Consider the following 60,948-nt stretch of genomic DNA (forward strand, 5'->3'; position numbering starts at 1 on the left):
TATATTTCTAATCCAGTTTAATACAATGTTGTAATGGATTTTTATTACATATGGATTTATGTTCTTAATCTATATGCTTGATTTCTCCTCCTTTTTAATTCATTATTCTAGAGATGTTTCCCTGTCTGTGACCTTATTATGTTATCCATACCCATCCAGAAACCTCTTCAGGTTGGTTGGGTTAGGGCTTTGTAGGGCTTTGTAGTTCTCTCTTACCACTACATGCAGAATATACCCTATATTCATGGAAATCTAATAGTAAAGTGTGTGTGAAGAGTTCATCCATTCCTTGTCATATGTAAACAAATGAGGAAAATGTTTCACAGCTGTCAATAGGTTGTTTACATCAGGCACCAAATGCAATAGTTGTACTATCTGGTTTATTTAAACCTTTGCAGAGAAGATTGTGCTGTTTATTTTAGCTCTAATTCTAGCTTCCTGACCCCAGACCAAGTTACAAAATGTCCCCATATACTCCTAATAATAAGCCACTCTGACCACACATTAGTCCCAAAATGTCCCACATGTACTTAAAAGCTCCCTTCAGACTACCCCACATCATCATCATCACAACCCATGTATGCCTATCACTCACCCCTACTGTGGGAGTACCATCCACTACTAATCTAATGATCACTAATTGGTCACAATTGATAATTGGCAGCTCTTTAGTGGTCATTGGGTTAGGAGTGGATGGTCACTGGTAATTAATACCTCCTTACCTACAAATTCCTGTTTAACTTGTTAATGAAAGTCAGTCCTGAATCAAAGTTGCAGCTCTTTCCCACAAAGGAAGGAAGAAGACCATCTGGTGCACTTCCTTTTACTACTCTGATCTGTGTGACCTTGCTGCTTTGTGCAGAGGTCACGTGATGCAAAAATGACTTGCTCCAATCACATTGTCTTATTCTCTGTTTTATGGCTTGCCAAACTTCCCCCACGACCCCCTATTCAATAAGAGCTGGGACCATGGGTTAAGCTAGGCAGACCTTAAGCTTAGAATAAATCGGTGCTATAAAGTGCTTTCAAAAGAGATATATTCGTACACTAACAAGAAAACATTTATTTTAACTAGCTATTGGCAAAATGCTAAAATGTGTTTTGGAGCGACACTACAAAGTATCCCTCCCTGGTCATGAGCTGGCTACAGTCGTTCCCATTATTTATTAGATAAGCTCAAAACTTCTATTTGAAACAGTTTACATTGTGTGTGAATACCTTATTCAAATGTACAGAGCACAGAATGATTTACATTAAACACAGTTGTTTAATGGTTAGTACTTCTGCCTCACAACAGTGGGGTTATGAGTTCGATTCCCGATCATGGCCTTTTCTGTGTGTAGTTTGTGTGTTCTCCCTGTGTTTGTCTGGGATTCCTCCCACACTCCAAAAACATACTGGTAGATTAATTGACTGCTATCAAATTGACCCTAGTCTCTGTCTGTGTGTATGTTAGGGAATATAGACTGCAAGCTCCAGTGGGGCATGGACTGATATGAGTGTGTTCTCTGTACAGCGCTGTGGAATTAGTGGCGCTATATAAATAGATAATGATGAGGATTTTTGAAGTTCTGGTTTAAACTGGACTGGCCTAAAGCAAATCTCTACTTTAAAGCAAGGTAGAAGAGGAAGTAGGTTATATGGATGAGTAGAGAGAAATCACAGACAGAACAAATGTCAAGGAATATATGTGCTGGGACATTATGAATATGAGATAAAGGGCAACAAATCACATGAGCAGTACAGAACCGTTTCAGCTAATCCATTGCTGTAAGCAGTAATGTTTTAATAACGTGCCAAGTTGTACATGTATATTTCATAGCTTTGTTCTCCTGTTACTAATGAAGTTATAATACTTTTTGTAAAGATGCAAATAAACATTTACCCATGGAGCCTAACAAACTGGCATGAAGTGTCTTTGGCCTACTACCTGGAAAAAAATAGCATCCTTGGAGACACCTCGCGCGTATTTTTGTAGTGAAATAATAGTGTGTAATGTAGGTTATAATCTAAGCCAGTGTTTCCCAACCATAGTCCTCAAGTACCCCTAACAGCTCTCCCGAGCTGCTCCCCTCCACTGGAACGACCTCCCTCGCTCCATCCGTCTCTCACCCAGTCTGTGCTCCTTCAAATGGGCACTCAAAACTCACCTGTTCCTCAAAGCCTACCAACAATCCACTTAACTCTTACCTTGTTGCACTTTCGCAAACATCCTTCTCTCGTTCTCCCCTCTCTCCACCAGCCCCGCCTTTCTCTCCCTTACTTTAATGGCTTCCTCCTGTGCCTGTTTGTCTACCCTCCCTTAGGATGTGAGCTCGTATGAGCAGGGCCCCTCTCCCCTCCTGTCTCCATACCTGTTCTTCTACTCCATCTTCACTCATATGTCTGGCCGGAGTTCTGAAGTATTGGTACTTTGTGTTTATTGCTCTGTACTATGTCACCCTGTATGGTCTCCTGTTTGTATTATGTACGGCGCTGCGGAAACCTTGTGGCGCCTAACAAATAAATGATAATAATAATAATAACAGTGCATGTTTTCCATATCTCCTTGCTGGAGCCCAGGTGTAATCATTACTGACTGACACATTTTGAAAGATCCACAGGTGGTATAATTATATCACTGGTAACATGGAAAACCTGCACTGTTAGGGGTACTTGAGGACTAGGGTTGGGAAACACTGATCTAAACAATGAGACATTACTCAAGTAGCGTATAGATGCCCAGACAACTTTTTTTTTTTTTCAAACTTTTGTACTGCATTTTGTTTCATCATTCTAGGAACCCAGTGTTGAGAATTTGGAGGAGAAGATTAATTGTGGTCAAATAGAAGAAGTCATTTCACAGGTGAACAAACACTAACATTTGTCTTAGAAAATATATATATATTATTATTATTATAATGTGTGTGCATTTTCATATACTTAATGTATTGAAGAAAGCATTTCAAATATATTCTTTGTTAGATATACCTCCTTTTGTTAATGAGTTGCTCCCCCCATTTGAAGTTAAAATAGTATGAATCCCTTGGGTATAATATACTACACTGCAGAAATAAATAGAAGTCCAGTGATGAGGGGGGGGGAACAGATCTGTCAACTTGGGGTTATTGTTTGGTGCTCACCAGACAATAATACCCTACTCCTCAGAAAGTGTGGAGTTATGCCCACATCTCCCCCCATCCTGGCTTCAGTAAACTCAGGTGTACATTTAATGCAGTAATTTGTCTAGTTTTCCAACTGCTATACCTTGTTGGGCTACCCATATTGTTCCTACATATTTTAATACGTTTCGTTCAAGGCTGTGCAAACTAGCAAAACATTTGTCCTATTTTCAAGTGCCCATTTTGATATGAAAAACAGCCTTTTGCTGCTTTGAAAATGTGGATTGATGCCAAAGCAAGAACCACACATTTTTTTGGTGTTATTTAGAAAAACAAATACAAACTTTTTTTTGGCCAGTTTAGGTAGTTTTTTGTTTTTTTGTTTTTTTTTGTGGTGCAGTGACTGGGAATATAAGTGAACTAATGGTATTTTCTAAAACTTCATAGTTCTGGAAAACTGCACAAATTATTGATGTTGGTATGTGACCAATCCAAAAAGTGCCTATGTAGATTGATCAGTGAAGCAGTTAATGTCCCTGCTGTGGGTGATTTTCGGGCCAAGTTCTGCTGAAAATTTTCCGAACACTAATATGTGGCTGTGTGATTTTCATAGACTTAGCCAAATATATCCCTTAATCATGTGCCCTTTTTGAAACATTTTGCATAGGGTTTTAAGCCATGGCAGCTTTCCTAATTTATCCTGACATGGTCAGTTACAGTTTCCAAAAGTAAATGTTTTGCTATGTTTACTTTACTTGTTCCAAACCCTTCCTATTATTATGCCCCCTCGTTGTATTTTAAGACATGGCACAGTATACCTACATGTCTTGTTTTGGAGTGGAAGGCAACCCAAACAGATTATTTCACTCATACTTTGCCAAGATGAGATCGGCCGTTGTTCTTTATTATGTTGGAGCAACCCAGTGTTTTTAGAAATGTGGAATTTCCCAAAAGAAATTATGGTTACAAATAGAGGCCCCCCCACAAATTTCCCCAAGCTGAGTCTTTACATCTCCCCATAATCTGCTCACCCTTGAGGTTTGACAACAGGGGGTATCATAGGAGCTCAATTAGTACATTGCATTTTACTACTCATCCCTAATTTGCAAATAAAACCCCTTTTGTACTAACATTTTGTAAATCAATTGTAGTAATACAAGTTATCAGTGGTCATAATGAATGATTCAGTATTTCTATATCTTTATTTTGTAATATTTTTACAGGCTGAAAATGAATTATATCTGGCAAGAAAAATGGTGGATTGGAAACCTTGGGAGCCATTAATTGAAGAACCTCCTGCTAATCAATGGAAGTGGCCAATCTAAATTTGGCTGTAAATATTTGTATAAAGCTAAAATACACAAAATGTTAATGTAGTATATTCCCAACTCCAAAATAAATAAATAAACACTGGGTTTTTTTTTTCTTTTCGTTTTTAAATAATTTATATATTATGAATATATTAGATTATTTTGCCTTTTAATTTTACACTTTTCATTTTTAGAATGTAACACATCACCTTGAATATTGGTTTAAAAATAGAAATGATGTAAAGAAAGTAAACTTATTATTTTGTGTATGTATCTGGTTCCAGTTATCTGAATCTTTTAAGTGCTTAGCAATAAAATAAATAGTGCATACTGCTATTCACAATTAATATATGAATGCATTGTTTTCTTTACATCATTGATTATTTGAGTGTATGATATACACTATTTCTTATGTTTATATTTGGATCCACTTGCACTGGTTTCTTCAATTTCAACTGGAGCTTATTAGGAGCTACCATTTGAAACCAAGACGGCAATTGGTTGGACTCAATTTTATGTTGTATAAAGATAAGTTTTTCTTAGAAAGTTATTTGAATCAATTGCCACTACATTTAAGTTTGTATATTAAAAAATAGAAATACATATTGTGGTTTGTAAGGGTATCCTACACAGAACCATTATTTACGTTCTCATCTTACTATGGACACTGCCCCATCTAGTGGCAGATAAATGCATCAATTAAGTTTTTTATTATTCTGGAGCCTTTTTTTGTTCTCTGTAAAAAGTTGTTAATCTGAAACCTAAATGACTACAAAACCAAAAATATGTTGATCCAATATGAAAAAGCATCTTGGAACGTGTATAAATGCATTTGTAAAAGTAAATTAAACTGATAACTATAGATGCATGTGGTTTGGCAAAGACAGTCTCTGAAAGTCTTTTTGCAGTAATGTAGTCCAGCAGCCTTACGGACAGGAAGTCTGTTGTGTATATGAGAAAACACATCCCTATGGTAAAAAGCTTATCCAAAAACTAATATGTTTGCATGTATAGTTGTAAAAGTGATTAGTAATTATTTTATTTAAATCAATAATTTAGGTTTACATGCCATTGAAGTAAATCCGATAATTAACACAGCATTTTGATAAAATTTCTTTAAATAGCATGGGCAGCACGGTGACGAAGTGGTTAGCACTTCTGCCTTACAGCACTGTGGTCATGAGTTCATTTCCCGACCATGGCCTTATCTGTGAGGAGTTTTTTTATGTTCTTCCCGTGTTTGCGTGGGTTTCTCCCACACTCCAAAAACATACTGGCTCCTAGTCTGTCTGTGTGTTAGGGAATTTAGACTGTAAGCCCCAATGGGGCAGGGACTGATGTGAGTGCGTTCTCTGTACAGCGCTGCGGAATTAGTGGCGCTATATAAATAAATGGTGATGATCGCATCCGCATATTCTGCAGCGCTTTATAATTCGGAAAGAAATCTAATAATAAAATAAGACTTGGTATTAGCTGACACAGAGCTAAGAGCGCCCTCTTTGTATGCTTAGTCTATAGAACATTTTGAGTCGAATACATGAGCTTAAATGCCACATAGTGCAAATCTTGGGTATTTATGTTCGTCAAATGGGTTGGTTTGGGAGCGTTGAGAAGAGATTTAAATGTATTAAAAAGATGTTTGGGGTTAAATCCCTAAGCATAGATGACCGTTTGGAAGTATGTTTATTTGGTAGTGTCCAGAGTATTTAGATCCTTCCACTTTGGTATAATCACTATATTTTTCAACTGCCCTTCGTGGCATGTGGACGGCAGTTGGAGTAAGCTGTACACTGGCTCAGCTCTTAGCCCAAGCTCCCACTTTTCTTTAGTCTCACAATTATAGCGCTTTGGATATTTCTGGATACTGTTGGAGACGTCACAGCAGTGCTGAGGATTTACTCCTTACCAAAAAACAAAGTTGTTTTAAGATCTACAGAACTACCATCTCTGTCCTGCTGTGGGACCCACAGAGCTCAGCTGTCATTGCTGTTTCATCATCTGTTTAGCTACTCACTGAGCTCAGTTGTGATCGCTGTTACCATCACTGTTTGGCTGCTGGACTCTCCGCACCCAGCTGTCGGCATCCTCCTGGACCTCGTCCTGTCAGAGTGTCAGAAACTGCCTACTCCATTAACCCCAGCCAGGGGGCGGTGAATTATCCTTCACCTCTTTCATTGCCCCACACAATTTGGATCAATTGTTCCTTTCTAATCTCTCATTACTTACCCTAACTAATACACATTCATTCACCTCTCTCCATCATGCACCTAATCAAATTAGTCTCTCTTATTTACTGTCACCATACTTCTCTCCAAACTCCTTTTCTTTCTCCATCATCCTATTCCTCCCTCCCTGATTATGATTTCGCCTTCACTACTTCCTTCCTCGCTAGTCTGTACACATGAACTGTTTTGTCTCCTGCACCCACAACACTCACCAACCTACAGAAATAAACCTCACACCCACAAATCCTCCTCGCATGCCCTCTTTCTCACCCTGCTCCTGCTCATGATTGCTGGTGATATCTCGCTTAACTCTGGTCCCGTAAAATCCCCATTATCTGCTCACGCTCCTCGCTCCACCCCAAATCTTTACATCCATCCCGTACTTCCAATCCCACCAGCCTTATCCACATGTCTCCACTACCCTCTCTTACCTTCTCCTGTGCACTATGGAATGCCAGATCTGTTTGTAACAAACTTACATCCATCCATGATCTATTCATTTCTAAATCCCTCAACTGCCTTGCCATTACAGAAACTTGGCTCACCTCCTCTGATACTACATTCCATGCAGTCATATCCTCTGAACCCTTCCTCTTATTCTCTTCCTTTGAAGTCCACACTATCCGTCTATTTTATTCTCTCAACCTTCGTGTTGCTGTCATTTATCGCCCCTCAGGTCCAGTTTCCCAATTCCTTAACAACTTTGTGACCTGGCTCACTTATTTCCTGTCCTTTGACCTTCCTACATTCATACAAGGTGTTTTCAACATTCCTATTGATAATCCCACTGTCTCTTCTGCCACTAAATGGACCTCATCTCCCACCCACTGTAATGGGCACTCCTTTGACCTTGTCTTCTTCTGCTACTGCTTTATCTCTAGTTTCTCCAATTTAGCCTTCCCACTCTCCGACCACAAACTCCTTTCCTTCAGCCTCACCTTACCACATGCCCTTCGTCCTGCACCCAAATACACACATACACACCGAAACCTAACTACACAACCTAATCCCTCATTTTCACTAAAATAACTATTTTCTCCAATGACTGCATTGTCCTGTCCTAATCAGGCTGCCTCTTTCTATAACTATACACTCACTTCAGCCCTAGACAATGCAGTTCCAGCTACTAAATCTAGTCTCAGACAGTCCAAACCCCAACCATGGCACAGCAAACAGACCCGCTACCTGTAGAAGTGCTCCGCACTGCAGAGCGCCACTGGAGGAAATCTCGTTCCTATCCTGATTTCCTCCACTATAAATTCATCCTTTCATCTTACAGCACTGCCCTTTCAATTGCCAAACATTCTTCAAATCTCTAATATCCACACAGTCTTTTAACCCATGTTGCCTCTTTGCCACCTTCAACTCACTTCTCTGCCCACCTGCACCTGCTCCTCCTCCTTCCTCTCTCACTGCCCATGATTTTGCCACCTATTTCAAAGACCAAATTGACACCATTCGACAAGATATTTCCTCATGCCAAATTCCACTCCCTCTCCCCACCTTTACCTACACTCCCCAATCCACCCTTATATCATTCTCTTCAGTAACTGAAGACAAAGTCTCTGCACTCATCATCTCACCGTAAAACCTGTCCACTCAACCTTATTCCCTTCCAACTACTCTGCTGCCTCTCCTCCACTATATGCTCACCTCTTCAACCTGTCTCTCCCCACTGGCATTTCCATCCTTCTTTAAACATGCGCTCTTCTCACATATTCTAAAGAAACCATCTCTCAAGCTGGGTTGGGTACTAAAGACCGAGTACATAAACCCTGATAGCAATTTTCCCCACATGAGAAGATTGATGGAGGGCTTACCAATAGTGGTTTCCCCCCCAACAGCTTGGAAAAGAGACTTGACAGGAATGCGGCGCATCAACAGGCCATCCGGCCAAACAGACGTCCATATAGAGAGCAATATTCTCATTTCTGGTATTAAGGTGATCATTTAAAGACGCATCGGGTGTACTGGTTATTTTTTTACAAACCATTCTACATTGTACTGCCGGTATACCCAGCGCATCCTTAAATGAACATCTTAATACCAGGAATGAGAGTGTTGCTCTCTATACTGACGTCTTTTTGGCCGGAAGGCCTATCGATGCGTTGCATTTCTGTCAAGTCTCTTTTCCAAGTGGTCCGGGGAAAACACTATCGGTAAGCCCTCCATAGCTCTTCTCGTGTACGGCAAATTGCTGTCGGGGTTTATGTAGCCGATGAAGTGACTACCCCAGCTCGATCCAGCCTGTCTCTCTAACTACCACCCTATTTCTCTCCTCCCCTTTAACCTCCAAACTACTTGAGCGATTAGTGTACAAACGCCTATCTCACTTTCTGTCCTCTCATTCCATTCTCGACACTCTGCAATCAGGCTTTCGCCCTTAACATTCCACTGGAACTGCTCTCACAAAAGTGACCAATGATCTATTTACTGCAAAATCTAATGGTAATTTCTCCATACTCCTTCTCCTGGACTTCTCTGCTGCTTTTGATACTGTTGATCACGCTCTTCTCCTACACACCCTTCACTCCATTGGCCTTTGGGACACAGTCCTTTCCTGGTTCACTTCCTACCTATCAAATTGCTCCTTTAGTGTTTCTACCTCTGCCACATCCTCCCCTCCACTCTCACTATCTGCTGGGGCCCCATAAAGCTCTGTTCTTGGCCCTTTACTTTTTTTAATTGTACACCTCTTCTCTTGGGGCACTAGTTCGCTCATTCAGTCTCCAATGCTGATGACACCCAAATCTATATCTCTTCCCTGACCTCTCTCCTTCTGTACTATCTCATGTAACTGCCTTTCTGCTATCTTAACATGGATGTCCCAACGCTACCTAAAGGTCGACATGTCCAAAACAGAACTTATCTCCCCCCCCCTGCCAGAGACACCATCTGCCCTCAAATGTCCCTCACTGTTAATAACACCACAATTTCCTCACTCACAAGCCCGCTGCCTTGGTGTCACACTTGACTCCGCCCTCTGCTTTATTCCTCACATCCAGACTCTCTCCCAGTCCTGTTGACTCCACCTTAAAAACATTGCCAGAATATGCCCTTTTCTTACTCAACAACCTCCTTCTAATGGCATTCCTGACACTCATTTCAATCCATCCTAAATGCTACTGCAAAACTGATCTTCCTCTCTCACTGCTCCCCATCTGCTGTACCACTTTGGAAATCCGTACACTGGCTCCCTGTGTCCTTCAGAATCAAATTCAAATTACTCAACCTTACCTACAAAGCCCTCAACAACAACACCCCTGCATACATCCCAAATCTCATATCAAAATACAAGTTAACCCGTGCATGATACTCATGCATTCTAGTCAAATCAAGCTACTTAAGGTGTTAAAAAGGTTCTTGTCATGCATTTGGGCCTAGCCCAGGCCTCCTCAGGGGAAGAGCGTTACTTCCCGACGCAAGCGCCCTTTTTTAACGTGGTTTTGTCCACATGTCACCACCTTATCATTTTTCTCCATCATCTCATCCTTCATCTTTATCGCCACATCTATCCAGATGTCTATCCAGACACAGGGATCTCTCTCAGCGGTCCTGAGTATCATACTCCTCTCGCTCTGTCACCCCCGGCAACCACCAACCACTCCCAACTGTCACCCCCGGCAACCACCAACCACTCCCAACTGTCACTTCTCCTTCAAGAAATATATAGGTCAGTGTATAACTCTGCCCAGCAGGTGGCACTGCAGCGTGTGGTTTTTTTTTTCACACACGCCACTAGGCATTTATATAGTAGACTCTCCCTCTCACCCTCTTTGATCTACCTCTGACCTGTGCCTTATCTCTGATAACCACCTCTCACTGTCACCTACAAGAATTCTCCCGTGCTGCTCCCCACTTATGGAATTCCCTATCACACTCAATCAGACTTTCCCGCAGCCTTCAAATCTTTAGATGCTCTTTGAAAACTCATCTCTTTATAGAGGTGACCTTATCCTTCATAACACTATTCACACTAATGCACACTCACAACTATCCCAATCTCCACTCTGAGCCACACTCGCTCCTCTTGTTTCAGCTGTGTCCTCTTCCCTTTTGAATGTAAGCTCTCTAATGAGCAGGTTCCATACCCTTTGTTTTCAGGTCTCCATTAATTTTGTCTGCCTTGTCTGTACTTGTTTTATGTATGTCCTGTTTTATGTATGTCCTTGTCTTCCCTACTGTACGGCGCTGCGGAGCACTGTGGCGCCTTACAAATCTACAGTAATAATAATAATAATACGATACACATTATTTGAAATCTATTGACTTGTAATTCCTTTGTGCAGCACTAGAGGGTGATATAAACTCATGTAAGAAAAAAAAGTTACTCTACTCTTAGCTTTGTCAAGAGTGTTTGGCTTGGGTTGATATTGAAATGTCTGAGTAAACACAGACTAGTAAAATGCTAATTTACATATCATGTGCCCTAATTCAATAACACACATTTCATCCTTAACTTGATGTCATCTTTCACCTGCCGTTCTCATACTCTTACAATACATTCATTTTAACTCTTACATTACATTCCAGCTTCACACTGCTCCTACAAATTGTGTCACCAATACTGGAAATAAGGGGTGCCAACAGGTGAGATACTCAACTGGGGCACAGCCAAAAGATTGCAGACATGTTTTTCCTATGCATGCAGTTAACCTTTAACCAATGCTTGAGAAAATGTAGGACTAGCACCAAAACTACAGGAGCCAAGTGAAAGGAGTGTCATGTGCATAAATGTTATGTGAACTCAAACATGCTTATGCGAGTGTAGCTTTACACTACAATATTACATTAGTTCACAGGGGTTTATTAGCTAACACTAGAAATGGTTAGAGGACTAGCTGCTCTGAAGTTTGGCTCATAGTGAGCTGGTCATCATCCTGGGAAGATCAAATCTGAATGAAGTCTTCTGGGGCAGGTATTTCTGACAGGAATCCTGTGTTGTCTGTCACAACAGTTCTGCCTATTCCCCCTCACACTTACAGCTGCTCATTTCCCCATCCCAGACCAACTCACCCATCTGCCAACCTGAACTACCCAACATGAGTAGCTCACTTGCCTGTTCAGATATAACCAAGAGATTTTCTTCATGGTAACCTTAAGAGTGATGGTTACAATGCACTGGGTTATAGGGACATCAGCTGTGTTCGGGTCACACTTTGGGAACCCTTGCTATAAACAGTTGTGCATATGTGACTTCCCCTGATAAAATAGCCTTTGATCTACTTCTTTTTGTGTGTGTGGTGATAAAACAATCATGCGTTGGACAATGTTATTATATAAGCACGGAAGTAGATAGTCTAGACTGAAGTAGCACTAACTAGTATATTTTAATTTACTGTCAGGTCAAACATTTATTACCACCTGTATGGCACAAGGTTTTAGTGTTAATTGGTAGGTGCCAAAAAAGGGTGACAAAGAATGACCATGAAAATGCATTGACTGGAACTGCCTGTTGGATGCTCCCAATTTGGAAAACAAGTATGCAACATAGCAAATTACCTGACAGTATTTATAATCAATTCTAGCTATTGGGATGGATATACTAGATAGCTTTATTAATGAATATCATTTTCTTTGTATTCCACAGCAGTCTAAGCTTTTTGGCTGTCATCAGGTGAATATATTTTACAGTGGAATTTCAGCCAATGCTCTATGTTCAGCAACATGCTTGTTTATCAAATACACAAGCCAACGTGTGAAAGTGTAAACGTGTGAAATACAGTAAATAGAGATATTATATGAATTATGAGTGTCTATATACATCTAGTACATGACTGGGCAGACTTTGAACTGTGTGCAGTTTACAGCAATATATTTTTATATTGGGAGATAATATGAGCAAAAGTACTGTGCAGCTGTAAAGGTATCTGACATAGAACAAAGCATTGGGAGCATTGGTTACAAAGTTATTAGATAAAAAAAGACATTAAGGGGCGTATTCAATTGCTGGCGGAAACGCCAAAAATCCCGCGGTCCGCGCACGATTACCGTGAACAGTTAATACGGTCATTTGCTCGCTGGATTTCAGCTCGCAGCTCCCTGAGCCGCGAGCTGAAATCCAGCTATTACCGTATTAACTGTACTAGTTTTAATGCCGCAGAACTTTTTAACAATTAAATATGCTCCTTAGTCATTTAACACAACTATTTGCTGTAGAAACTGATGCAAAGAATGACAAGACATTGTTTTTTTGTAGTATATGCAAACATTTACATAAATATTAGTGTCACAAGTCTGTCCTATCATAGCCTGGTGCTGGTTATTGCTCAACATGGGCACCCCATACTTGTAAATGTATTAGAAAATGAAAAAATATATATAAAACTAATTTTAAGGAGTATTTTTTTAAACATATGCATCAGGACTAGCACCTTGAATAAATTTACACACAAGAGGGGGCATACTTAGTATTGAGGAATACAATTTATGGCAATGTTTCCAGTCCTCGGGGGAGCACTAACAGGGCATGTTTTCCAGATCACGTGTGACATTAGTATTGCCTGTGGATCTTTTATAATCAGTAATGAATACACCTGTGCTACAGCAAGGAGATATGGTAAACATGCACTGTTAGTGCTCCCTGAGCACTGGATTTGGGAAACACTGATTTATGGGATAGTTAAAAAACATTTACCATAAATTGGTGGTCAAAATACTTTGAGAAACCCTGATTTAGGCATTGGTAAACAATACACTGCACATCACCCAGCAGTAGGGTAAAAAGTTAAAAGTTAGTTACTCTGGTAATAAGACAATTACAATGTTAAATAGTGCCATAATAATGACAAACCCAATTTGAAATGTAAAAAGTTGTATTCATTGCTCAGTTGTGATTTGGCATTGCAGAACTTTATTATATTCTTAATTTCAGTGCTTTTACTGCATCGTATATATGGCTCTTTTCATTGTTGTGAAATGGGTTTTGTACATGAAGTTTCCCATTTTACTTGTATGGATTGAATGAAACACTGTTATGAATTTCTTTGTTCATTCTAGTAACCGGTCCTGATTGCTACTTTTATGCTTGTCATATATCAGATGAAGCAACCTTTAGAAAAACATGACATGAAATCTTATAAAAAAGCAACAAGTTTTACATTAATCCTGTTTTGACATTTATAAAATGCATTACACATGGTGACATAACCTTTTAGGTGTTAAGATACAGTTCTGTATTAAATAAAAATGGCAACTTAATCTAGGCATTAAAGGGCTACTAAACTTAAAATATAAGGCGCTACAATTGTAAAAAGCATTGTGTATTATCCACAGATATATATATGTAGAGGTTCCCATACCCTGGCAGAAATTTATATATTTAACATTATATTTACATTTGCTATGCAGCAGTCATTTCAGACTTAGAGCCAAATCAAAAGTTTCAAATGTCTTCAGTTCTAGTAAGTTCCTCAAACATTTACAGATGTTCGTGTTTGTCATTAGTAGCTTTTATTGTACAAGAAATATAATACCGGTATGTAAAAGTGAAAAGATTATTCTTTGTTATAATTCAAATTGTCTGTTAACAGTAATTATTAAGGGGTCATCATGAGTATGTAATAGTTAGATCATACTTGCCAACTCTCTCGAAATGTCCGGGAGACCGACCCGGATTCTGGGAGAGCAGGCAAGTCTCCCGCATCCCGCAATTCCCTGGCAAAAATAACAAGATTCGTAGTGAATCGCGTCATTTTGGGCCCACCCCCAGCGACAAACGGCATTTTAGTCACGGGGGCATGGCCAAAATGACGCAATTGACCGCACCCTGCCCCTCCCACCCTCTAGTCACGCCCCTCTCCCGGACTGCACTGCCTGAAAGTAGGCAAGTATGAGTTAGATACTCTGAGCAAAGTTCCAGACTTTAGTCGTAGGTAATTCCTTCAGACAGACGTCTCAGGTGTAGGATAGGGAGCGGTGTTATTAAAGTTAGAGATTGAGTATTAAACCTAGTGTTGTATCTGGGCCGTAAGCTAGTTCCTAGGGAACAGAAATATGCTACAGTAGAAAAAAAATGGGCCACAGAAACCCTTCAATACTACCTACTGGAGGAATTTCACACTGGTCACCGACCGTGCTCCATTACTCAGAGGGATGAATGAAATGGGTTTGACACCTGTCAATCAGGACAGATCTTGGGAGGAGCTTGCTATCAACTCCTGCACCCTGCGTTAGCTTATTAGTTCAGACACTGGTGTACTTATCGAAATGTTACATCCAAATTTGCAGCTGATACTCAGTGATCTTTACAGAAAGCAGGGTGGAGGAGTCGACAGCAACAATTAGCTAGGAACAGTAAGAGCAGTTAGCAGCCTGGTAGAATATAGTAGACTTCATGTTTTAGTGACCATGGCAGTGTATGCAGGGGGGTCAATGGTTAATAAGTAAATGGTCAATAGTCTATGGTGGAGTAAGAATTCTGGGCACCCATAAATAGTTTGCTATGAGGCTTATGTATATCTAGTTATGCCCCTTGGGCAAAGCCAACATTTGAATAAATAAGGTTCTTATACCCTGATAGCAATCTTCTGGCTATCAGATATACCCATGACATACATGTGTTTAGCCAAATAGAGTCTGCATATTTTGCTATATGGCAATAAGGCAAGTATGTCCAAATGACACTGGCAGGTTTAATGAAATCAAAGGGGAAAAAACAATGTGATTGCTGGGTTTGTCATTTCTGATATCTCCAAAATAAGTATTTAAATTCTAGGTTTTATATATACATTTCTCTATGCATTACAAGGTTATGTATTTGCATACATATCTTGGGTTTTAAGTTATTTCTTTGTTTGTCAAGAGACAGTTAAACTTCTATCCCACAAAAATGAATACAGCCCTTTTTTTTTGTTTCTTTAATTACATAATTATACTCTGAACTATTTTTCCAATAGTACGTGCCTGCAGTGCTTTATTGTATACTTTAGATAACCACATTATCTATTGCTGTGCAATATATGTGTTCTGTTTTTCTATGTACTACAGAAATCTGCAGACTAACTATTTTTTACCACAAGTAAGATAAAGGAATATCAATAAACCATGTGCTAACCTCATCTTACAGTGGTTGCATCAGCTATCTATGTAAAACAGCTGACTGAATATATTATTTACTAAGTAATGAAGGCTATCACTGTACCACACCCTGAGCAGACTCATGTGTATCATTTTCCTTTTATTATTATTATTGTTAATTTATGTAGTGCCAATCATATTATGTAGTGTTGCACAGAGACTATGAAATCATTAGTCATTCATATCAGTCCCTGCACCGTTTGAGCTTATAATTAAAATTCCCGACCACACACATGCACAGACTAGGGTACATTTTGTCAGAAGCCAATTAACCTACCAGTGTGTTTTCTGGACTGTGGGATGAAGCTGGAGCACCCGGAGGATACTCATACAAACACAGAGGAACATACAAGCTCCACATAGATAGGACCAGGACCAGGACCCGGGCCTGGTTATCCTTAAGGCCTGGTGGGTCCCGGGGGTGGGGGTGGGGGGGGGGGGGGGGGCGGTCATCTGCCACCTTGTAGCAGATAAAATCTGTTTTTTCCTCCCGCTGTTTAATAATAATATTCAGGTGCCCAGATTTCGCTGGAGGGGAGAAGGGGGACTGCTGCTCAAAAGTCCTGCCTGAAGGGTTGATGGAGGGACTTGCAGTCAGGCCCGGAGGTCTCACTCACGATCGGAGCAGCAGGGATGGTTCTTCCTGCTGCTCTGTCTGTCTAGTACAGACGTGTCAAACTCGCTGCCCTATCGCATATTTTTGCAGCCCAGCCAGGGCCCAGAAAAAAAACATCTGACGCAAAGGAGTCCGGCACCCTCCTCCTCCCCTCTGCTCCTCCCAGCGCACAGAGAGGAGCCACGAGAAGAAGAAAAGAAAGCAGAACAGAAGAAAAAAGGCAATAGAAAGGTAAATGATGGGGAGCAAAAGCAGCATGGAGGGCACAGTGTGAAAGAGGGGAGACAGGTGAAGTGGAGCAAAAGCAGCATGGAGGGCACAGTCTGAAACAGAGGAGACAGGTGAAGGGGAGCAAAAGCAGCATGGAGGACACAGTGTGAAACAGGGGAGACAGGTGAAGTGGAGCAAAAGCAGCATGGAAGGCACAGTGTGATATAAGGGAGACAGGTGAAGGGGAGCAAAAGCAGCATGGAGGGCACAGTGTGAAATGGGAGACAGATCAATGGGAGCAAAAGCAGCATGGAGGGCACAGTGTGATATAAAGGAGACAGGTGAAGGGGGGCAAAAGCAGCATGAAGGGCACAGTTTGAAAGAGGGGAGACAGGTGAAGGGGAGCAAAAGCAGCATGGAGGGCACAGTGTGATACAAGGGAGACAGGTGAAGGGGAGCAAAAGCAGCATGAAGGGCACAGTGTAAAATGGGACACAGATCAAGTGGAGCAAAAGCAGCATGGAGGGCGCAGTGTGAAAGAGGGGAGACAGGTGAAGGGGAGCAAAAGCAGCATGGAGGGCACAGTGTGAAAAAGGGGAGATAGGTGAAGGGGAGCAAAAGCAGCATGGAGGGTGCAGTGTGAAATGGGACACAGATCAAGCGGAGCAAAAGCAGCATGGAGGGCGCAGTGTAAAACGGGAGACAAATGAAGTGGAGCAAAAGCAGCATGTAGGGCACAATGTGAAACGGGAGACAGATCAATGGGAGCAAAAGCAGCATGGAGGGCACAGTGTGAAACAGGGGAGACAGATGAAGGGGAGCAAAAGCAGCATGGAGGGCACAGTGTGAAACAGAAGACAGATGAAGGGGAGCTAAAGCAGCATGGAGGACACAGTGTGAAACAGGGAAGACAGGTGAAGGGGAGCAAAAGCAGCATGGAGGGCACAGTCTGAAACAGAGGAGACAGGTGAAGGGGAGCAAAAGCAGCATGGAGGGTGCAGTGTGAAATGGGACACAGATCAAGCGGAGCAAAAGCAGCATGGAGGGCGCAGTGTAAAACGGGAGACAAATGAAGTGGAGCAAAAGCAGCATGTAGGGCACAATGTGAAACGGGAGACAGATCAATGGGAGCAAAAGCAGCATGGAGGGCACAGTGTGATATAAGGGAGACAGGTGAAGGGGAGCAAAAGCAGCATGAAGGGCACAGTTTGAAAGAGGGGAGACAGGTGAAGGGGAGCAAAAGCAGCATGGAGGGCACAGTGTGATACAAGGGAGACAGGTGAAGGGGAGCAAAAGCAGCATGAAGGGCACAGTGTAAAATGGGACACAGATCAAGTGGAGCAAAAGCAGCATGGAGGGCGCAGTGTGAAAGAGGGAAGACAGGTGAAGGGGAGCAAAAGCAGCATGGAGGGCACAGTGTGAAAAAGGGGAGATAGGTGAAGGGGAGCAAAAGCAGCATGGAGGGTGCAGTGTGAAATGGGACACAGATCAAGTGGAGCAAAAGCAGCATGTAGGGCACAATGTGAAACGGGAGACAGATCAATGGGAGCAAAAGCAGCATGGAGGGCACAGTGTGAAACGGGAGGCAGATCAATGGGAGCAAAAGCAGCATGGAGGGCACAGTGTGAAACAGCAGACAGATGAAGGGGAGCAAAAGCAGCATGAAGGGCACAGTGTAAAATGGGACACAGATCAAGCGGAGCAAAAGCAGCATGGAGGGCGCAGTGTGAAAGAGGGGAGACAGGTGAAGGGGAGGAAAAGCAGCATGGAGGGCGCAGTGTGAAAGAGGGGAGACAGGTGAAGGGGAGGAAAAGCAGCATGGAGGGCACAATGTGAAATGGGCCACAGATCAAGCGGAGCAAAAGCAGCATGTAGGGCACAGTGTGAAACGGGAGACAGATCAATGGGAGCAAAAGCAGCATGGAGGGCACAGTGTGAAACAGCAGACAGATGAAGGGGAGTGAAAGCAGCATGAAGGGCACAGTGTGAAATGGGACACAGATCAAGCGGAGCAAAAGCAGCATGGAGGGCACAGTGTGAAACGGGAGACAGATGAAGTGGAGCAAAAGCAGCATGGAGGACACAGTATGAAACGGGAGACAGATGAAGGGGAGCAAAAGCAGCATGGAGGGCACAGTGTGAAATGGGACACAGATCAAGCGGAGCAAAAGCAGCATGGAGGGCGCAGTGTGAAACGGGAGACAGATGAAGTGGAGCAAAAGCAGCATGGAGGGCACAGTGTGATACAGGGGAGACAGATGAAGTGGAGCAAAAGCAGCATGGAGAGCACAGTATGAAACGGGAGACAGATGAACTGGAGCAAATGCAGCATAGAGGGCGCAGTGTGAAAGAGAGGAGACAGTGAAGGGGATCAAACTTTATTTTTGTTTTTTCTAATAATAAACCTTACAAAATTCCATATGAGACTTTTTTTTTCTTGCGGCCCCCACAATTGGGGTTTTGTGTTTGACATGCCTGCTCTAGTGATTCACCCTCAATCTCATGAGGCCGAGCATCAGAAGTCAGAAGAGCCAATGCTGAGCCCTGATTGGAGGAGCTCAACACATGCTCATTTGATCACTGCTGCTGAGCCTTATGAGATTGACCCTGGGTTCCGAGAGGTCTTAATTGTATTATGTCTGCAAAGGTATGTGTGTACATAGTAGCCAACTCTGTGGGCTGAAACCTTCTATATGTGCTGCCGCAGCCACTAGCCATGTTTATGCATGCCAATTTCAGTCATGTGGGCAGGGCCATCTTTCCGGGGGCCCGAGGAGGACGCCAAAAAAACCCCCAAAACTTACCTTTTGCGGTCACCAGGTGGCGATCCGGCTCACTCCTGGTAACTTCTTCCGTGATGTGCTCGCAGTGAATGTCGGACGTGATTACGTCATCACGCCCTATATTCACTGCGAGCACGGAGGAGCGCAGAACAGCGACAAAGAACAGAAGAGTATTCGAATCAATATATAATATTACAATATATAATATTATAATATATCAATATATATATATATATATATATATATATATATATATATATATGACACAAAGGAGTCTGGCACCCAGACTATATAAATATATATATATAGGCCCCGATGCACTGCATAGTGTTAAGATGGCCCTGTATGTGGGGAGAGGGGTAACGCGAGCATTCCACAGCATTGTAAGATTTGTGCGAGTATCAATGTGGAGAAAGAAAAGATGCATTTGAAATGTACCTTTATTGATAGGAAAGTGTTCTACTAGGATTTCAAAGGAAGCTCGTTCAGCATACATTTGGTATAAAGCGTCAGTGCAGGGCTTGTAGTCGCTAATCATTACATGATGGACACTATAACTTGCTGGACTTTAGCTTTCTACCTAGAAGTGCACAGCTAGGCTCTGAGAACTGCAGGTAAGCCCCGCCCCCTATAGGTCGGGGGTTGATACCGCGTCCCAGTTGCCCTAGAAACGTCCGACCCGCCCCCTGTCTCCCTGGAGACGCCAGTGACAACAAATGACCTAGGACTCCGTGGTCGGTGAGCGGGACATGAGGGGTGGGAGATTGCGGGTCATCCAGCTGTTGTAGACAGTAATACACAGCAGCGGGTACATACATTATCACTTTACGAGCGCATATCCCAATACTGGTCAGTACTCATTCATATGGTATTACTGTGTCAGAGGAGAAACACAGAGCACCGTACTGATATTTTTCATACTTAAGATGGATTTCTTATTTTCACTTTGCAAAATGTGATTATTATTGATCATATCAGTATAATCAATAGCTGTCAAATTATATAAAGATTGTAATTTAAAAGATCATAATATTGAAACATAATTCTGTTGATCTGGAGTTCTTGCTGATGGGTGACCCCCTTACTACATTTAAAGTTAACCTCTTGTGGATTATTATTATTAATAATAATATGTGACTGATTTTTATTTTACCTTAACCAATGAATCAATATGGAAGCACACACTCATGTTAATAATTGTAGAATGCAGAGTAGTTATATTATCTCTGCTGAATAATGCATACCCATTCCTAATGATTGATACGAAAAATAGCGTGAAAACTACTTGTTTATGACGTGTATAATCTTTGCAGGAATTATGCGTATTATGGATTATTTTAAAGATGACTCTTTTGCTGGTCTAGCGCTATATATAGGAAACCATTTCATGTCCATGTAAATATTGTATGTAAATGAAGGTTCAAATACTTTTACAGTTATTGGGATTTGCACAACTGCTTAATTCTGCAATAAAGTTGCTCAGAGTCCTTATATGGTTACCCAGAGCTGCAGCATTGGGAATCCTGGGGGTAAATGTATCAAGCTGAGAGTTTTCTGGCTGGTTTGAAAAGTGGAGATGTTGCCTATAGCAACCAATCAGATTCTAGCTGTCATTTTGTAGAATGTACTAAGTAAGCGATAGCTAGAATCTGATTGTTTGTGGAGTGCTTGATATAGTTTTGGGAGATAGAGGTGTCATTTTTAAATGTTTTTTTGCTGAATTTATGCATGTTTTCTCAAATTATGGAAAATCGTATGTTTGTGTTTTATCAGCCTATTTCCCTGCCATGTAGTATCAGTGATGATTCAGGTGTTCTCACGGCTATGCATAACTATGTTTAAGGGAACATTTCAAGTGGGTCCCCAAATATTGTGTTTCGTTATTGCTGATGTTTGATTAATGGACATCTGTTCATTAAATTACTGAGAGCCTACTGACTTATTATTTTTTATGTAACCTTGGTGCATAGTAAACACTCAAAAATGTTATTAAAAAAATAGTGATGGTAGTATAATCAAATCGGGTAAAATGATCTTTATTGCCAAAAATACTATATTTCTCTTCAGTAATATTTGTGAAATGTTAATTAGAAGTTTTAACAGCGCTGACAACATGTGGCTTACCAGCTTTTTTTGTTCTTGTTTACCAACTTTTCTCAGTACTTGAAGGTGATTTTCATTTAAAATAATTTTCTTTTTGAAAACCTCACCCCTCCATGTAGTATAATTATGGGTTTCCCATGCCCTGGGTCCCATAATTTAGGAGATTCTCGCCCCTTCAACCCCACCTAGAGCCTGCACTCATTTTTTCCAGATCTAGCTGCCTAGTTGATGTTGAACCTAACAAGAACTAATCAAAGTTTGAAACTATTGAATGACTATTGCAGTTTATAGAACCAACTTCAATGAACATCCTGACTTTGCCAGGGCCTGATTTCTAAGGGTTCAGTATGCCCTAAGCTAATACACTCTTAATGGCCCCTCACCTTCCACCTCAGACTAAAGCTGGGTACACACTACAGAATTTTCCACCAACTTTTTATGCCGATCGATTTTACATGTGATCGATGGTCCGATTGCTCGGTCCATGAACTGCATACACACTAGCCTTGTTTAGGATGATAAAGGGAAGAGCGGACGTCCCTTTAGCGACTTTTTACAGCCATGTTGTTGTGTGCAATGATTGCAATTTCATACACACTGAAGCAACATTGGTCGGAAGTTTATACACACTACACAACAGAAACGAGATTGGAACGAAAAAATTTAACCAACCAAATGAGGCGACAATCATCCACTTGGGCAGACTTTCGACCATCGTGTCACAACACACACTGACTCGACTTTTGAACGACCGGTCATATGTCGGCTGATTGAGCCGATTATTGGATGAAAACCGTGTATTGTGTACCTAGCTTAATACACGGTGGGTGAAAACATACTTGTCATTATTTTAAAATCTGGTCTTCACCCTTCCGACCAATGTTTATGTTCCTGTGCTTTCAAGACTCCGTTCCACTTGGCTTTTGAAAAGGGACATGGCTATCTTTGTCACTCATTTTGTTTCATTAAAATCAGAACTGTATAGCAGAATGGAGGCATGAACTACTGAGGCTGAAAATGTGAGAAGTCTATCACGTCGCCACCCGTCTCTCTTCTTATCCTCAAGCGCCCGCTCAAGGATGACTCATCGTCTTCAGCTTTTACCATGGGACTATGTCAAGCGTAAAATCTTACTACATTTTTCTTTCATGTTTTCTTATTACTATGGAGAACAACTATTCTCTTATATTTTAAAATGAATATCAATTTATATCTCTCACTGTCACAATTTTGTACCCCCACAAATGTTGCACTCCCCCCACAAAAAAAACAAAATCCTTTGCGCCCTAAGCTGTAGCTAGTCAGCCTATTGGATAAGGAGGCCCTAGCCGTTACATCAGGAGAATACATGGAGTACAGATAACATGGTGTGGTGGAGGGTACTGCAGTGGTGGATCCAGGGATGGGGGGGGGGGGGGGGGTGATCGGGGCTTGCTGCCAGCAGCTGCACACTATGTGCAGGTCCGTTCGGCAGAGACAGGCAGCGAGAGTGTGTTGCCCGGCTGCTCTGTTTGTGTTTTAAACACAATCAGAGCAGCCGGGCAGCACACTCTCCCCGCCTGTCTGCCGAACGGACCTGCACATAGTGTGCAGCCGCTGGCAGCCTTAACAATCAAAAAGGGGGCGGGAACTAAATCACCCCCCCCCCCCCCCCCCGTACAATACAATTCTTGATCCGCCCCTGGGGCACTGCGAGTTGTCTACAGCCATAGTCACTGCTTTATAGGATGCTGTTTTAAAGTAGACCCATCACCATAAATTAACAATCTTTAATTCTGTAGTACTTCATCTATTATGTAGAATTAGAGCAATTTGTTCCATAAATAGTTACTTTTTTAATTATTTACATTTTTATATGTCCACTTACCTTATTTGCTAATTCCATTATATATAAAGGAAAAAACCAGAAACTATCAGTAGGGATTACCCTATTTGTGAAGAGATCTTGTGGGCTCCTGGGGAGACTTGGACTTCATAGTTATTCCAGTTTGACCATCTCAGAGTAAATTGTTAAAATGTGTTCTGGTCACAAAGGTATAAACAAAAAATCCCAATCCACATTTCTTTTAAGGTGCATAGCTGTACATCTCTTTTTGGGTCCCTGTGCCCAGATCCGAATGATCTGTGAACTAGCTGCTATCTGGTGACAAAAGAGGTGATGAGTACACTTGTCATCACCTCTGCTGTAACTGCAACATGGATATCCAGATCTCTGGGCATTAAGTGCTCTTGGGCCTGATTGACGCTATTCCTAGCCAGGATATATATATGATCATCCTGTACTGTATGCAGAGAGCAAGACTTTTTGGGTATGGCGATGGTGTCTGTTTGCTATATATGATGATATGCTAAGCATAATGATTATAGTATTTCCCTGGCTAACAGGATGGCAGTCATTGGCCAGGAGAAGAATGGTAATCATTCGCTGTGTAGAAAAATTTTGGCCTTTTGGTGTGCTGGTCCTTTTGTGGGTAGGAGAATGATGTGTATTTGTTGTGTAGGAGGTTTGATATTTGCTGTGTTTAAGAATGGCTGCCATTTCCTGTGGTAGGATGTCCCATACATGTATAAACCCTTTAGAATGAGATTATATATATATATATATATTTTTTTTAAAAAAACATCATTAAGCCACAAATAAGAACACAATCAATATTTTGTACAGCCACACCTACTTAAAATGGGGTTGAAAGAAATATGGAACCTGCAAGTGTAGTTTTGCGGAAAGGAAAGAAAAGTTTTAGTAAAAAGTCAACTAGACACAACTAGACAGATACTCTCCTGGAATGTCTGGGAGACTCACGAATTTCAGGGAATCCCTCCTAGAGAGTAGGTCACCCTCACCAATCGCACTTTGTTTTGTGAAGTAGGCGGTGTGGTGTCATTGATGACGCAATTCACGTCATCAGGCCCCATCTTCGCTGTTTGAGGATGCAATTTGCGTCATCATGCAGTGGTGGATGGATATAATGATGCAAATGCTGTCATCATGTCCCTGTCCCCCGCAATGACGCAAAATGTGTCCTCGCACAGTGGAGGTGTTCCAAAAAGTAGGCCAGTATGACTAGATATGTTCTTGTTTTATATTTTAAGTATTCCATATATTTTGTTTCTCATTTTAATGTGTTACAAGGAAGTAGTTTGATTATAGGATAGATTTCAAATAATATTTCTATGTGTACTACATATTTCATTTACTCACCATTATCATGCTTGCTGGTTATGTATATTATGCATACCATTTACACAGCTGGCTATACTTCATGGTGTTGTGTAGAATTCTTCAGTAGTACCAAATGCAATGTTTCATACACAGTTTTCTATTCTATATCACATTTTAGTTTGCTGAATAACTCTTAGCTGGCTGAACAAGTGGGTGAAGGAACCCGGACAGCTTAAGATGGAACATACAACTGAATCTGGAAGTGCAGATGTAGGCCAGCAAACAGATGAAGAGAGTCATGAAATGGTTAACGCTGTAGAACATGTAGGGCATGAGCCAATATTTCATGATCAAGAGCAGCACCCTATTGTTGAGAGTAAGGAGGTGCAAAATTTGGACCAGAAAGAGCACATTGAAAATGATGATCCATCAGTTATGTTGGAGGATCAACAAACTGATCAAAAACTGGTTGAAATAGGAGATGAACCAGCACATTCAACAAAGCCATTGGCACAAAAACAACATAGTGCAATATCTGCACCAGCGCAACCTGAATTTGCTTTAAGCCAAGAATCAGTAACAGAGCAGCTGAGTGTAGGGGATAGTTCCTGTCATCAAGCAGGAGTTCATACAGCTACAGAGGACAGCAATGAGCTACAAGAAAGAACAAATCAAGCCCCAATGGTTGCACAGGAAGACATCATGCAAGCATTCCCTAATTTCAAGGAGGATGACAATTTGTTTCCAGGGAAGCAAGAGCCTAATCCGCAGCAAAGTTTTCCTGAAAACCATGAATTTGAAAATAAAATGTCTTCAGATGTGTCCAGTGCTACTGCTACAGGTATTTCAATATTAGCGATACAATGCATTCCATTTGATTTACTTTAATGCTGCTTATGACATATGACTCCCTTCTGCATCTCTTACCTTGACCGCGCTGTCCTTGTTACACAAGCACAGTTCAGGTAAGCAGTTAGCCAGGAACTCTGGAAAGCAGCTGGGAAAGGTAACAAAAGTTCAGGGAAACACAATTGATCATGGAAGCAGAAGTGAGAAGCAAATTAATATTTAAGGCCATTTTTACAAAGTTGAACCGTAATTAAAATATAACTCCATAACATAAACCATTTTGGAGCCATACTGCTGTTGGGTCAACACCATGCTGTAAGCTGGTTAAGTTGTGATGAATTGTTTTGAGTTATTATTGTGTGAGTGGGTGCTAGGGGTATACATCTATTTTGATTTCATAGAACTACAAATTATGCAGCACCTATTTGAAATAATAGTAAATGAGTCCTGGGGGTAAATGTATGAATCTCCGGATTCTTCAGCTCCGGCGTGTTCAGCCTCTTCAGCGCTTAAATTTAAAGCGGCGCTGCATTGTAAAGGGAAACTTCCCTTTACAATGCAGCGCCGCTTTAAATTTAAGCACTGAAGAGGCTGAACACGCCGGAGATGAAGAATCCGGAGATTCATACATTTACCCCCTGGTGTATCCCCAATTTTGAACCTGTGTTGTTCATACATTGAGCAGGACTGTATTAAATTTAATGTGCACTAAATGTGTATTCAGCAGGTCATTATTGAACTGAATTGAATGGAATTCTGCAAGTGTCTGCCATCACCTTTTATCATTCAGTGTAACGTTGTTGCTTATATAAGCACAAATATAGGGGGCAGTTCAGTTTAATAGCCAGGTACCTCAGAGCCTTGAGCGATGAGGCTCCGCAGCAATGTCAGCCTGAAATCTTTGCTTAAAATGAGCAATGATTCCTGTACCATAATAACTAGAAGTGCACGCAGGAGCAAATCGCGCAAGGCTTCTATGGCACTTTGCGGTTAGTTGAATTCCCCCCCTCTCATTTTTATAAAACTGAAGACTTCATGTGTTAACATTAAACATGTGCAGTATATATACATTTCTGGACATTATAGGGTCTTGTCATCAGGGGTATGTTGTAAAATCATGGTTTCAAAATCTGTGTTATTAAAAACTACATTACTTTCACACACAAAACCCTAGATAACTATATACATGACTACAATAGGGAAATAATCTCCAGGGAGCTGTAGAGGACATGTGACACTCTTTATTGGAGTGATAATACAATTGTTTATATGTACAACAGTGGGGTTAGGTGTTGAGCAGACCTTGCTTTGTTTTGCTGTTTTTATATAAACAATGTGGAAAGCTATGAAATAAATCATTTGGCAGCTCTTTTAATGCCAAGTTCCTATACCTATATTTCCCTTATTTATTTTCATATTTAAAAAAAATCTATAAATATTTTCCTTTATTTATTTCAAATAAGTTTACATTGAAAATACATTTATAGTACAATCTCCATTAGTCTGCTTAAAATAATGCTACAAAACTGGAAAGTTCAACCAAACATAAAAATCTCAGAAGAGTCGAAAGTTATTCCCTAATTCTCCACATTACAGTGCAATATGATAAATTCACAATTTATGTTAAATATAAAGATTTTTTTTCACATTTGCACTTAACAGAACCAGAGCCGGATTAACAATAGGGCTAAAGGGGCTACAGCCCAGGGGCCTCGGGCAGCTGGGGGGCCAACCGGCATTTACCAGGTCGGGGATGTCCCTGCCCCCGGCTCCGGCTGTCACTGTTCAAGGAGAATGGCAGGCCGCTAGCAGCAAATGTTATGCTGTTAGCTGCCTGATGTCACTGTAGGACTTACGCGGCGCACAGTGATCTCCTAACCGAGGAGATCTAGTGACAGTGAGACTATGAGTTATAGTCTCACTCTCACGAGATCTCCACAGTAAGGAGATTACTGCGCACCATGTAATTGCTACAGGGAGTGGAACAACAGAAGGAGGTAAACTCACGGGGGTTCCTCATGTGGGGGGGGGGGGGGGGCTCACAGTACTCTTAGCCCAGGGGCCTCCCTTCCCTTGATCCGGCCCTGAACAGAACGCTATGCTACTTATTCGGGAAGATGGGACTCGTGATTTGTGATTAAAAACCTTATCTTATTTTTAGTTAAGGTGATGTTCGCTCCCAATGGTCAAGTGGTCACAGTTGCCTTTTCTATTGGAAATTCTGTAGGAAACCTTAAGAAATACTTTGCATCACAAATGAAAATACCAGAAATGGTCATACAAATAATGTTTGAAGGTAAGTAAAATTATATGGAAATTTGAAATATATATTGGCAAATGTTTTGGATCACTGTCATATTGTATATTACCACATCTGAATTCCTGTACCCTATCCACGAAACATGATGGACACATTTTCTCATAAAATTCTCTGTAAGTACAACCCAGTGCCTTTAATATCCAACTGTGTCTCAAACACCAAGGGTTCTAACATACTTATACACAGATACACTAAATCCCAACTACAGCACATATTTACAGACACTGATGGCTGTTACGTGATATAGTAATAGGCACATTCAGGGCTGCCAAGAGGAATTCAGGGCCCCGGTACAACAAATTCATGGGGCCCCCCTTATAGTTGAGTATGCTAAAAAAAAATCAAAAAAAAAAATCGGGGTTGTGGTCATGCATTTGGGGGCGTGGCAAATGCGCCATTGGGGCGTAGCGAACACATCAAAATCACTAGGCTCTCAATTCGCCCGAGCGTCACATATGTCCAAGCACTCCTGACTTTCAGGACATCTAGCACCACAGTGTAGTATAGATAAAATGCAGTGTGTACACAAAGAGTTCGGTCTTGGCCTGCACCTTACATTAGGCACAACACTCACCAAAAATTGACATTGTACCTACTAGAATCACAACATTTCACATACTGTCTTTGCTCTCTCCTACCTGTTCTTCTCACTTTCACCACCTGTGGCTGCAGGTTTCTTTAGTTGCGGTTTGTCTGGATCCTGGAATGCTGGGGGCCCTATTTGGAAAAAAAATAGCTACATTTAGATAATTCCAAACAATCCTGGCGTTAAATCAATACCATCCAAGATTAATAATTAGGCTTTCCTCCAGCTCCAATATTACAATAATGTGCCCCTTCATCATCGCCATGGCTTATGATCACACTGCGCCCACCATGCTGCTTTTGCCCCCTTCACCTGGCTCCCCTTCATCACACTATACTATGCTGCTCCACCCCACTGTGCCATGCCTCCCCCCTTTTTAACCCCACTGTGCCATGATGCCCCATTTTTTAACCCCACTGTGCCATGTCTCCCCCTCTTATTAACCCCACTGTGCCATGCTGCCCACCATTTTTTAACCCCACTCTGCCATGCTGACCCCTGTTTTTTAACCCCTCTGTCATGCTGCACCCCGTTTTTAACCCCTCTGTGCCCCCTAGTTTTTTAACCCCTCTGTCATGCTGCCCCCCCATTTTTTTAACCCCTCTGTGCCCCCCCCCTCATTTTTTAAACCCTCTGTCATGCTGCCCCCTCGTTTTTAACCCCTCTGTGCCCCCCCTCATTTTTTAACCCCTTTGCCCCCCCTCGTTTTCCTCCCTTCACTTACCTTTTCTTCTCTCTTGTCTTCTCTGCTGCTCTGTGCTCCATACTTACTGAATGCTGGGCGTGACATGATGACATCACACCCGGCATTCAGACAGTCTGAATGGAGCACAGAGCAGCAGAGAGGAGGGACGCCGGCGCCGCAATCACGCGAGTATGTTTTGTTTTGTTTTTTATAAATACCCTGCTCCCCCCACCAACGACCGAGCCCCCCCCCCCCCCTCCCCCCTCACCGCAAAAAAAAAAGAAAAAAATTTGTTTTGAAAATAATAATAAAAAAAAATCGAGTTGGTCACAAGGGCCCGGGCCGGGCCCCCTGACATGCCCGGGCCCGTGTAATTAGTACCCGCCCGCCCCCCCTCTCGGCGGCCATGGGCACATTACAGAACCCTCATGTGACAGTTGCATTGGTGTATACTTCCACACTGCCAAACAGCCCTTCTACATGTATAATTCTCCAAATTGGAAGAGGTAAAACAGAGCAGATTATTGGTGGGGAGTAATCTGAATACTATGTTTACAAAATAACTAGGCAGATGTCGGGGTGTTGTCTCACTACAATGCCTCGTTGCTGTCTCAAATAAAAAAAGAAGATACAGGATCATATATCTGGCACTGGCAGGGGGGGGGGACGCCCCCCTCCCAGGGGGGGGGGGGGGACGCCCCCCTCCCAGCAGGGATATTCAAGCCAGTAAGGTATGCTGCGTACCTTGCCTTCTTGTCTCTGCAGACACGGACCGCACATAGTGTGCGGAGTAGACAGAATATCTCTGCTAGGAGAGGGGGAGGATTGCCCCGGCACCTGGTAGCCCATACTGTTAAACGCTAAAAATGGGGGACTAAATCACCCCCCCACCCAAAAAATTCTAGATCCGCCACTGAGCTCCAGGGGATGCTTGGTGGGAGAAGCACATATAAAAGAGTTACTTTACTTTTTATTGCACATCACATCAATCATATTTGATTTCTGGTTTACAAAGGCTACCATAGTCTACATGGTCCTTTCATCTGTTATTCATGATGTCACGTGGCTGGACTATGTCGTGGGGGAGAGAGGAGATTCCATCTGGGGCAGAAGTCCGTGTAAGTTCAGTGACTCAATTCTAAGGGGTAAATGTATCAAGCTGTGAGCTTCCAGCGGGTTTGAAAAGTGGATTCTAGTTATGTCAGGTTAGCTCACGAATATATGAGTGAGATACTGCTGTCTCGACTGGTACTGGCTAGACTTCCCTAGAGGCACGGAGTCTAACAAGGTGGAAGGTATTCACCAGAGACTTCCACAAGGGAATTTGGGCTTCAGCGGCTTCCACCCTGCAGGTCGCGACCCTCCAGGGAAGTTCCCAGTAGGACAGATGGAGAACTGAATGAATAGCAGAAGAAATCCAATTCGGACATCAAATGGTGATAATAAGGATAACCACTTTATTATAAAATATAATACAAAGTTCACTGAAGTTTGAATAAAATGTAGATGATGATTACGATAATATACAGAGAGTAGGAACCATCAGTAAAGTTCAATAATGCAGACTGAATGCCTAATAAGCAAAGTCACCACTTATACCACTAGGGAGTGGAACAAAATACAAAGTTCAATGAAGTTACTGGAGATGAACAGATCAATGAAATCCAGATATGCAGCAGCGATGAATCACTGCTCACTATGGAGATGTAAAACGATCCAGCACTACACAACGATGTTGATAGGGTAGATAGCAAGCGTTGTTCCCACGGCAGGTACACTGAGGTCAGCAGAGTCAGATATATACAACAACGATGAGCCATAGCTTACCACAAGGATGTGGAACGAAACAGCAACAGTCAGCGGTGTAGCCAGGATAGATGACAGGCGTTGATCTTAGCAAATGCCATGATAATGGAACTGGTGCACAAGGATCAGCATAGTCCAAATATATACAGCAACGATGGGCCACAGCTTACCACAGGGATATGGAACAATGCAACAATAGTTAATAGTGCAGACCGAGTAGGTAGCGGGTGTTAATCACAGCGATTACCTCAAGTAGTGGGAACTGGTGCACAGAGATCAGCAGAGTCCAGGTGTATACAGCAACGATCAGCCACAGCGTACCACAGGGATGTGGAACAAAACAGCAGTAGTCAGCGGCGCAGACAGGATGAATAGCGGGTGTTGATCATAACGATTACCACGGTAGTGGAACTGGTGCACAGAGATTAGCAGAGTCCAGATATATACAGCAACGATGAACCACAGCTTACCACAGGGATGTGGAATGAAACAACACTAGTCAGTGGTGTAGACAGGATGAATAGCGGGCGTTGATCATAACGATTACCATGGTAGTGGAACAGGTGCACAAAGATCAGCAGAGTCCAGACACACAGCAGCGATGAAGCACAGCTTACCACAGAGATGTGGAACACAGCAGCAGTAGTCAGTGGTGCAGGCCGAGTAGGCAGTGGATGTTAATCACAGTGATTACCACAGGTAAGCGGAACAGGTGTACAGAGGTCAGCGGAGTCCAGACACACAGCAGTGATGAAGCACAGCTTACCATAGAGATGTGGAACACAGGGGGGGCATCAGAATCAGGTCAGGTATACCTTGAATAAGCAGCAATGAAAAAATGAAAGGAAAGGCCTTATAAAGGGAGGCTGACCAATAGCAGAACTAACTAACACGCAGGTGAGGTAATCACAGGAACAAGGTATAGCTGACAGCCTGTACTAAGAAGAGAGATTTAAAGTGAAAGTCAGTGTTTAGAGGCTTGGGTGGAGATACCCGGGGAACGGAGTGTGACAGGTTATCATTTGTTAAGTACATTCTACAAAATGACAGCTAGAATCTGATTGGTTGCTATAGGCAACATCTCCACTTTTAAAATCCGCTGCAAACTTGCAGCTTGATACATTTACCCCTAATACTCTGTGGTAAGGACTGAACATGATAAAGTAATCGAGCTGGATCTTGCTACCAATGAATCCTCCGAGAAGTCTCATGCTATTTGATGTGCAGAAATCTGTGATTTGTTGAATTCTTTTACTAACAGCTGAGACTAAATAAGATTACAGCTGGTAGTATCAAGATGTGATCAGAAAAGCTAAGAGATTTTACTAAGCAGACCAGAGTCCCCGAGCTTACTGAATGAAATAAAAGAGCATAGTACTGAATTTATACAAGCCCTTTCCCACCAGACAGCCTTTGCACTGGGTAGAACATTCATTCACAGAGTTAACCGCATTCAGATACAAAAAGGAAAATAAGAAATACTATTTATGAGTGGCACACTCACCACGCAATATACAGATCTATAGACAAATATACATCTATAGATATATCTATAAATGATTCCCCCACTTTGAGACAGGTGCAAAGTTATGTATGTTGCCGCCAAGGACAAAAAGATACATAAAATACTAAACATATATAAAATCCAACTTATTTTGTACCCGTAAAAATGTTATACTGTTTAAAAAGCGAAATATTCTAGTATTAAAATAAGTGAGTGAACAGAATATTGTGGCCTCACATTCAATATCAGTTGATCATGGCTAATCACATACACTTGATACAACCGTCAAACATCTCTTGATGTATCAGTGCATCAATGGGTATGTCAATTACTATTGTAGTGGTATATATTTATATATTCAGAGCAGACTATGGTACAATGATTGTTATGTTGGGAATCATATGTTCTATATCTCCTATTTAAATTTCACTCTACTCTTCATGCATGAATCTGTATACTATCATCCAGGCATTTCACATCAACAGTGTAGTTAGAGTGGTTTCACAAATGGACCTACAACTTGGATTGAATTTGCTGGTTTATAATTCATCCCTCAAGCCTTGTAATTATGTACCTGCCCTGTTGGTCCAGTTTCTTTACAGCATACTTATTGCACTATTTTTGTGAGCAGCCTGAACTGTTCATACAGCACTCAACTGACTGATGGCATTTAACTTGGCTATGTTTTGCGGTGGTCAGTCTTGTGAGACTAGATTTATGCAGAAGTTTTATTTTCATGCACCTAGATTCGGAAATAAATTCTGCACTAGGGCATTAATGTGAAATTGTGCCAGTATTTTGCCGAAGGTCCTACTCGTTTGTTTCCCATGGTTCACCCTAAAAAGACGTCACAATGATGTTCTCTATTGTTTCAGGGTCTTTTTTGTTATGTGAAATTTATAAAATTTCACTTAATATAAAAATAAATACATCTTCATACAGTGTTATAGACACCTGAATGCTGGGTGGGCCAGTGGTTCAGAGTAGTATGTTTGTCATTTGACTACTGTATTTCATTCTCATAGAGCTGTAAACATATTTTGTTCTATTTACAGAATATTTTTGTACATGATACATCCAGCATATAGTCCAATACATTTCTTGTTACTTTAGGCCGAATAGTAGAAGACCATGAGACGCTCGTGGATCTTGGCATCACACCGCATGGAACAATCCAGCTGGACATGCAGTCGCTGGATCATGAAAACTATCCAATCAAAGCTATGAAATTTCAGCATGACTACAATATGCCAGATGTCATAACTGTTAGGGTGCAAACAGGTTTGACAATATTGCAATAGTTTTAAACAAGTGTTTTTTAATTTGCCATCAAATAATTTACTTCACTCTGACTATTCTACATTGCTAGGCTTTTCTTCAAAATTTACATAATTGGCTCTGAATTGCATTTCTTTATATCATATGTGTGTGTGTGTCTTTATATTATACGTGTGTGTCTTTATGTCATGTGTGTGTGCGTGTATGTGTCTTAATATCATGTGTCTTTAGTGTATGTGCCTTTATATCATGTGTGTGTGTGAGTGTATGTGTGTTTATATCATTCAATTTCCCCCGAATATGCGTGGCGTTAAAACTACTACCATTATTACGGTAGTTTTAACCCGGCTCTCTGCTCGCAGCTCAGGCATTGAAACTACCGTAATGCCAGTAATTAAGCGCATTATTACCGTAACAACTTTTACCCGTAACGCGGCCAATTGAATTCTCCCCTATGTGTTTGTGTGTGAGTCTTTATATACTTTTCTAGAGTTGTGGTGCACAAACAGGGCCTGCTTAAAGGTTCAGGTCACCCTAGGCTTATACGCTTGTATCGACCCCTCTCCTTCCATGCCAAGCCAGCACGGAGTAGGTAAAAATTAACCTTAATTTAAAATTTTCCTCCAGTCCCCACCCCCTATCGATGTTTATGTTCCCTTGTTTTTTTGAAAGCCAGCTCCACTTGGCTTTTTAAACGGGTCATTGCAATCTTTATCACTCATTTTGTTCTCATTAAAATGAGAATTTATAGAGGAATGGAGGCGTTACTGACGGTGAAGATATGAAGGCGGGGGGAAGGGGGGGCTGTCGGACCTGCAGCTTTTGCCATCCTTATCTCTACTACTTGATCATGCACAAGTACCCGCCTAAGGATGACTCATTGTCTTCAGTCCGTACCTTTATCATACCTTTCCCCTTCCCAATTTTGCAATCCCAAACATTTTGCTCCCCTTCCAAAAGCCTCACACCCTATTCCTAGACTGCTTTTTGAATAAACAGGCCCTGTGCACAAACCTGGAGAGAACATTGTTTGATATTTACTAATGGAGAGGTAATGGCAGCATGCCTTTCAATGTTATATCCTGAGCAAAACTTTATAATCTGACCATTGTTCCATATTTTAATGTAACTGCTATGTGTTTGTTTAGGAGAAGAAACCTATGAGGATATAGCAGTGGAAATTGAAAGACTGAACTATCGTAAACCATATCTGGGTGGATATAGACATAAAGCTACCGGTGTGGTATTCCATCATGCTGGAACCCAAACTGTACCCAAAAAGCGACCAGATCGAGAAGTTGTAGTGTTCTGTAGAGATACTCAGGTATGTTGTCATTTTTTCATTTGTAGTAAAAATAATAGCTTAGAAAATGTGTTATGCAGGAATATATAAAACTAAATACATCTTCATACAGTGTTATAGATACCTAAATTACTATTATTTTAGGGCAATTCTATAAAAAAATTCAAGTCTGTATATAAAAAAGCACTTTTTAGCATTCAGAAAAAAATGCATTCACAAGTTAATCTACATATATTATCTCCCAGACACGAATAAGGCCATCATTTGTATTATTATTTTCTGAAAAAACTCTCCCCCCCATTATAACCACAGTGATACAACGCATGGGACCTATGCACTTCAGGAGCTCACAGTCCACCCCAACCACTAGCAGTCCTTTGAGGCTTCAGGACTCACTGCTTTGAGTTTAATAGTAAACTCAATCAATTCTGTGTGCTGTCTACATCTACAAACCCCAGGCAGCAAACCCTGGAGCATTATGGGACTGTAGATGGGAGTGAGTTTCTCCTGAACTGGTGGCATTGTGAACGTGGGATCCGGGGAGTTCTACCGGTATGTTTGGAGCGATTTTATTTCCCAAATAACATTTTCATGGACTTCTTTCCAGCTGGAACCCTCAGCGGGATCCACTAGTGTGCTGGATATGCACGTCTTTATGTTGTGTGTTATTGAGACTCCTATAACAAGATTTCCATTGTATGCCCTTCACAAACAAGTCAAACGTGTCCACTCAGTCCTACTTTAGTACTTTTAGTACTTTAGTCTCTTTCAGTTTCTATAATAATGTGTTCCTTTTCCTTTAGACTGTATTTGAGAAGAACAAGATCCAACAGTCAAGCAATACAATGTCTACACAAATGACAAAAATTGGTTGCTATGTAGCAAATATAACAGATAAATTATTACAGCCCAAGAAGTATTTGACAGCTGATGAATTTCATGCAAAACGATTGAAAGCCGTAAGTAATTAAATGTTTGCATTGAGTAGCATGGACAGTACATTGTGGCTTTAGTGTAGACTGAGCATTGTTCCATAGGGATCAGCATTATGTGCTTAGTCTTTTGTGCACTAAATAGAATTGCTTGTATATATGTACTTATGCAGAATAAATTACTGCTGCCTATATTAGGATGTGGGGAAAGAAAGGAAGAAGTGAGACAGATATACATAACAATCTATTCTTAGAATACAGTAGATAGAGCTTTACTTTACCAAAAAGTAAATACATTTTTCCCAAACAGTTTCCCTGCCCATAGCAATTTGAATGCTCTAGAAATCTGCAGTAATCACAGGATTGCTTTGCGGGTGTTATATGACTAGACTACACATTTTGTATGTGTTTACGTCAGGTGACTTCATTTTCAGAAAACCCAGCCTGTGATTGGCATATAGAGCACCTGAGGAGAGTAAGAAGTTTTGTAAAATATATTTAAGAGTATATTAACAAATATTTATAAGCCCCTGTAGGTTTAAAGTATACACATTTTATGTGACCCTCTAACCCTTTTATGCTGTCATAAAATAGGAAAGGTCATACATGCCAACTTTTAAGATTTCTCCCTCAGGACATGGGGTAGGAGGAGGGCGTCACCATAGCCCCGCCCCCACTATAAAAAGCCGAATTCACAGCATTGAATGGAGGGGGTGGAGCTTAATGACGAGATTAAGCTTTGCCTACTTTTCCGGGATTCCGTGAGGACTCCCTGAAATTCGGGAGCCTTCCGGGAATTCTGGGAGAGTAGGCAAGTATGGGATAGGTCACGCTATGCAACATTATATAGCCGTCATATAGCCATCATTTTGTGAGCAGAACGATGTGCGCTCCTCTGTGCCTATTTCCCCGCCTCTTAGAATCCCCTGTTGCAGTGCATTGACTAGGAACTAATTCCAGCTACACTTCAGTTTTAAGTAAACCAGGGTCTTTCTCCTGAATGGAGAGACTCTGGATATTTTAAGAACCAGTATGGTTCTACTAAGGTGATATAGTGTTACAACATTATTTTATAACCAGGGCCTGATCAACCACTAGGCTGACCAGGCTGCAGCCTGGGGCGCTGGGTCCCGGGGGGCGCGGTACTGTGGGTATTTTTTTTTTAAAAAATTTTTTAAAATTTTTTTTTTTTCTTCATTCATTTTTTTTTTCGGGGTGGGGGAGGGTCGCCGCTGGGGGTCGCCGCGGGGAGGGGGTCACCGCGGGGGGGTGGAGGGCTCGACGATCAAAAGCATTGGTGGTCAGTGGTTAGCAACACACAGCCAATCGCCAGGCTGCCTGTTGCTGTGCAGCAGACAGGAAGCAGGACGTCTTCACTTCCTATCTGCTGATCTGAGGAGAGGAGCGACGCTGGCACAACTACAGGTAAGAGAAGGGGGGAACTGCCCTGCATATCTATAGGGAGGGGGGGGGGAACTGCCCTGCATATCTATAGGGAGGGGGGGGGGAACTGCCCTGCATATCTATAGGGAGGGGGGGGGAACTGCCTTGCATATCTATAGGGAGGGGGGGGGAACTGCCCTGCATATCTATAGGGAGGGGGGGAACTGCCCTTCATATCTATAGGGAGGGGGGGGAACTGCCCTTCATATCTATAGGGAGGGGGGGGGGAACTGCCCTGCATATCTATAGAGAGGGGGGGGGGAACTGCCCTGCATATCTATAGGGAGGGGTGGAACTGCCCTGCATATCTATAGGGAGGGGGGGGGGGGAACTGCCCTGCATATCTATAGGGAGAGGGGAAACTGCCCTGCATATCTATAGGGAGGGGGGGAACTGCCCTGCATATCTATAAGGAGGGGGGGAACTGCCCTGCATATCTATAGGGAGGGGGAGAACTGCCCTGCATATCTATAGGGAGGGGGAACTGCCCTGCATATCTATAGGAAGGGGGGGGGGGGGAAACTACCCTGCATATCTATAGGGAGGGGGGGAACTACCCTGCATATCTATAGGGAGGGGGGGGAACTACACTGCATATCTATAGAGAGGGGGGGTAACTACCCTGCATATCTATAGGGAGGGGGGGGGACTACCCTGCATATCTATAGGGAGGGAGAGGGGGGACTGTCATGCATATGTATAGGGAGGGAAAGGGGGACTATCATACAAATCTATAGGGTGGGAGGGGGGGCTGCCATGAAAATCTATAGGGAGGTAGAGAGGTTGATATGTATGAAGGAGGGCAGAGGAGGGGGGCTGATATATGTGACTGGGGGAGTTTTGATGTGACGGGGGGGGGGGGGGATAGCTAGCTAGCAGAGTGGAGGTAAGGAAAATAGCTGCAAGGGGGGTGGATGCAGGGTGGGAGGTAAAGAAAATGGCTGCAGCAGGGGTTAAGAAAAATGGCTGTGGGGGGGGGGGGGGGTTGTGGTTAAGGAAAATGGCTGCAGGGGGTATTTAAAAAATAGAGCAGCTTTGGGGGGCAGAATCTCATGATTGTGTGGTGGTCACATGGGTGGTCTCAGCAATCACTAGAATACTAAATATTAGTGAAATGGGGCTGGTAGAGGTTTGTATTTGATTGACAACAAATATTCAGATATTGCTTATATATGCCTGTCCAATGGGGTACTTTTAGCTGGCCATAATGGAGTGTTTTGTTTTAACTAAAGGGCCTAATCATTCAGGGTTTGCATTATAATACATTTTTGCATTTTCAAAAAAGGACGCCAACTTTCCAGAAGCCAGCGAGAGGATAACAAAGTTGCAAGAGAGAAGAGCAAGGACAGGTAAGAGACAATGGCACAATCTGTCTAAATTTGAATGCTGGAGAATACACCTGAACATTCATATTCAAGAGTGTTCCTATACACCTATATATTCGGAGGAGGGGGGGGGGGGGGGGGGGCGCTGCGGCCGTATTAGCCTAGGGCGGCCAGAACCCTTAATCAGGCCCTGTCTATAACATAGACTTAGATAGCCCGACATATACATTTCCATTAATACAGCGCACATATTTGTTCTCCCTATAAACACCAGAAGTTGCAGAGTACAGTATTGTGTGGTCATATGAATTGTGTGAAAATAAAAATATGTAACATCTATTTGCCAGATATATTAAGTGTATTTTTTTTATTTGAAAATGTTCTTCCTTCATGTGCTGTTTTTGCACTTGTTGTAATATCCAATTATTCTAATGATGTGATTTTGTTTACCATATTAAGTACCTACCTTTTGAGGCCATGAATAAATACATATATTATTTTACAGACTTGCTATATGAAAAAAGCATTCAAGTCTAATTTGTGGTCATTTGTCATTTCATTAGGTGGTAATAATACAGACTTACTTTCGCCGCTTCCATGCCAAAAGAGTGGTGGAGCAACTGAGAGAAGAGAAAAGACTGAGGGTGGAATGGGAGGAAAGAGAGGAATTTAGGAAGAAGAAGGAGAAAGAAGAAAGGCTGAGGAAAGAATACCTGCGTAGAATGAACCCCAAAACAAAGGAAGATTTTGATCTGCTCTATCATGCTCTTGAATGTAGGTGTACTGAACTGTATAATGTATCTCTATCTTTAACATAGACTTTTAGCATAACCTGTAAACAAATAATCATTGCAAACCATACAACCAGTGTGTAGTCAGAACTGCAGGAGTTGCATTTGTCATCCATTTGGTGCATACAGGAATAAAGAAATCCTAGCCCAGGACCATCTAGACATGGAGGACTAGGCAGAGACTGATGTGTATAATTATAACTCTGGTTTACCTAATATGATGGCACTATATAAATGAATAATAATAAGAGGAATCAAGGGGTGAAGATGATCACTCCATACCATTAGATTGTTAGACCCTGCCTGCTAAGGGAATGACTGCATTAAAACCATGTCAGAAAATGTGCTGTACAATATTAGGGTACCACCAGAGCCCATTACAAGCACCCAGGACTGTGGTGTTTTTAGTGTGGCCCCACATGTGCACTTGTCCATTTGGATTGTTATTCGCTTAATTAACGCATGAGCCACACCTGTATAGAAGCCCTTGCTTTCAATATGCTTGGTGTCCCTCATTTACCCAGGTGTTTACATTTTTTATTTGTAAAAGTTTTCAGTTCTTGATATACTGTTACAGTCTTTATTGTAGGAGTTCTCATATGACCGATTACTTTCTCTGTTGGATAAACCACTGAAAATATAATTTTAAATAGTGGATATGTTGAATGACAGTATTGTATGCAGAACACACACAAAACAATACATCACCAGATATGGACACTTTAGAAGAATAATCAGAATGCCTGAAATATTCATCTGCTTGCTTTAAAATATAAGATGGGTCATGTACAGTTGTTTTTATATAAGGTTTTTAATGATGGCTGTCACTTACAATAGAGCGAATACGATGGTATTTGGGAGATTGTAGTGTGAGAGTATAATTTGCTGCACAGCAAAAACAGGGAAAATATCCAGAGTACTGTATAATAGTTTGACATACCACAGTTGTAGATTTTGGTAATATTTTAAGCCTGTCTTTGTTTAGTAAATAATACAATTAAAAGCACAATTTTTTTTTTTTATTTTGAATGTATTTTGGTTAAGACTGTGGGGTATATTTACTGAACTGCGGGTTTGAAAAAGTGGAGATGTTGCCTATAGCAACCAATCAGCTTCTAGCTGTCATTTTGTAGAATGTACTAAATAAATGATAAGTAGAATCTGATTGGTTGCTATAGGCAACATCTCCACTTTTTCAAACCCGCAGTTTAGTCAATATACCCCTGTTTGTGAAATTGACATCTGTTTGTGTTTATCCTATTTTAGTTTTATCCTTGGCCTAGTAGTCATCCTTGCAAAACAAAACAAATAATAATAATATAAAAGAAGCTGAATCCTATGGTTGTAACTGTTTACAAAAGTGTGGCAATCCTTGCAGAAAGAATCTAATTATATAGCTATAAACAGACTACACCTTAGTTGCCCACTCTCCCAGAAAGGGAGACTGCCGGATTAAGGTGAGACCTCCAGGACTCCCGGGAGAGGAGGGAATTCTCCCAGAAGGGCGCTTTCCTGTCTGCTCGTTGGGTGGGAATGTGCCGTGATGAAGCAAATAGCGTCATCATGTCCCAACCACCCCAGTGAATATTAAGTGGTCAGGGGCGTGATGACGCAATAATTGTCATCCTATACTTTAACCCGCTTATTTGATGACACAAATGCAATCATTAAGGCACATCCACCTCTTATTTTCATACTCGCATCCCCATCTCCCAGAAATGATTTATGAAAAGTAGGAGAGTGCGGATCACATTGTTGTGTGAATCATTTGATGCAGGTGCCACACTGCAATCATTCATAGTAGATGGCACTTTTGATTTGTGATTTACATGACTTTGCTCAAAAGCAATATAAACATTATAAAATTCAGCCACAGTAGGCATAGGCTCAGACAAACTAAATAAACTGTATGACAGTGGAGATCTGGCAATACTTGGCTTCTGGGATTTCACATGTAAGTGACCTATAAGATAGGAACAACCATCCAGGTTTACATTAATCATTTCTGGAAATGATTTCGGAAGTAGCAAGAATAGCTTTGTGTTCCTGCAGAAAAATAATGGCTGTACCCGTCACCTTTTCTAGAGTTTTTTGAGAATTCTATTGCGATACTGATGATATTTGTCAAAGAAACTCTGTACAGTAACTATATTTTGTTTAATGCACTTATTTATTTTAGGACTGAAAGGTGCCTTTCCCGTCAGCCCTAATCTGCAAAAGCAAGAGTGGCCTAGTTGTCCTCCTGCTCACTGTAATAGCCCCTACCTGCAGAACAACCATTTATGAATCTTCAATGTGCTTTAAAAATCTATGATTTGTGTTTGACTTGGAGATGCAGTATGATTCATTTCAAACTGTGATTACGATTTGTGAGGTTATTATTTGAAGTACAAAAAGATGATAATGTTCAGTGCAGAACATATTAAAAAAATATGTCATAGCACTACTATAAGATTAGCTTTTGTAATATTAATGTAATATTGACATTTTCCTGCTTCCAAACTTTCTACTTTCAAAAGGCCATGTTCTTTCTTTCTACTATATGATTTGCACAATGAATAATGAAAAACATGTCCTTATAAAACAAAACAACATATACCATAGAACCAACAGATGAGACTTGTAGAAGGATAAAGATTTGGGAAACACATCAAGGAGTAAACTTGGTAAAGCGCTACGGAATTTGCTGGCACTATATAAATAAATGTTGATGATGATACCTGCCGCCTCTCCTCCACTCTTATCACCTCTTCCCACTCCAGAATCCAAGACTTTTCCCGTGCAGCCCCCCTTCTCTGGAACGACCTCCCTCGTTCCATCCGTCTTTCTCCTACTCTGTGTTCCTTTAAACTTGCACTCAAAACTCACCTCTTCCTCAAAGCCTACCAACCATCTACTTAACCCCCATCTCCTCCCTTTAGCTTGTCCTCCCTTCTCTCCTCTTGCCTCAACTGGCTCCTTGTGTGCCTGGTCTGTTTACCCTCTCTTAGGATGTAAGCTCGTATGAGCAGGGCCCCCTCCCCTCCTGTCTCCATACCTGTTCTTCCGCTCCGTCTTTACTGCATATGACTAGCCGGAGTTTCTGAAGTATTGGTACTTTTTGTTCAATGTTCTGTATGGTTTCATTAACAAATAAATGATAATAATAATAATAATAATAATGATGATGATGATATATTTTGAATTTTCAAAACTGCAAAAAAAGCAAAGAGCTTGTTCAGTATCACTTACCCTATTATGTGGTCATTTATTGTGATGAATGTAGTTTTTTTTATCAGATATTTGTCTTGATTTTTTTTTTTTAATCCTTTGTTTGTTTTTATATGATTAATGCTTTTCATTTAAATGGTGTGCATTCTTTTTAGCATGGAGAAAAGAAGAGGTAGAGAAAATTAACCAAACATATAGCGGTGCTGAAAGAAAAGCTGCTCTCTGCGCTCTCCTGGACCAAGAGACACAGCTGATTGCCTCCATTGGCAGGCACAGGTTAGATGCAGGTGAAGAGAACCATGAGAAAGCGATACACTCTCTCCTGAACAAGGTCTGTTGTGTCTAACTGCAAGTAACAGCAAGTATTATATAGATCAATCCATATAAGTACATGCATGGTTCATGCATATATCACTATATTTATACGTTGATCCTGTATCAATTAAACAACATATATATGCAGTTTGCTAGCTTTCAATGTGACAATAATACATTAATATTGGTACATATATTTAAAGGATCACCATGATTATGAATGTGTACATGTATGTGTAAGCTGCAGTGAGTCAGGCATTATTAGTTGGTGATTTCCATTTCTCACACACTTATTTTTCAGCTATGCACATTGTAAACCATTTGTTATAAGAGTTAAACATTCCCTCATTATGGTTTATATGCATCTGGTAAAAGAAGAATTTTGCAACTTATTGTGGATTTAAAAATTGTGATATAGTTTTAAATATTCATGTTAACCCATTCACACATACTTCATGTGTATTTCTAAATAGGAATTTACTCTAAATACTGAATTGATGCACATATAAGAGGATTCTTAGTTTGAGGGCGTTTGATTAGTGAGGAAGTTACACTGTCATAGGTAGTGCAGTAATCGCTGTGCAGGGAAGTTCAACAAATTATAGTAAACACTGGAATTGCTTACTTGCAGCTTGAAATCTCCCTCCTCCTGCACAATGCTGCATCCTGTACTGCTGTCACATGTCCTTTTTAATGCCCTAGATTGTGATGGCATTCTGTAGCGCCAAATATAAAAGTGCTCAGACCAGAACTAAAGTCTACCTGTGAGGAATATTTTGCTGGACCTACTCTGCTGAAGATGTTGTGAGGTGTGGTCATCAGCCCCCTCCAGTGCAGTGCTCAGCTCTGCTCTGCAGTAAATACATCCTGCTCAGAGAGGTCCCTTATGAATAGGATGTCGTCATCATCAATTGTTTACCGTATATAGCACCAGCAAATTCCGTAGAGCTTTACAGTTGGGGACAAACATAGTAATAGACATTACTGGGTAATACAGACAGACAGACAGACAGACAGGGAGGTAAGAGGGCCCTGCTCACAAGATTACAATCTATGGGTCAATGGGAGTCGGACATATGAGGTTAAGTCTACATACTGCATTTCTCTCCATCCAGATTACCAAGGTAAAAAGTGATTTGTATGCTATATGATCCAGTCACACAGCAGTGTTGTCAGGGGGTCAGAGTGTTGTTGTATTGTGTGAATTGTGTAGAGGGTGGTAATAGGGTAACCTAGTGAGGGTAAGAGGGTGGTTGAGGAATATTGTAAGCTTGCCTGAAGAGGTGGGTTTTCAGAGAATGCTTGAAGATTTGTAGACCAGAACAAAGTCTTACTGTGCGAGGGAGGGAATTCCATAGAGTTGGTGCAGCTCGAAAAAAGTCCTGTAAATGGGAGTGGAAGGGTGTAATGAGAGTACACCTATTCAGGTATGTGCACCTAAAAAGAGGTGCTATCAGTTGGGTGTGCTTGCAGATGGGGCCAAATGGGTGCAGTGCCTGAAACAGCTTGTATGCAAGTAATATTGATTACAATAATAGTTACATGTCACGGGTCACTCTTTTTTCCAACACATGTTGTTGGCATGGTAATGTATTATTATCTACTGTGCAAAACAGTAGATAACTATGCAGAGGACAGTTTGGATTAATCTAGTTTCCTGTTGCACCTGGTGACAGATTAGCTGTATTGAGCTTTGCACTTTGGTAGTTTTGCATGATTGCAAAGAAGTTAAAGTATTGAGGGCCTTTCTGAACCATAAACTGGAGTAACTGATTAATATATAGTGTCCTCACGTGACCTGCTGTAGTTAACAATATGGTTGATTATACTATACATGTGTTTTTTACTTTATAAAATCATAATTAATGATTTAAATGAAGCTACACTATCAAAGTAACTGAAAAGACAACGTGAGATATATTTTGCTAAGTAGCTGATATTAGTATAATTTGAATGAGCTGACCTATATGACTAACATTCTAGAAAGCCTCATCCTAACCATACCTGATATTTTCAGACGATGGACAAGAAAAATGTTATATTTTAACTCCTACAATTATAAATAAATGTTTGGGCCTTCAGTTGCGCATCCCTTTGCATAATTTGATCTGAAAGTAGGTGTCACAAACAGTTACATTTTTGTATGATGTCATACTCATTTGAAAGTCCTATCAGCTATAAAAGACTGTTTGTTGTGAATGTAGGGGCAATCATTGTTCTCTAATTTTAGCATGTCAAACATGAAAACCATTTCGGTTTAATGTTATGTCTATACAGTGTATTATATTTAGATTAGGTTTATATTTTGTTTTTGCTCTTTTATTTTTCATCTGTGATTGTTTCTTACATAAAGTGCTCTGAGCCCAAAAAATGGAAAGCGGTTGATGGAAAAACTACTGAGATGGATACTCAGTTTACAATCCGTGCCAGACAGCTACGTGACATCTACACCAGTATTAACACAAAATGCGTCAATAATGATGAGAGGCTTGACACACTTTTGACACTTAAGCATACTGTGAAGGTAATCTATATATCTATGTAATGACCCTGATCATATGCACATGTGTTTTGTAACAATGTTAATATATCACAGCTCATGTTTCATTAATATACAAATAAAGATATAAAAAACTCTATATACCCATCACAAATGCTTTTGACTAAAGTAAATTCTATGGGCTCCTCACAAATTTGTGAAAGAAAAAGAGCCCATCTCATGTTTTCAGACCAAAAGAGCATGGGTGTCTGTCTGTTCCCAATTCATACTGGTATTTTCCGGTTGGCCATTTGACCATGGGTCAGATTTTGGATGATTTTTCACATTGCATGGGTACCTTCAGGTTGATAGGATACTTGCAGGGTGGTGGACATTTGGAGCCTAACTTCCTATTATAGTGATTAAGGTCTGGTAGGCCTCCAAAAAGCTACTTTTAATTAGAGATGGGCGGGTCCGGTTCTCCGAGAACCGAACCCACCCGAACTTTGGGTATCCGAGTACCGAGCTGAGCAGCTCGGTACTCTCCCGCCAATTCCGAATCCAAATCGAGGCCGAACGTCATTGTGACGTCGTCGGATCTCGGGACTCGGTTCTCGCGATACTTCAACTTTATAAATACACGCCTCCACAGCAATCCATCGCCATTTGACAGAGGGAGAGAGCAGGGTGTAGTCATAGGCTAATTAGAGCAGGGACAGAGAAAGAATACAATATTGTTCTTGCAATTGCTCTAACCAAAATCGCTAGTGCAGAGAGGAGGATAGAGGTTTATTATTTTTTCTTCATATTTGGCACTCCCCAGCGCTTTTGGGTTGTCCCCCATAATTGTGCATTAATATTTCTGGCTGTCAAAAGTCATATCTGTCAGCAGTATCTACTCAATAAATGTTAGCACTCCTCAGTGTTTTTGGGGTGTCCTCTCTAATTGTGCATTAATATTTCTGGCTGTCAAAAGTCATATCTGTCAGCAGTATCTACTCAATAATTTTAAGCACTCCTCAGTGTTTTTGGGGTGTCCTCTCTAATTGTGCATTAATATTTCTGGCTGTCAAAAGTCATATCTGTCAGCAGTATCTACTCAATAATTTTAAGCACTCCTCAGTGTTTTTGGGGTGTCCTCTCTAATTGTGCATTAATATTTCTGGCTGTCAAAAGTCATATCTGTCAGCAGTATCTACTCAATAAATTTTAGCACTCCTCTGTGTTTTTGGGGTGTCCTCCCTAATTGTGCATTAATATTTCTGGCTGTCAAAAGTCATATCTGTCAGCAGTATCTACTCAATAAATGTTAGCACTCCTCAGTGTTTTTGGGGTGTCCTCTCTAATTGTGCATTAATATTTCTGGCTGTCAAAAGTCATATCTGTCAGCAGTATCTACTCAATAATTTTAAGCACTCCTCAGTGTTTTTGGGGTGTCCTCTCTAATTGTGCATTAATATTTCTGGCTGTCAAAAGTCATATCTGTCAGCAGTATCTACTCAATAATTTTAAGCACTCCTCAGTGTTTTTGGGGTGTCCTCTCTAATTGTGCATTAATATTTCTGGCTGTCAAAAGTCATATCTGTCAGCAGTATCTACTCAATAAATTTTAGCACTCCTCTGTGTTTTTGGGGTGTCCTCCCTAATTGTGCATTAATATTTCTGGCTGTCAAAAGTCATATCTGTCAGCAGTATCTACGCAATGGATTCAAAGCAGTCCACATATGATCTAAATGAGCAACCAGGTTCTGTCACCAGTCCTGATGTTAGTGTTCCCAGTACGTCATCTGGCCAAGGCGATGTCAAACAACAGAGTGTTTTCAAATTAGTGCAAAAAACAAAAACCAAAAAACAATTTACTGTATTGAAGCGAAAAAGAAGTGTAACTGAGCAAAAGTTAAGTGACGATAAAAAAAAAATTGCAAGCATGCCATTCTACACACGCAGTGGCAAAGAGAGAATGAGGCCTTCACCTTTGGCTATTAGTGGCAGATCCCAAAAAGTTACCCAGCCTACAATTGGTGCACAACTACTGTTACGCGTCAAAGCCGAGCTGCAAGATAACAGTGAGGCATTACAGGAGAATATTTGCTCTGATTCACAAATGACAACAATCCCTGTGGAGAGTCCATCCAACAGTGGGATGTCTAATCGTGAGCATTCTGCTGATGTGTGCCTTAATAGCCCGAGTGTAGCCGGTGATACAGAAATTGAGGATGCCACTTTGGAATTAGAAGAGGATGAGGGGGAGATTTGTGTAGGCGACGAGGGCGCTAATGATGATGTTGATGATTATGATGCAGACAGATACCAAATTGCCTTTCTCAATTTCTATTTATATTCTAGATTATATAACGGCTGAATAGTTTTCTATTTTACTCCTAGTGGAGAGAGGATCTGATGCAGACAGATACCAAACTGCCTTTGTCCATTTCAATTTATATTGTACAGTATATAACGGCTGAATTTGTTAGTATTTTATACAAGTGGAGGGGGGCCTAGAGAGGTGGAAACCAAACTGGCTTTCTCCATGTCAATTAATATTGTACAGTCTATAACGGCTGGATTTTTTGGTATTTTATACAAGTGGAGGGGGGCCTAGAGAGACAGAAACCAAACTGTCTTTCTCCATGTCAATTAATATTGTACAGTCTATAATGGCTGAATTTTTTAGTATTTTATACAAGTGGAGGGGGGCCTAGAGAGACAGAAACCAAACTGGCTTTCTCCATGTCAATTAATATTGTGCAGTCTATAATGGCTGAATTTTTTGGTATTTTATACAAGTGGAGGGGGGCCTTGAGAGACAGAAACCAAACTGGCTTTTTCCATTTCTTTACATATTTAACTATAAGTGTAGGGTGTAATATACATTCAAAGACGATGGCTGCATTGCCAATATGCATAGATGGAGAGGAAGACAATCTGTTTTGTGTGTAGAATAGGCCTACCAACGAAGAATTAAACTGTTTTTTTGGATGATTTATTACCTCAACAATTAGATTACTTGTCTCTAAAACAGTTGGAGCACTAAATTGGGTTAATTTAGGCCCAAAAACATGGATTTTCCAAAAAAATAGCAAAACAAAACCAAACAAAACCAAAACCAAAACCAAAACACGCAATGGCAGTTTTGCAAAACCAAAACCAAAACCAAAACACGACGTTAATCCAGATCCAAAACCGAATCCAAAACCAAAACACGGGGGTCAGTGACCATCTCTACTTTTAATAGAGTGATTCACCAGTATTCACAATTGTGGAATTATTTCTCCCTCCCTAAGGTGGGCACAGTGTCAGGATAATGGCTCGTATAGAAATAGTGGGAGACTCAGGTGTTCCGCTACCTCTTTAAACTGAGTGTTGCTTGCCTTGACAGCCTTTGACTCATTGACTCATTTTTATTTACTTTGCTTATAAGTACTGTGGTGACTGGAATGATGTGCTGCTGGAAGTGGTCCATTGCAGGTTTATAAGACTATTATATGAGAACTTACAGACCCATTCAAATTGTTACTGGATTATACCAATCATTATTATGCATGTCATCAAACTACTTTATATGCGTTAATTAGTTATATTGCATAATCTCAGTTTGAGGTTATATCTCACTTATGTTGACAGTTTTTGCATTTTCCAAGTGTTACTAAATATCATTTTGGTTATAGCTCATTATATATATCAGACTCTGATTACATCTCATTCATATTGACAGTATTCACAGTTTTAGGGTGTGGATAGTCAGCGCTTGCCAATATTATTCTTTCATCCACTGTTTAGGGAGGCTGGACACCCACCCCATCTACGTATATACTACTCATAAAGGACTAGTTGAGCGCATTGTATCCTTGTTTTCATTCTATTGTGTCTGTTTACTGTTCCCAGTTTATATTATTGTTCTTACTTCTAGTAGGCTCAAATTATTAGATTAATTTACTGTTTGTGAGATTAGTCTCTTATATTCTTCGTGTACATCTGTCCGTGTATAATACTATACTATTGCACACCAGACCTGGGAACAATTGTGTAGCGGTGAGCGCATAGGGATCTATAGGTAATAGGGACTGCTATAGGTGGTTCCATAGGCTTATTGGGATACTGGTGGATAACATTACAGCTATGAAGTCTTCAGGGTGCAGCAGGTCTTTAAAGAGTGCATACAAAGAGCATCCCAAGCTTTTCAAGCAGGGTATTATATACCTAGATATTTATTTATTTTTTGTATAAAGACCTACAACCTCTGAGCTGTATCAGCTGTTCCAGAGTGAGGTGATAAAAATGGAAGACTTTACCAGCTTGGCCGAATTGGGGGTGTACGTGGTGAAGTTGATGGATGAGCAATGAAATATTCATACAGAGAAGGTAATTTACAAACATTAAAGGGGCGCTCTGTAGTGCAAAAGCACCTTTAAACCCACTGTGTGCCTCGATTTGCACAATGTGCCCATTTTCCACCAAGGCACATAGTTTTACAAAGTAAGATTAGGGCATTTATGGAGGTGCTGCAGGATGCAAAATGGGAGGAGTTGGGTGAATTATAGACATTGCGATTTAATGTGGAGAGGGAGCATTTTCAAGGGTGGCTTTCCTTGTGCAGAGTGCATGACCATTTCCACTCAACAACAGGAATTTAATTTTGCACCAACTCAGGGCTGGCAGAAACCGGCTCTCTCATCCTGAAGTTTTAATGGGACCTGTATTGTGCCTTCGCATTGCATTTCGGAGGAGAAGCACGTTCTCTATTGCACTCCAAGCAATTTAATGAAAAGCATCACACACACATAAGTGTCACCTTTAACAAAGCCAGTCCCTAGCTCCCCACACACGCACAATTAATGTAAACCGAATATAGGAAGCTAAAGCAAGCATTATTTTTGGAGAAACATGCATGTCCATTTAGCTTGCCCCTTTTCAGGATTTGATTTGGGAGGGGTTTTTTTCTATGTTACCCCATCCCACCCCACCCCAGAATCTTAATACATTGTTTAAAAAACTAGATTCAAATATCGCAGCCAACAACTTGCCAAATCCCTCCATCATTCCGCACTGCAAAAAAAATCTGGCAAATAGCAGCCATGGAGAAAATTATTTATTACCTCCTTAATAGTGGCCCTGTATTTACCAAAGTATGGCTCCCCTGAGTCATAGCAAAATTTTGAGGAGAGGAAGCAGCGAGGCCAGTGGATCCACCAGCGCCCCCCAACTCTGCTCTTTTGAGCATACACGGAGACAGATGCATGCACAGTAACACCCAGCTTGGGGCTTCCTATACCTGTTTTGTTTTTGGTATTGGAGTCAGTACAGCATGGTCTCTCCAGACAAGCCATAAGGTAGTATTTCTTTCAGTGCTCTTCCACCAAAAATGTCTAATATTTAGCAATGCTGTCAAGTTTGCCTTGCTGTTTTCAGAATTACTCATTTAGACTGCCCTCTCCTGTGCTATGGTTATGTTATATTTTCTGTCTGCGAGTAGAACTGAAGTGTTTAAATAGACGGTTATACCCATGAGACAAACTTCTGGGAGAACCTGTAAAACCAGATTAGAAATATCAACAAAAGGCCGTTTGCAGAGACAAAACAATATTCTATACCTGTACAGATCTAACACAGTTAAATAATTTCTACTTCAGTCTTTTGTAACTTTTGAATCTTTAATAATTGATATTAAATGTGCCATAGAAGACTCCAAATATTTCAATAGTTCATTATGTTCTCCTGTTGTATAAGCCATAAAACAAATGACAAGAGCAGAAAATACAATTTGGCAGCACAGCGCTTGTAAATTCACAGCTGTATGTGCCAGAATAATTTATCCAGTGATTTCAGTCATTTTTTTGACAGTTTCAAAACGGCCACATTTACAGGGTCGCTCTGTCGAAAAAAGCGCCATTTTACAAAGCACCAATTTGTGAAAGCCACGGAAAATGTTGAAAAAGAATTGCCCCCTTTTCTTCTAATATCTTCTAATATTAAATATACTGTGCCCCATTTCTACTTGTAATAAATATGCTGTGCCCTGTTTTCTAAATAAAGATATAATTTTGTTGTCATATTTTAACTGGTTAATATTTTTACTCCTTTTTCTCTGAGCGTAAAATACGTTCTATTTTTTGTTTTTCACTCCAGTGAAATCCATCGGCTTGTAAAAAAAACCAAAAAAAAAAAAACCTCATTAGAATTGATGTAACTACTGTGTACTAAGTTCCGGCCCAAATGGTTAGGCAGGCTACTGAATAGATGGACAGCCAATCAGGAGCGCACTCTCTTTATTCACAAGGAAGGTTTTTGGGGGGTTTTTGACGGCAGTTTCCACTGAACCACACGGAGTTTGGTTTAAACCACATGCGATTTAGGGGAATTTAAACCGCCACACAAATACATTTTTAGTAACTCTACCCCTTAGTGTCAGTGAAACATATGTCTGTCTGTTTGATCTGTCTATCTGACCTATGTCTGATATATCTGTCTGACCTATCTGTCTGTTTGAGCTATCTGTATATCCCCAGCCTACGCAAATATAGTTCAGTAGTTATAATACACAGGTTTCTGATTCAGTTTATTGCAAAACCTCCATTATGTGGTATGTATGAATGTCAAGGATTCAGCTTTCAACATAATGTACACACAAGTGTATGAAACTTACACATTTGCATTCCCATTGCGACCCTACAAGTAGTGTATATAATAACATAGAATAGTATTCATCGTTATTATTTCTTTCTTTATTTTTTTACTTTATTTGACTTGTTATGTCAAATAAATGTCAAATTATGTTATGCTGTCATTTCACAACACATTTTCAGGAACATGATTGCAAATTAACCCAAGAGATTGTGGAGCTGATTGACAGAGAAGCTGATCTTTTAATGCGTGGGGTGAAAAACTGCAACTTAGATGGACTTCGAAAGAGAATATCAACACTATTCCTACAGTACATAAAAATCCCCACCTTTAACCCTGAAATTGCCAGATTGCTCAAGGTAATTTTGATACCGTATTCTGCTCGTTAAGTGGAATCTTTAACTGCATTTTCCTTTTTATATATGTATATTTTCATATTTTAATAGGTAGGAAATATAAAACATAAATTATGAATTGACACTTCACTATAGCCTTACTAGGTTTGCGCATTAACACATATGTAAGTGAGTAGCATATGTGGTAATAAACTTATTAAGTATGTTTAAAGCAATACTAAACAACAGCAATCAGTTAAAATTGTATGTACATAATGTGAATCGGATTACATAGATTATTAATATCTAGTTCAGTAGTACAATACAAATGACATTATATATCATGGTGAGAACATTGCTGCCCTTTTCCATCCCAACCAGGACCATTCTTGTAAAGTTTGTATGTTCTAGCTGTGTTTGCGTGAGTTTCCTCTTGGTGACATGATTTATTGTCACGGTCCGAAAAATATATTGGTAGGGTTATTTGTTTCTGAATAAAATAGAATTGTGTGTGTGGTAGGGAACTGTAAGCTCCAATAGGACAGGGACTGATGTGAAAGATTCAATGTACTATATAATTATAACAAATATAAAATAATTATAATAAATGGTAGCCATTTTCTTAAAATAGTGTTTACCTCCTTATGCGCTTCCTTCTGAAGCATTAGTGATTAATAATTACCTTCAGGGTTAGTAAAGGAAAAGCATTTGACCCTCTTGCTGGATGTGCCACATTTTCTACAAACAAGTGGTGCTGTTTGCTTTTAATACAACTTATTTTTATGTTTCTCTCTATTGGGTTTCTATTCTGTGAGAAGGTGGAGACATATTCAGCAATTAACATGTTGTTTACCAGTAACCGTTGTGTGTTCCATCATTAACCCTGCAATAAAATGCTAAGTAACACTTTTGCAGAATCTGTTTAATAACAAACAGAATAAACAAACACAAATAGGTGTTTCTGACCTTTGACATAACACATATTGAAAATAATTATCCAAAAGAAATAGAGTGGCCAGAGCCGGATTAAGGGAATGGAGGCCCCTGGGCTAAGGGGGCCTCCATTCCCCCATGAGGGCCCCCCCCCCCCCCCGGTGAGCTGAGCCGCCCCCGAGGCACTTACCTCCTTCTCCTGGCATTGCAGTCCTTCCTCGGCGCGCTGTACGCTCTTTACTGAGGAGATCTCATGAGAGTGAGACTCGAGATCTCCTCAGTAAGGAGACTACAGCGTGCCGGGGAAGGACCGCAGTGAAAGTGCTCAGCAGCAATGATCGCGCCGGTGGCGCCCCGACTGATCATTACTGCAGCTGAGCACTTTCAAGGGCCCCCTAGATGCCCGAGGCCCCTGGGCTGTAGCCCAGTTAGCCCTAGGGTTAATCCGGCCCTGAGAGTGGCTCACTGCAATGCCTTCATAGGCCTACAATAAAATGTTCTCTCCATAACTATTTCTGGTTTTGAAAAATGATGTCAAATTTTCGTTTATCAATTACTTAAATAAAGAAAGTTTTTGTAATTTGTCTTTAAAACAAAGTTACTCACAAGGCCGGTCCAGTGCATCACTACTAGATATGCACAGGGGCTCAATGTGTTATGAGTTGAAGACATAGGTTTCCAGCCTAATACATTGCTACCTGATGTTCCTTCCCCAGTCCTTGGATCATGGGGCTCCTCTACATGGTTTGGGAGATACTCTCACATCTGCTGCCTGCAATCTATGTATTATCCAAGCATGTATGCACTAAGTATAACAGCATGTACAACTTACATCTGACTAAGCTACAGCCAGGGACTCAACCTTTGTTGAGTCCCAATTAGATTTAAAATAATGTTTGATTTAAACAATAAATACAACCAAATTAGCAAAATGATTCATCATTTCTCCTAAAACAATATTTGTGGTGCATGTTCTGAAATGATGTACGTTTGGAATATATCTTACAAAGCTACAATAAGCCACTATTTTGCTCTGTTATACATCCACGGAGATAGAGCGCGTTCATTTCAGCTACCCATTGAAGGTATGACGTTTTTCTTGTATGGTGTATCATAATCAAGTTTGTACAATTTTCTTTTTTTTTTCAGGTTCCTCAGGACTCTGCATTTCTTCGCAAAAATATATATTTCTGCCCCTGTTGTGAAAGCTATCTACCATCGACTGAATTTTCTCTGTCTGCCAATGCACGTACTGTTGGCAGGTGCCGAAAATGTTCTAAGCTAGACAACGAAGGCCGACAGAGAGAAGAATTTTCAAAATACAGAATTTTACTGAAACAGCTCAAAAAGTCTGAAGCAAGCTATGGTGATGATGCTAAAATTGCTTTCTTGCTCCAGGTAACACTTTCTGGTATAATAAGAAATAGAGATTTCACTATATTCAATTTCACAATTTTATTTAAAACAGAAATAAAAACAATATTATTCACTGAAGTATTATCAGAAAGAAGTGTTAACGGTATTTCTTGTAGAATATAATTTAATATATTTAAATGTTTTTGCACTTGTATGAATAGTTTTCTCAGCCACTGCCTAGTATTTAGTTATAGAGTTGTATTTTTTTTTTATTTTTTTTATTGTTACATTCTGTTTTTGTAAGTTGCAATTAAACATTTCAATTGTTGTAAAGTATTAACTTTGCACATAAGCATCTTACATTTTCTATACTTTAATTAATTGGAAATCAAATAGATAACATGCACTATTACAACAGCCTTATTTCAGTTCCAAAGCACTAATCCACTGAAGCCCTGGAAAATACAGAGGGGCATATTCAATTGTGCACGGAGTGCCTCCAGAACGGGTGCAAAGTCACTCCGCATTACTGCAACATTGCAGATTTCACTTCGCCCCCACATAGTGTTGCGAAGGGCAATCTTCAATGCTGTGCTACTGTATTACCGCAAAAAATGCGTATTTGAATATGCACCTGAAAGTCATGTGAACATTTGCATAGATCATCATCATCATTTATTTATATAGCGCCACTGATTCCGCAGCGCTGTACAGAGAACTCACATCAGTCCCTGCCCCATTTGGAGCTTACAGTCTAAATTCCCTAATATAGACACACACTCACACACAGACACAGATGGAGAGACTAGGGTCAATTTTGATAGCCACCAAATAACCTACCAGTATGTTTTTTGGAGTGTGGGAAGAAACCGGAGCACCCGGAGGAAACCCACGCAAACACAGGGAGAACATACAAACTCCACACAGATAAGGCCATGGTCGGGAATCAAATTCATGACCCCAGTGCTGTGAGGCAGAAGTGCTAACCACTAGGCCACTTAGATGGTTCAAAGTTCTAAAACGTGTAACATTCAGTGTTATTTCAGTGGTGCCTGGATATGTAATGCTGCTAATATGTATCACATAATTTATAAATGCAGCAGTTTTCAAACTGTTTAATGCTCACATTTATGTGAAATGGAATTACTGTAAGTAATATGATGCTCAGAAAGGTAAACAGTTGATTCCTTACATATACAAAAGCTATTTGGAAACAATGCTTTGGGAATAGACTTCTAGTTTACATGCTACATTAATAGATTGTGACTACAAAAAGGCCATTATTTGACATGTTCAGTGGAGGACCAAAATGTTTGCTGGGCCCCGCAATAAGGTTTGAATGTGGGCCCTACATTACATTAGTTATGTCCTATTTATAGCAAATAAGATCTGCTTCAATACCTAAACACTGCATTAATCCTTATGTCCTTTCCAATCCAATTGTCTAAATTGTGCAGGGATATAGAGGGGGGTACGGAAATATTTCTATCTATCTTTGAGTCCCCTATGCTGCTGAGAACCAATGCATTCACATTGGTTTTAAAGAATACAATTATATTCTTGCTCATACAACTGCATTTACGTTTTTTGTTGTAGCAAGAAGATCTTCAGTACCTTGTTGACAATATCTGGGCTGCTCACTCTGCACTCAGTGCCTGTGATGACCTCTACGATCTTGTTATGGTGAGGTGGGACAAATACTATGAGTGGTCTCCATGGAATTGTGTTCTCCTAACAAAGGAGGAAGCAGCTGCCCATTTAAAGCTTGCCAATGCTGAGCAGGTAATGATTACTGGCTATATTTGGATTTCATTTTTGCATTTCATGTTGTACAGGGTGATTCAAAAGTCACAGTACACCCTTTTATTTCAAAAACTCTACAGGAATTGGGCCGATTGGCCGATTTCAAGATGGCGCCCATGTTTGGTACATACCGTAAAAGATAGACCACGTCACCCATACCTTACTGGAGTATTCAGGTTTCCCAATTTCCTGTAGAGTTTTTGAAATAAAAGGGTGTACTGCGACTTTTGAATCACCCTGTACTTATTAATCATGTATTTGCTTTATTGTTTTCAGAACCTCTCATTATTTAACTGCTAGTGTTTGGTCAGATAGAGCAAAGTTTTAAATCATCAGATTTGCTATAGCAATGCACCATTGTGAATAATCAATAACATATTTAAATTGTTCATCATTGTACAGAAGTAAGAAGACACCTCATTAGCTATACTAATTTTGGCTTTCATCAAATATAATCCTGTGAGCTTTAGTTAATCTTTTATAAACCACATGGGTGATTACTGTGCGGTACATTCACATGCAGACTATATATTTCTGCCAACAGATGGCATTGCAAAATCAGCTAATGTGTTTTAATTAGCAATCCAATGAGAATGGAAAAGCTGCAAGGTATTTGCTTCATTCAGAGAAAAAAATCTGCTTTTTAGTGAGAAGGAGCAGCCACCAAGGGGGAAAACTATTGAAGATCAATTTTGACCAAATATTATGTTTTTTAGTGACTTACATGCCAATTTACAATTCTCCTCCACCACTAAACGCAAATCGCCATGTAAAGCTCCCTTTTTCAACCATCAGAATAAAATTGCCATACTTCTTACATGTCCTGAAATCTGTGAAAAGACCATTTTCAAAATTGCCATGGAAATCTCTAACAATTATCTCACTGGTTTTAGATAGTGGAGAATGCCTGAAAACCACTCGGATGAGTAACATTTCCTATTTATTTCAATGGACAATGCATTTCAATGGATCTATAGAATTCTATTGCCATATGAAATGAATGAGAAAATGCTCAGTGAAGTAACTAAAGCAAATGTGAAAAATATTAAATACTGTTGTGGAACTATAAATCCAATCAAGCCCTGGCAGTCAATGTCTGCCTGCACATGCAGGTGCTTGGGGAAATACAAGTCCCAGTAAGCCTTGGAAATGAGTGGCTGTCGGGCTTGCTGAGACTTACAAGCACCACCATACACTGTCATCCAGGACACACTGAAACCGTTTTACGGTACTTTTTAATTGCTTTGCTGCCAATCCCATTGTTTTCATTGGAGTCAGTGAGCAGTACTTGTTTAGCCCATCAGAAGTGTTAGCATTGCTTGTGATTGTGTGAGCATTAAGTTCTGTAGACAATTCATTTCAATAGTCTTTCTGCTCCCATTGGAATGCATTGCCTATTCAAGTAATAGGAAAACATTACTTTCACTAAGTAAAATTGCCCAAATTGTATTGACAATATTTTTTTAATACATTGGAGAGTTTGGAGAATGAATTAGCGATTTATTTATGGTAAGGTTGGGTGATTTTAACTTCTGAATGAGCTTAACAGGGATATTTAAAGTTACTCCAGAGCAGTAGTACCCAACCTGTGGATCACAATACACATTCCTACCATTGCTGCCAGCGCTCTCACCCTTACGCAAAGGCTGATGTACAAGAAAGAGAAAGCTTAAGTCAGAAAGTGCAGTCCTAGAGGTAAATGCTCTGGTCTCCAAATCCCCACCCACAGACAGGGTTGCTATAGAATAGGATACTATTATGTGGGCTTCTAACATTGATTTTCTTGGTGGGCCCTTAATGCCACAGTCCAACACTAGGCTCTGGTGTCTGGATGGCATCCTAGGTGAGGGGGCAGTGACTTGGGCAGGAGGGGAGGGGGTGTATTTGTGTGCGTGTGTCACAATACAGTATGCTCAAGTAAATGGACATTTACTGAAATCAGTTGCATAACCCTTCTCTAGAGTGTGACCTATTTAGCTTGGCAGTATTGTGATAAAATTGCTTAAAATATTTTATGCTATAGCTGCTGCTTTGGAACCATCAATGAACTCTGAACGCGCAGAATATCTCATGTCCTCTTGTGGATTTGGTCTTAAATATTTTCTAGAGAAATGGGAATCCATGGATTTTATTTTTATTTTGCTTACTCCAACTGTACCTTTTATAATTGCCTTTTATTCTCAACTGATGTCAACTCACACCAGTCTATGAAACTCTATAAGAGCACAGCACTTAGCAAATCTCAATGCCACAACAAGAAAAGTTTTATTGTATTTAATGTGTTGCACAAAATATTAATAAGCAGCAATTATTTTTGATACAATTGAACTTTTCAATCTATTTCCTGTTTTATTATGGATTTAAGGCAAAATCATACTGTTTTAACTTTCATTGGCTATTAGAAGAGCTCCCAGAATATGATTTATTAGCTCACTTGGTGATACTACATTTCTGCAGAAGTTCATCTTCATTCTGACTTAAAGAGGTATATAGTCTGCCCTGTTAGTAAGTCATGTTGCCGTCATTTTTATAGCACACCTAAAATGAGACGATGCATATTAAATTCTCATATCATTTGTAAAGTACAACTGTATACATGTTTCAAAATTCTTGTTTACTTTTATCTTTTCCTATTCAGGCTTATGGCATTGTTTTTATTCGAAAGATCAAGCACAGGCATACTCTTGCCAAGAACTATTTTTCCCAGATCCCAGAGATGGCACCGTTTCTTCATCAGGAGAAATCAAATCAGATGTCTACAGTTAATGATCTGGTTATTAGTAAACCTATTGCAGCCAGTTTCCAAGTCTAGATTATTTTCATTTTTATTTCTGTATATTCATCATATTAATGTATTCTATTCTATGCTTCCATTCTATCACTATTAAGCGAGTGTGTAACCATTTTATTAAAAAGATAGATATTTTTAAATATAAGACCTGTTATCAATGCTACAAAAAATAAAATAAAAAAACAAATGAGTTTCATTTGTGATATTTTATATACTACTGACCCTATTAACCTGAATGACCTATCTCTATTTTATTTTCCCACCCACCAACAAGAGCATACCTGACATTTCTATCTCTGTTGATAACATGACCATAAATCCCACCCCACAAGCTCGCTGCCTAGGTGTAATCCTTGACTCACACCTATCCTTTGTTCCCCACATTGACTCTATATCTAAATCATGCTACATACATCTAAAGAACATTTCCAGAATCTGCACATATCTCACGCAAGACACTGCTAAAACCTTAATTCATGCACTTATCATCTCCCGCATTGACTATTGCAATTCCCTCCTTACTGGTCTTCCCAAAAACAGACTCAAACCCCTACAATCTATTTTGCATGCTGCGGCACGACTGATTTTCCTTGCAAATCGCTATTCCTCTGTTGAATCACTCTGTATGTCTCTACACTGGCTGCCTGTTTTCTACTGAATCCAACATACATCTCCTCTCTTGTCTCAAAATATCTCCCAACTCGGCAACTCCGTTCTACACAAGATCTGCATCTCTCATCCACCCTCATTACATCCTCCCATTCCCGGTTACAGGACTTTTTTCGGGCTGCACCCACTCTATGGAATTCTCTCCCTCGCACAATAAGACTCTCCTCTGGTCTTCAAACTTTCAAGCGTTCTCTAAAAACCTACCTCTTCAGACAAGCTTATAATATTCCTCAACCACCCTCTTAACCTCACTACCTTTAGCCTGTTACACAATTTCACACAAGACAACTACCCCTGAGCAACATTGTTGTGTGACAGGATCATTTAGCTTATGAGTCACTTTTACCTTTGCAGTCTGGCTGGGCTAAGATGCAAAATGTAGACTTAACCTCATGTGTCAATCTCTAATTGTCCCATAGATTGTAAGCTTGCGAGCAGGGCCCTCTCACCTCTTTGTCTGTTTCACCCAGTTTGTTTATTAGTTTATTATGTTTGTCCCCAATTGTAAAGAGCTACGGAATATGTTGGCGCTATATAAATAAATGATGATGATTATGAACTATAAGCTACATTTTAATATCATGAATACTTATTGCTTGTAGCACAGTGAAGAGTGACAAAACATTGTGGCTAGACATGCCCAGCAATCATGTGAGCTGATTTTATCCGCTTTTACATCACACTATGTAATGCTGTACAGAGAATATATACTCATCGACATCAGTCCCTGCTTCATTGGAGTTACAATCTAAATTCTGTAACTAACGCACACAGGCACAAACACACCAGGGTCCATTTTGTCATAAGTCAATTAAGGTACCAGTATGTTTTTGGACTGGTGGTGGGAACAGAATGCAGAATACTCCTAAGAGCTACAGCTTTCTGATCTTTGTATTTCTATTTGTTTAGATTGTTTAAAGAGACTTTAGCAGGGAATGACTTGAATATTTTTTGTGTAAACAACCACATGGGAGTATTAAAATGAAGATTAGCAGATTAGTGTATAGGGAACTCATTTGATGTAA

General features: G+C 40.5%; 2 protein-coding genes across 3 annotated transcripts in view; both read left to right on the forward strand.

The window, feature by feature from the left end:
• The window catches only part of NDUFA5 (NADH:ubiquinone oxidoreductase subunit A5), a 5,278-nt gene extending 764 nt beyond the window's left edge, over nt 1-4,514 (forward strand). The window contains exons 4-5 of the mRNA XM_075208932.1: nt 2,780-2,845; nt 4,325-4,514. Of these exons, the coding sequence (XP_075065033.1) occupies nt 2,780-2,845; nt 4,325-4,426 (168 nt within the window). The 3' untranslated portion in view covers nt 4,427-4,514. The remainder of the gene's footprint in view (nt 1-2,779; nt 2,846-4,324) is intronic.
• Nucleotides 4,515-20,016: 15,502 nt separating this feature from the next.
• Nucleotides 20,017-60,186, forward strand: IQUB (IQ motif and ubiquitin domain containing). 2 transcript variants are annotated; one of them, XM_075208933.1, is made up of 13 exons: nt 20,017-20,061; nt 24,768-25,430; nt 27,600-27,734; nt 33,453-33,620; nt 34,766-34,941; nt 35,724-35,879; nt 39,184-39,394; nt 42,777-42,952; nt 45,290-45,460; nt 52,219-52,395; nt 54,454-54,702; nt 56,257-56,442; nt 59,102-60,186. In XM_075208933.1, the coding sequence occupies exons 2-13, from the start codon at nt 24,827-24,829 to the stop codon at nt 59,273-59,275; spliced, it is 2,583 nt and encodes an 860-aa protein (XP_075065034.1). In that variant the 5' UTR covers nt 20,017-20,061; nt 24,768-24,826; the 3' UTR covers nt 59,276-60,186. The 2 variants fall into 2 exon arrangements, with proteins under 2 accessions (XP_075065034.1, XP_075065035.1); XM_075208934.1 differs by lacking the exon at nt 20,017-20,061 and adding an exon at nt 20,072-20,172.
• The last annotated feature ends 762 nt before the right edge of the window (nt 60,187-60,948 follow it).

The sequence above is a fragment of the Mixophyes fleayi genome, chromosome 4, assembly GCF_038048845.1.
Source record: "Mixophyes fleayi isolate aMixFle1 chromosome 4, aMixFle1.hap1, whole genome shotgun sequence".
Taxonomy (NCBI): Eukaryota; Metazoa; Chordata; class Amphibia; order Anura; family Limnodynastidae; genus Mixophyes; species Mixophyes fleayi.

What these genes read in the sequence shown, in the direction of transcription:
- IQUB (XM_075208933.1), top strand. Translation starts at nt 24,827, where the DNA reads ATGGAACATACAACTGAATCTGGAAGTGCAGATGTAGGCCAGCAAACA. An exon ending in AAATTGCTTTCTTGCTCCAG is followed by an intron (nt 54,703 to 56,256) that starts GTAACACTTTCT and finishes TTTTTGTTGTAG; the next exon opens with CAAGAAGATCTTCAGTACCT. An exon ending in AGCTTGCCAATGCTGAGCAG is followed by an intron (nt 56,443 to 59,101) that starts GTAATGATTACT and finishes TTTCCTATTCAG; the next exon opens with GCTTATGGCATTGTTTTTAT.